Consider the following 72,089-nt stretch of genomic DNA (forward strand, 5'->3'; position numbering starts at 1 on the left):
TACAAGCTTTACTGTCAAAGTAGTCTGCCTGTTGAACATTAGCCACTTTGGAAATAAGCAACGGAGCTCCATAAGATGACAAATCTGGAAAAAATTGCAACAAAGCGGTCAATTTTTGTTTTCTATCACCATACTGGGAGAGACGGGAATCTTGTTTGTCGATGATATTTGAATTCAGTCGAAAGTGGATCAACCAGAAACAAAAGAGTTTTGTGCTAATTAGACATGTCCCGGAAAAATAAGATGAACAATTTTTAATTGTAAGCCGATTAAACAAGTAGCGAAATGAAAATACACTCACACGCAATTGGGATTGGCACTTTCTATCTTCTTTTTATTCAGTGAAAAGTAACTTTAAAGCCTTATGCCTCCGATCGATGGAAAAAATACTGGAAAAATTAAATTAGAGACAAGAAATTCCTTTGCTTTCTGTCACCAAAGGAGAGAATGAAATCTTTGAAAGCCATGGAGTTGTCAGGTGTAGATGATATTTATTTAATTCCGTTAATGCGGTTGAAGTAGATCAGAAACAAAAGTATTAGAAAATGCTATGGTCATGTCCCTGACGAACACTTTTTCTTTGTAAGCTGATAAATCAAGTAGCCGAATGAAAACACACTCACACGCAATTGGGATTGGCACGCTCTATCTTGTTCTTATCACTCAAAAGTAACTTTAAAGCCTTGTGCATCACTAGGAAGCTATTTGAAAAAGTGTTTTATTTGAACACAGAAGAACTGATTTTATTTTAACACAGAAGAATCTACCCGGCGTTATTGTTTATTTTTGTTACAAGACTGAAAACCGAAAGCGACACCAAGGAATATCACTATTACTTTAAGGTCGCTGAACCCAAATTATTTGAACAAAAGAACTGAGATAACTGAAGGGTCGGCTTCAGTGATGAAAACTATACTCACACGCAATTGGGACTGGCACGATCTATCTTGTTCTTGTCATTCAAAAGTAATTTTAAAGCCTTGTGCATCGCTAGGAAGCTATTTAATAAAGTGTTTTATTTTAACACAGACGAATCTACCTTGCGTTATTGTTTATTTTTATTACAAGACCGAAAACCAAAAGCGACACCAATGAATGTCACTATTACTTTAAGGTCGCTGAACCCAAATTATTTGAACAAAAGCTCCGAGATATCTGAAGGGTCGGCTTCAGTGACGTAGCCGAGGATGGGGACCTTGAATTTAGATAGCGTACCGAAGTATTTTTGTTATTTAAATCACTGACTTCCCAAAAAAATCCTGCTTGACCCTCTTGAAAACTGTAGATAGATCCAGGCTAAAAATTTTGTTTGAAGCATGAAAGACCGAGTTATCGAGAGTTGCAGAAGCGCAATGTGTGTACAGTCACTGGTAAACTCAGACAATTGTAGGAAGCTTCACTTACATTCTGCACTAAAAGAAAGAAAGAAAAAAAAATCAATTTCTTTTTATAAACTCAATTTCTAGTATTATTTTGGAATGGCAGAAAAACATGGAATAACTTTACCCTCTGCCCCCCCCCCTCCCCCTCCCCCCCCCCCCCACCATACCCCGCCGTCTTATGTCTTAGTAATTGGCTGCAAAATAGAAGTTGCTTTCACAGAACTGAAAAGTAAATGACGGCGTACCTGGAAGTTATGTTCAATTTAGAGATGTGATATAAAAAAACAACAACAACAACAACAACAACAACAAACAAACAAACAAAATACATTTGATAACTAAACGAAAAACAACAAAAAAACAATAAACTGTCTTCATTCACCAGAAACCCACGCGTCTCACTATAACTGGTTTCGAGTAAGCTCTCTTCCCCTCTCCCCCCCCCCCCCCCCTCCCTCACCCTGAAAAAGTAATGAAAAAAAAAATAAAAAATAAAGAAAACGTGAACTGACTTTAGTAACCTGACCTTGCGTCTTAATGGAGCTAAAAAAACTTGAACTTTATGGAATGTTAATCTGTTCTAAAAAAATGTGTCAAGTCCGGGAAATGGGTATCTCGAGGCAAATTTTCACAACCCCTCACAGCACAACAACAACACTTTATTGAAAACAGAAAGTTACAAGATATGTATATATCTACGCGCAAATAGCTAAAGCTAGTCAAGGCGGGTAGGTATTACAATACTAAACTAAATTTTCATCTTTCAAACTGGGGAAGTCGTGGAAATTACGGCTTGGAAAGTAAAGATGCCAAATTTGTTAGGTCATGACACAAATTTAGATAACAATAAAGCATTAAATAAGTCGACTGTCTTGGCGTAGTCGTGATTCCTTGCAAAAGTCCCTCTAATCCTACGTGGCTCTTGTCATACTAAACAAGAACAAAAGTGGAACAAAATAATGTCGCTTTCTCAGCACTTAGCTAACACAACTGTAATAGTCACAGGATTGCTTCGGGGAGTAAGCTTCTTTAATTTTCAGCCATTTTAAAGCGTAAGTGTAAGAAAAAGTTTTCGTGTTGTGGAAAATTCCGTGATAAACATTATGCAGGTACTGTTATATAAACCTTTTCTGTAGGAAGATAAGAGTATAATACCTACAGACATGGTCTGTTGTCTTGGCATTAAAATAACTTGAAGACAGCACCAAGAAGCTACAGAGACATACAATAGGAAAGTATCTTATTCCGTGTATTTGTACTGTTAAAAAGTTCCTTGTTACTGGAAGGGAGTTCGCGTGCATGAATTGTGCAATTGTTCATGTCAATAAGACTAAAAGGTTGGCCATCAATAAAAAGAACACAGTTTTTTTTAACAAGGTCAATAGCCTCGATTAGGAAACTCAGTGTATTAACAAAAGGTAAAACATCTTGGGGTCACCCTTTTACTTACGAAAGCCGCGACATGGTGCCATGGAATAAGCTGTCTCGATCTTTCATGTTTCTATTTGTTAAGACAGAAAAGTACTGTTAACTTTGTGTCTTGTTATTAGGATCACTTTCATCATCAAAAAAAAAAATATAAATGAAAATCTCACACACTTGTATATTTCGATTAGTTACCTTTCTCACGTAACAATAAGTGGTTAAAAATGGGCCTTTTCATCTCTCTTCTCGTCGTTAAGTAGGTTGAAATCACTCGATTTCTATTCGTTCCCCCGATCTCTCTTTAAAGTTAACGGAGCAAGAGAGATGAGAGTGAAATGTGCTATTCTTGAAAACGATTTCTAACGTTTTCCCCTTCTTTCACGAAGAAATGATAATGTATTCCACTTTCATTTTGTATTTATATTCCTTTTAATCCCCCAGATTTGACTTATCCCGTTTCCTGTTCCCAGTACCGTGCATCAAGGAAAGGTCAACGCTTGTCTCCAATAAGTCTTTTTTTTTTTTTTCTTTAAAGGAACGAAGTCCATTTAGCTCTTTCTTTCGTGAAATTCGTCAAGAGAATCGAAGCAATGGTACTTAAGGTGGATTTTTCTCGCTTTAATCTCTGTTTTTACCATAACCACCGACCTTCAATTGTCGGAAAAAAAACTACTATAAAAGATTAGCTTCAAATCTTCAAATGTCACCAAAAAGAATGCTGGCAGCGCATTTGGAACATTCACACGATTAATCAGGTCGTAGGATTATCACAAGGTGATTCAGTTACGAGGCTAAGCATTCAAAAATTGTCACCTGTCATTGAATACGCTGCTTTTAGGACCGCCTTGAAAAAAACATATATCTGTATATCTCACCTTGTGTGAATAGAGTCTTTACTTGCCTTTAGAATTGATAATCACTCCAGCGTATCCAAATCATGGGATTGAGTCGAGGTAATTTGCTGCTTCTTTTGGTTAGCTTTTGCTTATTACTTCGCCAAGGCGTTCAAGGTAATTTAATTTTGAAACAATTTTGATACAATTAATTTTATATAAAGTCGGATAAAGCTGTGTAACGGAAATGATTTTCAAAACTAAAGTATTTTACTTTGCTGCTTCAGCAACTGTCCAGCAATTTAATTGCTCAGTTTTTAAAAGGATTTAGATTTCGTGCGGTGTGGTATTTATTGTGACCACTGACTAATGAACTGAACAAAAAAGTCGTACTCGGTAGTTTGGCTTTGAATTCTGCTCAAATTTTATAAAGCTGTTTTCTTTTTCTTTTCTGTATCGGATTTTGGAGGCCCTCTTCAGCATTTATCATGTAAGAACCGACCCATGAACTGTACAAGAAAATGGTATTTGTTAGTTTTGCTTTAAATTCCACTCAGATCTTGTGAGTTTTTACTTGCTGTTTGGAAGAAAAAGGAATGTTCGTTCCAGAATTTCGTGCCTCTACTGGTCCTGACTTCTGCTGTAACACATTCTGTGGCCATTTACTTTGAAGCCAAATTGTTCAGTAAAAACGTAGTGTTAAATTTATCAGAAAGCTTGTAAACGAAAAGGGTAATCCACTGGTGTTATACATTCAGTAGGTTGTCAACTGGAAGGAAGATTAATATCACTTTAGCTACCAAAATAAGCCCGTTATGTCGAGCATATTAAATTTACCAAACACTCAACAAAGGTCAACTGTTAATCCGTACATGCAAGTACTCTTGCCATGTTGAAAACTCACTTGATTTGCGTAATTAAGCTTGTGATAAAAAGGCTCGTGACCCTCGAAAGGCCTTGGTTGTGAGAACAGTCTTTTCCCTTGCCAGATGCAAGGTAGCGTTTTTAACCGTCTTAACATAGTTTCCCTTCTTGATGTTTAAGGAGAGGAGTTGTGGTTTCACCGCGTGTTGTTTTGATCTTTTAGTTTGGACGCCAGTAGCAAAGCGAGCAATTACGCTGAGAGAGTAGTTTTGATTCGGATGTAGAAAGCATTTCGCATTTGTGTTGATTTTGCCTTACCACGCTCTCCTTTTTGCAATTACGTTCATACGCAATTGGGATTGGCACGCTCTATCTTGTTTCTATTAATTGCAAGTATTTTTTTTTTAAGTCTTGTGACTTAGATTGAGGGAGCTATTTGAAAAAAGTGTTTTTATCACAAAAAATATTATTATGACCCTAGATTTCGCACCCTGTGTTGTTCTTATTTTTATTTTTACACGACTGAAAAGCAAAAGCGACAACAAGGAACATTATTTTTTTGGGCTTTAACAAAGGTCGCTGAACCCAAACTATTTTGACAATTGAGACAATTGAGAACGGTTAGTTATAAGCACGTAGAGTCTGGCGTCTTGATTTAAGGTGGCCAAACACAGTTTTCCAGTACACAGGTGTTAGTAAACATTATTTGAAAACTACATACTTCTGAGTACCCGAAATTAGCATGGTGCAAGATTAACTAAGAAGGAATAAATTTTGACACTTCTTGTTGAGCATGGTGCCGTTGCCATGGCAACGCAGCAAGCTTTTAACCGTCCACAAATAATGGTTTTTCTTAATTTTTGGAAAATGCACTCGTTAGATTTTTTCCATTTTTTGTGTCCAGAAAAACTCACAAAATACTGACATGGTGACGCTTCTTCCATGTAATTTTAACAGACAGATCTCCTGTAAATGTTGGTTTTGCACTTTAGTGTTTTTTGAAGATACCTTCTGTTAGATTTTGTTTTTGGTTTGTAGGCAAGTTACGCTTTTAGAAAACTACTGTTTTGTCAAATTTCACGAAATTCTAACGAGCGGTTCCTTAGAAAACAGTTCATTTGCATTAAAACAACCAGTCACAATTTTTTGCTCAAATGCGCATGCGTGGCTTTTAATTAGGTTTTCTCAGCAAAGATGAAAAGCATACAAAAAGGCTTAGCTCATTGTAAACTCACTTTCCTTGTTCGGCGATAAATGAAGAAGGATTCACAAACGAGAACCTAAGTTATTTTAAGTGCACACTTACCTTTGTGATCTATTTGGTATAAAATCGAGGGATCGATAGTATTTGCTTACCACAACCCTAGCGCGCGCTTAATAGCATCACCTAACAGAATCTGTTAAGCGCGCGCAAACTGTGTTCGGCCACCTTAAATAAACGTGTCGAAGTATTTTTGTTATGAAAACCTGAATGACCTCTTCAAAATCCTGCTTAATCGCTTCCTAGAAGTTTAAATGGACCCAAGCTGAACATTTTGGCTGAAGCATGTAAGATTCAATTGTCGAGTGTTGCAAAGGGGCCTTGTTAATCCACTGTTCGTGTGTACAGTCATTTAGACCTAGAAAATTGTCAGACGTTTAAGTTACATTCCAAAACAAAAAACAACAAAACTACTAACAAACAAAACACAGACAAAACGACGACAACAACAACAAAATCAGTTTCTCTCCCAAACCATTTTCACGCTCATTTAGTACGACCCTTTGAGGATTTCATCCACGGACTCAAAAGTGTGACGACATGCAGTTCTTACGTGACTGCCCTTGTGTGACTCTTAGTTCTCTAGCTTTTGGCAGAATTCATTAACGTCTTCATGCACGATCGTTTTTTTCTTCAAAGAAGGAGGTTTTTTGAGCCATGAATTCGCTTTAACCAGAAGGAAATTGCTAGCTGCAAGCTGATCTAGCTTTTTTTTGCAGTTCCTATTTTCTAAGCGATGCGCAAGTGAAGATGTCAGTAGCATGGTGTCCAGGTGAAGTCGTCAAGTGCACAAACTGAAGCATCATCTGAAAGGGCCGGAGTAACCAAGCAGAATTCACGAGTATAATCCACCGAAGTAATGGGCTCAATTTTTCTCCTACCGAGTCCACTGAACCACCTTTTCAACCATTAGTGTTTCCATGGAAAGTGTTTTGACGACGGAACAACGTGTACGCAGCTATCGAAAAGGAACGCATAGCAATAATTTCCGGATGGTAAAGGCTCGACCAGTACTGTTTGGATTTCAAATAATTCCAGGATAAACACAAGACTTCACCGCATATTCTTACTCCAGACCGCTCCAACAATAACACGAGATTTCAACTTTTTCCTTTGATTTATTCGCGTCGCACTATTACTCGTTCGCGCACGTGTTTTGATATCCCAGAATTCTCTACTTTCCTAGGCTTAGAACATTACATCACTTGCTAATTTCGACACTGTTGTCAAATTTATAGAACCTTCGAGCAACAACAACTGAAAGGCGGGTTTCTAAACGTTTCTTACCCTGGAATGTTTGTGAAAACATGAAACTACTAGAAAACCTATCATTTCTTTGAATCTAAAATGTTCCACTACCAGCTTTCGAAAAGTATCTTGCTCAACGGAGACAGATGACCTCAGTGCCAACCGGTCACAAGCCCCAAGCAATATTCAAGAAATCGTTGCTACCAGCTATTAATCCTTCGCCTTCTCCAAACAGAAAGCGGGTGGACGATTGCAACACCACCCCTGTTAGCCGTCAAGACAACAAGAACCAAAGTGATAAAATTTCGAAACAAAGTCATTGAATATGGCACTTAGTTTCTAGATTCAGAGAACAAAAATCGAGCTCAACTAGGGCAAGAAGTCTGCATATATCCTTACCATGTCCAGTACACACAACGTTTTTGTTTTGCTTTGGTTCCAGTGTCAGGTTCCTTTTATTTTGTTTATTTATTATTATTTTTTTTTTTTATATTCTTCCTTCGTTCAGTTTTAGTTTTTTTTTTTTTCTTTAAAGGAGCTTATTATTATATGCTGTTATTACGTGACAGTTCTTGTGTGGCGTTAGCTTTGATGTATTCTTACAGCTTCGGTGAGGCGTGCTGGAAAAATACATTCTCACAAGAGTGAAACAGTGACTATGAACAATTGTCAACAAAATAAACAGCGCCGCTTGATCAGTAATAACCGATAGCTTTCATTTGAATGTGTCATTCACAGCCGCAACAACATCAATAACAACGAAAAGCATTACAAGACTTCCTTGTACAATTCGAAAGCTGTGTTGTTTTAATTTGTAAGTTTTTAAATTACGGAAAATCCCTCGAATCTATTAATCACGACCGACAGTAAATTACTTTTGCAAGCTTTAATAGACTGATACAGATTGGAAAATGAGTTAAGGGGGCAACACAACTAAATTTGAATGAAATTTGAAGAGGTTTTAGGAAGGGATAGAGGAAAGAAAATGATTTTTGGAACACTAACAGACAGTTGATACCCAGACAAGAGCCCCCCAGGCTGCTTGTGGACTGTAACTTGATATCCATCTATTAATTATTAACTACAAATTCCAATTTCAAAACACAGATACATGATACGATGATAGGGTTTTTGGATTCCTTAAAACGCGAACGAGATATTTATATAAAAGTCATGTCAAGTGGCGGAAAAATAGCGTTCAGGTGTATCTCCCCTTTAATGGTTCAATCAACCTTTTGTGTTTTATTTAACAGGAGCTGAGCGAGGGAAAATTGAAATCCAACCAATGGGCAACGATGATTACCATTGCGAATATGCGTCATTTGGCAGCAGTTTTTCCAGTGGAATTCCCGTGCGAGTGTTTGCTTCAGTTAACCAAGGCAACGAATCATCCCAAGTCCACGATTCTACTCTTGTGTGGGTTGAAGAGATCACAATCAGGCGTTTCAAGGCGTGTGTTGTGATAGGCGGTCAGGGCTCCCGTGGTAACACCACCATTGATTGGTTCGCTTTTCAGGGATCTCAGTCAGGCGTTCAACATGGCGAAACAAGATTTACTCTGTTTACAACTGGGACAAAATGCAACCAAGTGGCGTTTTCTCAGGTGAGATCCTGTTTTAATTATGTTCTTATGATTTCGATTTTATTTATTTATTAATTTTTTTTTTTTTTTGGTTTCAGTGATATTTCACTAGGAAATTAAAGTGAGACTGGGTCACTTCAAACTAACAATCTCAAATTAATCAGTTTCCTTCCAGGCAATCACCGCGGCCTCTTAACCTTACTCTCGAAAAGTCCCTACAGGTAGTCTGTTGCTGTTAAAACTTTGAACACTAGGTCTTCAGAACAGAAAAATAAGCCCCTTTATAACGCGACAACGCTTGTTTCTTGAATCCAGGCAACTTTTTAAGCTACCGGTTTGAGCTTGAGTATCTTGAATCGTTTTCAGTTGAAAACTTATGAAATTATAGTGGCTGATACAGACATATTTCAATACAAACTAACTTCTGTTTTTGGTCAATCTTGATTTAAAATCCACCTAAAATATTATTATTTCAAAATCATTTATTGCAGTTTTTCTCACACAGGCTTTTTCAACGATACCTAAAGTTCATGTTACTGTTCAGCATGGAACTCTTGATCAAAGGAAAGATGCAATGGATGTTTGGATAGAAAGTATCTCCAGAGGACATTTTGAAGTCTGCCTACGAGAATCAAGAACATTTGATGGACCTCACAGTAGTCTTAAAGTGGTATGCTAACAGCGGAACTTGAACTTTTATAACTGTTTTTAACTCTGTAGGAAAGCGTTACCAAACTTAATGATTTTTTTCGGAAATTAATTTTTTTTTCTCCAGTTATGCTCAAATTTGACATATGCCACAACATTTTTGTGTGGCAAGTAAATGTTTACTAAATTTGATGTTGTCATGGCAACAATTTTTTGACAAGCAGCTTTCTCAGAAATTCTAATAATCCTGTTTAAATCGATAACTATCAACCCTTGTTCCTTACCTTTTATGCTTTTAGCCGTTTTAGTGTTCTTCCGTTGGTGTCGATCAATTTGGTGTCCTTCTAAAGTTTTGATAAGAGGCAAAATCCAAGAGGGCCGCCTATTTCAAATTATGATGCAACTCCAATGCCATATGGTGTCAGCATTTTCCAACCTCTGAGAGATATTCACGGATGTCCCATTAACCCTTTAAATTTTATTGCCATAACTTTAACGCTGTCAAAGCTACGGAGGACTCCCGGCCCCAGAAGACGACTAAAACGAGGTTTAGATACTAGAGTTAATTAAGTCGCGAATTGTGAAACCTCTGAAAACAAACCGCTATAAATGCTTCTGGCATACTCTTAATCATTCTATGTATGTTTGACTGTTAATGTAATATCATTTATGTCTTTTTTAGAACTGGATGGCATATGAACATTTTCCATCGTCGTGGGATGCTAAAGAGTCATTCAAGGTTCACTTTTCTGAATACGAGATTCCAACTGCTCAGGACAATTACGCTCTGTGTAAAGTATGTTATCATGATAAGTGTGAGACTTTTTTCAAAATTTAGTTGGCCCCTGAAAAACGACTTCAATCTAGCGAAAGTTGTTGCTTTACATGCTATTTTTAAAAGGGTCTTTCCATTTTGGTTTTAAAATTGCATACCAGTAAAAGGTTTATTTCTTTATTTCAACATGCGGTTACTCTTTCGTCTTGTATGACGTTATAGTTAGCAGAGCAACATGGTAATGCAGTTTTCTTCATTCCAAGAAACCTGCGAAACTTAATTGTTAACTAACTTTCCATTTGAACAATTTTGCATTTGTCTTGCAGACTATCAACTTTACAAAAGCATTTTACATGGCACCAGTGGTACTCACAACTGTAATGAATGAAGGCAATAACAACTCCAAAGGAGCTTGCGCAGTGAAGGATCCATTGACCAGTTGGGTGGAGGTAGAACATCCTTTTACTACATCTTTTAACACATGACTCCGCAAAAACTTGAATAAGAATAAGCAAATTAAAAAAAAAAAAAAAACATCATTTATGTCAATACTCATTTTCTAAAGCTAAATGAAAAAAAAAAAAAGCATAAAAGATGATTGACATATTACCTTTTTACCATTAATTTATCTGATAAAGAATTAAAGTACATGTCATTTAATGACTCCGCAACTGGCAGTGCTACAACCCGGGGAATACTCAATAAAATTTCATACTAGATGGTTCCGCGGACAGGTTCCACCCATAACCTTTGCATCAAGGCAAGAAACAAACGAACCAGGAAAAAACAAGTAAACAAAAAGAAAACAAAGCAAAAAATGAAACAACAAAATACTTCCAGTAAAAAATAACCACACTTTTCTTATAGGCAAAATATATTATTCATGGATCTTTCTTGCGGAAAGCATAATCTTTGCGTTGGAGTTCCTGCTAACAAATTTGTTGTGATCTGTAGAAAATCTTTCTGCATAATGTGAGAAATAAATGCATATAGTATATCCCAAGGGAAACTAGCACTGCTTCAATAAACTTGATGGTGAACCCTAAAATAGTTAATGTTAAAACACGTTACAGTTGAGTTGAACGTTAAGTTTAGCGCTCGAGTGTCATTTACCGTAGCAATAAAATGTAAAAATTACCGTAACATTAAAATGATCGTTTGTATTTACTATTTTCGTTATAATAGTAGAGTAATTCTATTTATACTGATACATGTAATTCACAGCACTGAGATCACTTACGCATGATCGCATGTGTTTCAGGAGGTTTTAAGACCCATTTTCGTGTGCGCATCAAAGATTATGCTGGGTATGATGGTCAGAGAGTCAGTGTAGCCGTGGATTACCTGGTTATTGGAGGTAATTGTGGAAAACGAGAACTAACTTGTGTCTAAGTTTGGACACCTGATTTAAAAAAAATAATAGAAAGTTATGTTAATGCCAATACTAATGCAGTATGATTAAAAAACGGCACAAGGAATGATTTTATTACTTAAAGTAGTGATATTTTATAGTAAAATAAGAAGTCTAGTTCAACTCTATGTAGGGTGTCTGCCTGCGGCGACTTTGAACCTAAATAACGTTTTTCAATACTTGCGGAAACACCGTGAAACTTAAGGACTTTTCCAGAAATGTTTCTAGGAACAATTTTACATAGACGTCGGTTTGTGTTCATAGACTGATCTTATTCTGGCAAACATTACTTTCCTTACATTGACTTTTGTGTTTTTGTGTTCCTTTATTGGCTTTTGTTACTTTTTGCTTAATTCCCGCGCTTTTCTGAAGTTTTGAGGAAATTCAGAAATCCAATTGCAAGATGGCGGATCCAAGATGACTGCCTTTTGGTAATCAGGACGTTACTACCAAAATAAACATCGTTAGACGTACTATCTATCCTCTAAGCCTCACTGTCATAGCTTTTGCAGTTGCAAAGTACAAAAAGACAAAACAAAGTTTGGTGTAATCTTGTTTTTTTTTTGTTTTTTTTTTCCCTTCCTACCCTGAAACGATTACTCAATCTACTACCTAATTGTCTCTTAATGGTAATGGCAATGGTAATATATACCGCATTTTCAATATACATATTCAAATGCGGTTTACATTACTTCAGTGTAAGGGTGGGATCGGACATCAGCATATATATCTTAATGGTGAAAGGTCCTCACAAGTCGCAAGTCTCTAATTTTCTGTTATAACATTCTTTTTAAGACCTTGATCCCTGTAATAACGCCAGCTGCAGATATTACAGTCACTGCGAAGCTTCGTCCCCACAACAATTTGCCTGCGTATGTGAAAGCAGCTGTCCTTCATACCAAGAGCAGATGTGCGCTTCTAACGGCCGCACTTTCAGAAACTTGTGTTTATTGAAGAAAGAGATTTGTGAAACACGTGGAAACTATACAGAATATCATCCTGGAAGCTGCACAGGTATGTTAATTTAGTTTAACACTCGGACGGTATTATTTGGTAGTGTTCTTATAATAAAGACTTGTGCACGTGATTTAAATGCCACATCTGAATTCTTTCCTTCACGCAGAGTAAATTAACAAGGAGCGTAAGAGGGCTTCAAACCCTACGATGAAATTTTTAAAGTAGTGAAAGTGTTTCATTTCCCAATCTATGTTTTTAAAAAGGCTCTAGTGTAGTATTCTCCTCTAATCCCATGGGCCAATCCCATGAGAAGCCCCATGAGAGAGAGACTGGCTTTGTTAGAAACAAGTACAGTTGGAAACGAACAAACAAACAAACAAACGAAATTTAAAAGCGAGGCCTTTAAATTAAGAAGAACCAGTCTTAAATATGTTTATTCGTATCGCAATAATACTGTTCGCTTGCCTGGCCTAACAGTGAAATTTAATGTTTTTTTCCCAATGTATCTGTATCCATTAACAGTGAAACTTAATGTTTTTTTTTTTCCCAATGAATCTGTATTCATTTCTACTTGCAGGCTTTCCGTTACAGAAAGGAAGATACACGTTTCAAAACCATCCATCCTGGGCAGAAGATCAGTGTGAAACCATTCATTTTGAACGGTTCATATTTTACCCTCACCAAAAAATTTTCATACAGCTCACCGTGAACCATGTAAACTACTCTGATGCAGCGTTTGTGCATGAGGCCACCACACCGTGGGTTGAAAGCATTAATAGCACTCAGTTTACCGCCTGTGTAACTCGAGCAGGGAGGAATGACTACCCAGCAGATAGTTTTGCCACCGTCGACTGGGTCGCTTACCAGGGTGCCCCCTCTGGTGGAGTGGCTGGAGAGGAAAAGTTTTCTCGTTGGTGGACAGGGACCAGCTGTCAGACAGTAACATTGCCAAACGTGAGTGTCTTTTCTGTGTCATTTCTGTCCTAGCACAGGAGAAGGCCACGTGCTCCTAAGAGTACGTTTCCAACCACTGAGTTATCAATTTCTCCTTGAGAAATGAAATCCAATTTTATTTCTGATCCTGCCGGTAAGATTCAGTTTCATACCGAGCGATAGTTCATGAAATTGCTCTGCTCCTCGGTATACTTAAGAGGTGAATGCCAGTCAACGTGGTTATGAAGTATTAATCATTATTGAAAAAAAAAAAAACTGTTTCATTTCAAACACTGTTTTTTTCCCAACCGTAACGAATTCCCTCATTTATCCGTATTGTAAACAATGAAGCTTGCTCAACTATTATCTTTAAACTTTGTAGGGGAAGTTTTATGCTTCGCCAACGATATTCGTAACAGCAGAGCACCAAAGATCCAGTTTGAAACATGATGCAGCCACTGTATGGCTCGAAGACGTCTCGGCCAGTTCGTTTAAAATTTGTATCCGGGAACTTCAAAACTTTGCAGGAGTTCATGACGACATCTCTGTGGTAAGTAAATGTTAATGATGTCTTTATTATACAGATAAATTATCAAAGAGCGATCCATACTTTCCGTTTATGTTTATGATCTTTTTATCCCGTGTCATATTACCCCTCTTCTTGCCATCCACCAATCATTACCACGTCATGTCATGTCACATCACGTCACGCCACGTCACGTTATCTAATATCTCTAACCTTTTTTTAGCATCTTATCTAATACACTCTTGTCTCCTTTTTAACGCTTTAACGACGTCCATCTTATTACAAATCTCGTCTTATTTAGTGCTTCCAAATCCTATTCCATATTCCACTGACCTCCAGATTTGACCTCAAGTACGCGATTGAGTACAAGTACAACTTGTCAACTCTAGTTTGCGTGATTTAATTTAGATTTCACAGTTCCTAGACACAACACTGTTACCTTTATATGGTAAACATTGAATGAAATATATAAGCCCTTATTTATGGAGAACATTACCTGCAAATATAAGATTGCTATGTGAGCTGAATAGTTTGAAAAGGAGCATTAGGAAAATAAACTTGTCTGATCTTATAGATCTTTATGTAACAGTTGAATTATACAGGTATAATTTGTATTAATGTTTTTGTATTTTTAGGTAGATATTAAACATTTTTTGTTTTATGTTATTTAGTTGGTGTCTAAAATAGATATATTAGAGTTAAAAGTTGATGGCGCTGAAAAATAAATTTTGTTCTTATTTACCTTTTATATATAAGTAAACAACAGGCAGGAGAGGGTCGTACACCCACTCAATCTTGTGCTCGTACTCGGATCTGAAGGTCCTTTTTTTAGCAAGGCAGAGAGAGTCAACAAAATACTTCGGTCACCCATATATCTTCTCCTCTTTCAATTAGCCTTATGTATAAAACTTTTTCAATTGCCCTCAGATTTTAAGGCTGCAACCACCGTGCGCAGGAAGGCCGCACGAAAATATGGGAAACTGTAAATGTTTTTTTTATTCGGCTTTAATTTAGATACACTTGCTCCCGGTTATTGGTGCGATTCTATGCAAGAAAATAGCGTAGAAAATGTCCCTCTTTTATTCATTTTCTTCTGGTTGAGCCATGGCTACGTTTGGCAGATTACCCCTCTTCCCTCGCAGTGTAATGTTTTGTTAGCTCAGTTTCCAATAACGTTAATTAGTGTTTTTAAAATGGCGCGATCCTTTTCTTTTGTTTCAGAATTGGCTGGCGTTTAAGGCCCTTCATAGGCCGCTGTTTTCAGAACATAATGATGTCAGCTTTGAAAACAGGAACCTGCCTTCTAAGAACCATAACTTTGCCTTCTGTAAGGTACGTATAACACGGAACCAGCAAAATTATCGTTTGAAGATGGAACTGAAACACAGTTGACCCGCTCTACCACACAGTTTCACTTCCGGAGACTAAGACAGATACCTTAAAATACATTATGGGACGTTGAGGCAAATTGTCTCACCCTATAAACACTTCCTTTTAGTCAACTTTCATAATTCAAAGGCGATCGTGGTTTTATAAAACGTAGCAGAAATTGGAGTAGGAATTATACAAGTTAGAAAGCTCTACTGACATAATCTCTGTAATGGTCAGAATTGAGGTTAACTCACCGATTCAACAGCGCATTCAGAAGAGCCAAAAAACCCTTCATCAAGAAGATTCCGTGTATTTTTCTCCCTTTTTCTTTTCTTTTCGAATGTTTTAGTGCACGTTTGCCATTGTTCGTAAGGACTAAACTTGCCATGCGGAACGAATGCCGGGGCAACGGGTAACCCCGAGCAGCAATACAGCGATATATTGCCAACTCAGGTAGCCCATCACAATCCAGGATTTGAATCATTTTGCCCGGTCACCTGCCCTGCCATATAACAATATCACCTCTCGTGTAAGACCACAAGCATGTTTGTAATATTGCAATTTTGGCTTGCTTTCAATTAACCTCATAAGCTTAACGCGTTCCGTAATTTTTGGATTCCAGTTTTTTTTTCTGCACAATGTATGGCCCAAGTAAATAATGGCACGTATCTTGCAGTATAAGGTCATGTAATCGATACTAATCAGAACTATTTGTGCGTTTAAGGATGTGAATTTTATTCGGAGTTATACCAAGTATCCGACAGTGCTACTAACAGCGAAACATTCAACTAGTGGAGGAAATGCTGTACCAGAATGTAACGGAATTGTAACATGGATTGAGGTATGTACCAACAATAAAAAATGCGTTTTTAAACAAACATACTTAAACACACTTTTTAACCTACTGTCTATACCAACTTACTCAGTATTTAATATCTAAGAAAACCAGGTCAAGGTCTTCGAGAAAGTCCCCTAACTCGTCGTTACAGTGTGCGTCGGTTGTACTCCAGTCTCGCTATTTCCTAGCGAGTTCGAGTATTCTCTCTTTCCATTGTTGTCCAAAGAATGTTAGTTTAAATAGTGTCTTTTTTCACCTTTTGCTCTGCTGCGTATTTCTCCCTCCTTAGAAATAACTAAACTTCCATCTAATTTTCTGCTGTTTATTATCGTTTTTACAATAACTGTAAAGTTCAGCAGGAGGCGAAATAACTGTAATTGGTTCCTTTTTTTTTATTTATTTGTCCATTATATTATAAATACAATCAAATAGAATCTTATGACTGCTAACTTAGATATAATGGCAGGAGATCTTAGCAAGCTCAATGAGCTTTTCTATGAAGATCCCCTTATTCAAGCTTAGACTAATTACAGGGCAGATGGTGATTTATTATAATTCTAGATGGATTACTTCTAATACTTGCTTTGTCCTAAAACAAAACTAAAAACCTAATGACCTGGGAGATGTATTTATCTCCCTCCTCAGCGAGGAAAAGTGACGAGTGCATTAATTTTTAATAAGTTTTTCTTTTGGGAAGCGAGGGCGGTGGGGCAGGGAGGGGGGCTGGGGAGGTTGGTTGTGGGTTTGTTGCCTGTGTTTTCTTGGTCAACAGAAAGAAAGACTGAAGTCGTGTCTTCTTACTTTATCCCTTGAAGTTCATCAGCAACTCTGGATTTAGGATTTGCCTCAAGGAGCTGTTTGTACAACGCTTTGATCCTTTGACTGTGTCATACGCATTATTATCAGGTAAATACCATTTCTCAGTAATTTGTACAAGTCTGAAAGTAACTGAACTGCGATTGTGCATTTTCGGAAAGAAACTGGAAAAAATTAAAGGATCCAACAGATCAGTTTCTATAGTCTCACGCAATCTTCACAATGGATGTAATGTATTTGCTGCTCCCGTATTCAATCTATGAATAAAAGTGGTTAGTGATTATACAGCCATCAGTAAATAAAGAAAGTTGGTTACCAGAGCAACCGATAACTGCTAAAAGTTTGAGATCTTCTTCTTGAATCATGGCAATTATAATACAAGAAGCCTCTTAGCTACCCAATTTACCTGAAAAAGTACTTCTTTTTCACAGACGTATGTCCCGATAGATGGAGCTATTTCAAGGGATATTGCTATAGCGCAGTCTCTTCCTGTGATTCGTGGAGTAACAGCCAGGGAAAGTGTTCAACATTGGGAGCTAATCTTCCCAGTATTCACAATCAAGAAGAAAATGTGTACGTTCAAAACCTGCACGGCGGGGAACATGCCTGGCTGGGTCTGTCTGACATCAACGCTGAAGGAACCTTTGTTTGGAGTGATGGAACACCTTTTGATTTCCATTACTGGGCAAAAAAACAACCAAACAACTTTCGGAATGAAGATTGTGTTCACACTCTAGGCTTACTTCGTGGCCATGAGTACAAATGGAACGATGTCAATTGTTCGGACTGCCACAAGTTCACTTGCAAGAAAGGTGAGGCTAAATAGTCTCATTAAAAATCGGCCGGAAACATTAAAACACAAAAACGATTGCCTACGAAAATAAATTTCGTATTCAAGAACCGAAAAAAAAAATCGCATTTATCAGACGCTTTGTCTACAATGAAAACCAGGACTGGGCAGTGTAGCTCATTTGGTATTTAAGAAAAAACCTCGAATTTTTAAGCTCCAGTCCCGCAGCCCTGGATTAATTTGTAAACCATTTCTGTATTTTTTTTAATTATTACATTATGCCGTAGTAATAGTAAAAAGAGGCATAAAATGGCGTGGTGAAAGTCTCAAACTGAAAATTCAAATTCTGAGCCCTCACCGGTAATCGAACTCATACCTCCCAGATAACTGGTTGGAATTATTTACCACTAAGCAATGGGAGCTCCATGCGGTGTGTGGAGGAAGGAGGGGGATATGGGGGGAGGGGATAATCAGGGTTATGAGCCTAGAAACTCCGTCACCCAACGTATTAAATACGACAACTACCTGTAAACGCAAACTATTCTCATTGCGCAGGTTTTCCATTGTATATGACATTTTATCGCTTCAGATTACAATGAGTGCCAAGGATTCTCCCACAACTGTCCAGTGAATGCCAGTTGTGTGAACAATGATGGTTCTTACAGCTGTCGATGCCCTTCTGGATATCGTCTGGATGGAAACAATTGCACAGGTTTGTAATTCTATTGCGCATGTCCGTCTTACTCTTTTCAAAACAGCTCATTAAGCCTCTTAACTCTGACGAACCCTACGAAACCTGAATAAAAACGAAATAATGACAGAATTAAAAAAAGATCAACCAAAAAGTAAATAACAACAAGTAAACAACAAAATAAATAAATGTCAGGATTCTATTATCGAATGTTTTCTTCGTGTGTGTTATAACGTGCATCTCCAATCAATCAAGGATGTAAATTACTTACATTTAATTAACTATTCAATCGCAAAAAGGGAATCTCTAATAAAATTTCTTTAACAGATAAGGACGAGTGCCAGGTGGGATCATACTCCTGCCATGTAAAGGCCAGTTGTGTCAACATCCCTGGTTCGTACAGCTGCAAATGTATCGGATATGTAGGCGACGGCAAACGTAACTGCAAAGGTGCGTTTCATAACGTTTTCATAGTGCTATTACTAGTCTTAGTTCTTCAACAAAAACCGTTTTTTTAAGGAAAATGCCCTCCTTAATATAACTTGAATAACTCTAAATTATCGTTGTATACTATTTGGTTTCGCTGACCATTTCAAGTACATGTACTTTGTAATTTCACCATCAGCAAAATAAGCCAGGCTTAAAGGTCATTAACCTTGAGTCAGAATTTTTTTTTTGTCTCGTGATGTCACTTAACGCTCAGCAGTATTAAATATTTTATGGCAAAAGTAGACAGGCAGAATTTGATTCACATTTGTGCCTTCTGAAGCTATTTTTATAAAACTGAAGTTTTGTTGTTGTACTGTGTGCTAATCCGTCGATTAATTACTTTGCGTCTGGTAACGCCTTCCCATGACTAGGCGCTTGCGTGACTTACTCGCTTTTCGTTTAGTTTTTGTCTTTTTTATTTTGGAGGGGGAGGGTGGGGAAGAGGGGGAGTGAGAGGGGAACGCTAGAGGAGTAATTTTTTCTTTTCTTTTTCTTTTTATATATTTACAAATTTAAAACGGCTATCAATCGTAAATTAAGCCATAATTACAACGCTGCTCTTTCTTTACAGCACCTTTGGTGACAGCTACTACTTCCTGTAGTTCCTATAATAGACTGGTACGTTTGACCAACACAAAAGGAGTAATACAGACATACGATGGCAACTGGTACCAGAATAATGTTGATTGTCGATGGAATTTGTCTTCAAACACATTGCTACAACTCCAGTTTGCAAGTTTTAGGACGTATTCATCCGCTGACTACTTAACCATCTACGATGGCGGGTCATCGTCCTCTCCTCTGATTGGTCGATTTAGTGGACGCTCTCTCCCTTCCCCCATCGTGAGTTCTTCTAACAAACTTTTTTTGCAATTTACATCGCGTGGCTCAAATTCAGATTATGGATTCAAAGCATTTTACAGAGGTATGGTGTAGTTATTCAACATTAGTAAGATTCATTGCAAAAACGGTTTGTGTACTTGTCTGCCAAGTAAAGCGTATTCCAGTTGCTAAGTAATACTGGCTGGGTTTAAGACCTGGCGTTTACCATCGGGTGTTGACTTCATACAGAAAACACTCGGAAATAGAGAACGCCTTCGCACTTGGTTGCATTTGAGCCTGGCTTTGCTTTTATTGAAATTAAACCTCTGAAATTTGCAAGCCATTGTACCAAAATAATGCATGTATATTAGCCTATATTAGCGTCATTCAGTTTTTGCGAAAGTTGATAATGAAAACTGAAAATGAATGCTCACTGTTCTTTTAATTTTATTCTTTTTGAAAGTTGATAAATGAACAATGAGTTTAATGTGTATTCACTTTCATTTTTCTGTTCTTGAAAAATGAAAACGTATGTTTAAATTTCATCTTTACGACCATTTTATGAATTCAAACTTCAACAAACCCTTATGAATTGTACATTAAAATGCGCATAATTTAATGTAGTTTTCGAATTTGGCGGTAAGAGCCACTCTGAGCACGCGTGTTTCAGTCCTAGGTCCAGACTCTCCGCCCTATTCTCAGCGGTCTCACCTCTCACGTTTAAAAGGGGATGAGACAAAGTGAACAATGCCATTCTGTCGATCAAGCGAAAGAGCATAGTTCAAAATGGCGGACCCTGCTGTACAAGTCCCGGCGCAGGAAAACCTTCCAGCAGCTCAAGCGGCCGCGGTTGTTCAACCTCCACCACCGCCTCCGCCTCCACCAAACGCAGAAGAACCTCCTCAAAACGCCGCTGGAGAACAAGTCACTTTGGAGGTTTGTTCAATTTTTGTTTTACTCCAGTATCGTACACGTGTTCTTGCACTTCGTATTCCCGTGGCAGCTTTAAGTCTGTTTTCAGCTCAAGTCATGCCCTGCTTTAAACGTGTAGCTTTGTAGCTCTGCGGGCAATTTTCTCTTTACCCCCCAGTTTATTTTACGCCCTGCTTCTGAACGTGCGACCTTCGTTGCTTTGCGGGCATGTTTACAATTCATGTTGCGCCCTGGCTTGGCGGGCAATTTAAAATTCACTTCGCAATTATCTTGTGCCCTGCTGATAACGTGTACTTGGTTGCTTTGCGGGCAGTTTTAACTCTGTTTACAATTCATGTTCCGCCCTGCTTCAAACGTGTAACTTTTTAGCTTTGCGGGCCGTTTGAAACTGACTTCGTAATTATTGTTGCGCCCTGCTTCAAACGTGTAGCTTTTTAGCTTTGCGGGCAATTTTAAATTGACTTCGTAATTATTGTTACGCCTTGCTTCAAACGTGTAGCTTTTTAGCTTTGCGGGCAATTTGAAATTGACTTCGTAATTATTGTTACGCCCTGCTTCAAACGTGTAGCTTTTTAGCTTTGCGGGCAATTTGAAATTGACTTCGTAATTATTGTTACGCCCTGCTTCAAACGTGTAGTTTTTTAGCTTTGCGGGCAGTTTGAAATTGACTTCGTAATTATTGTTACGCCCTGCTGATAACATGTAGCTTTTAGCTTTGCGGGCAATTTGAAATTGACTTCGTAATTATTGTTACGCCCTGCTGATAATGTGTTTACAATTCATGTTGCGCCCTGCTTCAAAACGAGTAGCTTTTAGCTTTGCGGGCGGCTTTGGATTGACTTTCTAATTAATTTTTTTGCCCTGCTTCAACACGTATAGTTTTGTAGTTTTGCGGGCTACTTGAAGTCGACTTACTACTTTCTGAATTTTATTTATATGCGCTATTTTTGCCGATTATGTGTACATTCTAATTCTCGGTTAGCTTCAAAAGCTTTTCAATTTTGTTGACCTCAAAACATACTTCAGCAGAGAACTAGTTATTATCTTTGTGCGATCTTTGTCGATTATTCTCACTCTTCATTTTTTAATTGTTTTAATTTGCCATTTCTGAGTGCTTGTTTGCCACATTGTTCTACTTGAATTGTTTATTTTCGTATTGTTCTGTTAATTGTTATATTTGCACTCCGACTTTGTCGGAACAAAAGATTCCCTGCCGCTTTACCGGGTCTTATCACAATGCTTGTACTCATTTACGAATGTTTTGTATCGCCGCTAAGCGGTATGAAATTACACTTCGCAATACATCTGTCTATTTCATTTTCTCATTCAGGCTTTGCAAGAAAGAATTAAATTTTTGGAAAATGCCCAAGGGACCTCCATTCAGGCTTTAAAGAATCGCATTACCCATTATGGTAGTCGCCGCCTGGAGGACTTCGACAAATACGAGGCCTTGCGCCTCGCGGAGGAGCTCGTCTCCGTAGCGAAGACAACTGGTGATGATAAGGCCGCCAGCTTTGACGTCATAGCGGCCACCCTAAGAGAGAAAATACACGTGCCGAAAGAGCAGTTTAAAGCTTACTTTTTGGCTCTTCTCGCGGACAAGGAATTTACAAGAATCTTTGACACAATCTCCAAGGTCGACAAGTCGTTTAGACGTCCCTCGCCTTACTCGCGTCCTCAGGCCAGAGGCAGTCAGAGGTTCTCGTCACTCCCTCGAGTGACCTGCTACAGATGTGGTACGCCCGGACACAAGTCTACGCAATGTTTTAAGCGGTCTCCGACGACCCGCTATTTTTCTTCAGGCGGTCCAGGTCACAACCAGCCTCGACCGACATCTCAGTAGCAGAATCTGCCCGATCCTCATTTTGTATGCGTTTTAGTACTATTAAAGTCAAATGAACACTATTGCATCACAATGTTTGTTTATTCATATACATTATACCCACCCCCCCCCCCCCCCCCCAGGGTTTTATTAACATATTATTACTTACATATTTTACGACTCGCTACGCTGTTCATAGATGTGGGAACCAATTATCTCTTTTCGATCGCACCCTTCCCCCCTCGGGTGGCATTCTCAAAGGGAAGCTCACTTTCCCTCTCGGATTACCGGGGCTGAGTTTGCCATTCCTTGGGCCCTAATTTATTTCCAAGTTCTTTTTTATTTTCCTTTTAGCTGTCAGACCCTTGCTTTCACGATTGGGAAAAGCATCCCGGTTTCAAGCCTAACACAGTTGGTATGAATAAGTTACAGTGGATAAGCATCGATGGTTCTGTTGTTGATGAGGCCCAAGGGATGGCAAACAATTCCCACATCTCTGATGAGGATATCGCCCTCGTGTTGCAGGGAAATTCATTAGCGGATATGTCTCGCCTTGTTTTCCGCGATCCAGATCACTTCCTAGCAGGGGAACTCCATCGCCATGCACCACAATGGAATGCTTTATTAAATGATATGAACGATGAGCGCTTCTCTGAAGTCCGTGATTGGATTACTAACGGTGTAGACGTAACGAAGTTCTTTAGACCGTTTAAGGGTAGTTACAAGAGAAGGAATTACGAGTGTGGTAGTCCACCGCCTTGCGTTTTTCCCAACCACCTGTCGTGCAAACCTTTTGCCTCGTTTATTTCTGATACGCTCCTGGACCGTTTGCGTTCCGGTGCTATTTCTTTGTGGGGCAAAGTCGGAGAATGCACCCCACCCCACCTTATTATGCCCCTCACTGTCGAGCCTAGCAAGCCGCGTCTCTGCAACGACGATAGATTTCTTAATCTGTGGATCGAAGACCGTCCGTTTGCCTTGGATAGCGTCCAACACTTGCCTAAGTATGTCAATAAAGGATTTTACCAAACAGTGTGCGACGACAAGTCAGGATATGACCACATCAAACTTCACCCCAGCAGTCGAACTTACTTTGGCTTCCAGTGGGGAGGTTGGTATTTTGTGAGTGAATGTATTCCTTTTGGCTGGGAATCCTCGGCCTATATATATCATATGACTGGTCTAGTTGCGTCACACAGACTTCGTTCATGGAACATTCCCTCTTCTTTGTACATTGACGACCGCCATAATGGCCAACTGTCATTTCCAGGTGGCATTTTACCAGCCGCCTATCAAGCCCTCGCCTCAAGGGATGAAGTGAATTTTGCTCTGGCCGTCGCGGGTATTTTTCTCACGTGCTACATCTTAATTTCCCTCGGCTACTTTATCGGTCTGGCGAAGTCTCACCTTACCCCGAAAAAACAGGTGCCATACCTTGGTTTCGGTATCGATTCTGAACTACAGGCGTTTACCTTGTTACCCCATAAAAAAGAAAAGCTTCTTCGTCTCATCAAAGAAACGTTGGCTCGCGATAACCTGGACCTACTAACCTTGCAAAGGCTCAGCGGTAAATGCGTGTCCATGAGCTTGGCAGTTCCAGGCGCAAGGCTTTATGTTAATGAAATAAACCTAGCTGTGTCTCGCGCCACGCGTTCTGCTCGACCTGTAAAGATGTCTGCCGCTCTAAAGAATGAAATTGAGCACTGGCTATTCCTTGAGACCTGGGACGGTTTTCTTCCCTGGCGGTCTGAGAAACACACACATGTCAGGCTGTTCTCCGACTCATCTCGCTTCGCTTGGGGAGGTGCACTGAGTCCGGGTGCCATTGAGGCGAACGTTTATGATTACTGGGACGCCTCAACAATACAAGCCGATATCGCCACTAAGGAGACCTTAGCGCTCAATAATGTCCTTGAATCATTCGCTGATACCATCAAAAACTCGTGGGTCGACGCCTTCGTCGACAGCATGGCTCTAGTCCGTTCATGGAATCGACAGGGCTCTCGTTCTCAATCGCTTTCTAGCGCCTTGAAGAAATTATTCAACACAATGACGAAACTCAACATCGATTTGCACCTTACTTTTGTGCCTAGTTCTCAGAACCAAGCCGACTTCCCCTCGCGACGCCTTAGCCTACAGGATGCCAAATTGTGCCCATCCCTATGGACAGTAGTACAAGAGTGGTATGGCGGCGAAAATGGGCACTCTGTCGATCTAATGGCACGCCCTTCAAACGCCCAATCCGACTTGTCAGGTGCCAAGTTACCTTTCTTCTCTGAAAACCCTCTGCCGGGATCCCTGGGAGTGAACGTGTTCGCGCAATCGCCCGATCTGTACGATCCGTTTGTATTCAAGAACCCATACGCCTTTCCCCCGATCTGCCTAATACCTCATGTTATCAAGTATATGAGAAGCCTGCAATTATCCTACACTATCGTAGTACCAGACGTATGCCCAAGGCATTTTTGGTGGCCCTTGTTAACGTCTACATGTTCTTCCCGATACCTGCTGGCCGTTGCCGGAACCGTTGGAGCGCTCCTCACTCCCTCTAAACACGGGTTTTCAAACAATTGGCCTATCCCATGGGATCTCTGGGTGTTCCGCATCGGATAAGCAAGTAGTAGCTCTTGGTTAGCGCACGAGCCAAACAAAGAACACTTAGCTATCTTTAAATTTGCCAATTCTCCCATTAATTTAGCTCCATCCATTACTTCAGTGAAATCAATGTTGTCAATAAATCATTGTTTTCCAGTATACATCTGTTGACAGTTGTTTTATAGCTTCATTTATACATTTATGTCAAAACAAATCTAAAGGATAAAGAAGGAACTGTTTGTTTTACTTTCATATCCTTTAGGACTTACCTCCAGCCGTTCGAGCGTTTGTACCAGCCGTGTCATGTCCTTCGTGCAGCCACCCCAACGACAAGCTGTTCTTTTTCTGCCAAATGTGCGGCTACAGGAGGAAAACAGTCTCCCCAAGTGTCCCGAGCCCTAAACTCTCAGTCGACCTTCAAGCGATAGATAACCTTTTGGAACTCCTAAATAATGCCTCCCTTCAATCGTCATACTCAAAACAGAAGTGCTCACTTCGTACGGAGTTTGAAACTTTCTTGGCGTCCCTTCCGAATAGTAAAACCATCCTTTCGGCAAGCCCCACTGACATCTCTCGGTTCTTGGTCTGGAAAGACCGACATGGCAAAACCATAGTACATAGTAATGGGTGTCCCGATTCCCACCTTCAAAACGCAGCTAAGTGTAAATGTCCTAAACGCCTGGCATTCAAGACAATCGACTCCTACATTGGAAAACTGCGAGCCATTTTTAAGGAAACCGGGCGCTGTGGAGAGTGGAACTCCCTGCTAGGTCTGGGTAACCCCGCCGCTTCACTCGAGGTGCAAAAATATCTTAAGGCGTCAACTGAGGAACAATTACGAGCCCGCATCACGCCAAAGCAAGCGGTTCCCCTATTTTTGTCCAAATTGTTGCTTCTGGCCCGTTTTTTAAATCGGAAAATTGCGGAGCGCTCGGTTAGTCCTTCTGGTCTGTTTGTATTGACGCGGGACCAAGCGTTTTTCAAAACGTTATTCTTTAGCGGTGATCGTGGTTCAGATCTTGGCATGGTGAAAACAGAAGAGATCCTGCGTTTCCCCCAGGACAATGGGCTGTTGTTCAACCACGTATGGGGAAAAACCCTGAGGGATGGCGTCTCTAACGTCTTCGGGATTCGGAGACACCCTAACCCTGAGTTGTGTCCAGTTAAAGCTATTGAGACATATGTAGCCGTGGCTTCCGAGTTACGCGTTTCTGTGACAAATGGTTACTTGTTTCGACCAACTAATCCCCAAGGTCATATTGTGAACAAACCATTTTCAAGTTCTTCAGCAGAAGCTCGTTTAAAGATGTATTTGAAAGAAGCTAAGATCGATGAGGGAGAAACGCTACACAGCTTCCGTTCGGGCTCAGCCATAACGTTAGCGTTATCTGGCTCCCAGTTGGCGGACATAATGTCTCATGTAGGATGGAATAACAAAGAAACTGCTCTCTACTACATGAAACTAGCGGAGGTGCTTCGTTTGGATAGTCCCTCTCATTTGCTATCCGCGGACTCTTCCGCGACAGCCGCCCTAACAGAGAACTGCATGGAGCTTAACCGTCTAAAAAACTTTATATCCGCTTTTCCGCACGTTTAATTCTTAACCTTGTTACATCTCGTTTAAAACACTTTACGAATTTTTAGGATGGGGCACCTTGAGTTTGGGATTCTGAGAACGGGATTTCCTTATGGTCCAGTGGTTTGGGACTTTAGGACACTCTGTAACATAGAGACTGTCGGTGCCCAATCTCAACATAGCGTGAGAGAGAGAACGTTGAGAATAAAGTACTGTTCTCAGCGGTCTCACCTCTCACGTATAAAACGGGATGAGACAAAGTGAACAATGCCATTCTGTCGATCAAGCGAAGTGTTGTAGTATAAAATGCAGCACACGGTATCCCTTGCTCTGACGTTCTCTCTTTCACCAGCCATCAAGTTTCGTCCTGCGTTTGATTTTCCCTACCCAAACCCTCCCCTTTCCTCTTCAGAACATTCATCAACAGGACGAGACTGTCGGTGCCCAATCTCAACATAGCGTGAGAGAGAGAACGTTGAGAATAAAGTACTATAAATATTTCTCAAAAACGCCCTGTAAAATATTCTCGAATGGCAACACAAAAGCGCCTTTCCCCATTCCACGTAAATAAAATATCCATGTAAGCGTCAAAGATTCCTCTTTTATAATCTGAAGGTTACAGATCCATTTCCTCATTACACTAAAAAAGTAAGAGTAAGAAAAATATTCCAAAATCTGTACTGTTGAGTGTCACATTGCTTCCAGCGGGTTCCAAGATAACGCCTTAGTCTGGCGTGACTTTGATATGCGAATCAAAGTTCAATCTGAATCTATCCGTATCCTTAAACAAAAAAAAGAAACAACATTTTTTGCAAGTTTATTGATCGAGCCGAAGGCGAGATCTATAAACTTGCAAAAAAAAGGACGACACCATTTTTTTCCCAATACGGACTGAACAGGCTAGTTCAATAAGGTTTTTATTATATAGGCTTTCCCGCCTGTTGCTTTCTAGTCCTCGTGAAATTTGTTTATGTTCAAGTGGTGCGACTAAAAGCGAAAGAAAGCCTTTTCACTGCTGACACGTATACGGAACCAAAAAACCACGTGGAATAATTCTCATTGGCACGAAAAGGCGTCTTTTTATTGGTCAAGGTTTGACACGCAAAGGTTGACATGTCTCGTCAAGCGAAGTGGAAAAGTTCGAAAAATGAAAATTAGCTCATTTGAGATTCGGAAGAAAAGGCATTTCTTAAAACGTGCTGCCTGTTTAGAAGTCTCAACTTTTGAAAAAGCCTTGCTATGTAATGAATGACAATCGATAAAGCTGAAGCTTTTGTAGTCAAAATTACATTTTAGTCGTCTTTATCTTCACTTAAAATGGCTTGGAGCTTGTGAAGCGGTGGCTTATCATGATTCGTAATCTGGATGCTAAGCGAGCATTTTTCTGGAATTTGCTCCTAGGCCTTGAAAAATAGCCGATCTGGCTTCGGTTGTGGTCGTCATACTAGTCTGGTACTTTCCACCTCAATTGCTGTTTGTGTATTGCCAGTTGCTTGGAGATCGCTTGTGGTTGTTGAGCGACTGAGAGCTAACGGCATTCTTCGTTAATACTGAATGGAAGCCGATTTGTATGAATCCAAGCTTTTCCGATTTCGATGTTTACTCCAATGGAACTACGAGCTAATTTCTTTTTACACTGAAGACTTCTCGGGATAGTTAAAATTCGTCACCTTGAATGAGATTGACTTGTGACGCGCGGGTATTAAGATAACGCTGGATACTTCGTTGAAGGCAAGTTAGAATTCCAGCTTCGTATTCGTCGCCATTTTTCTTTTTAACGTCTAAAAAAGAAGCACAGAGCGGCAGATTAAGCTCTACCCAAGATATAACTCGTTCCGTTAGTGGCGAAGGAATTTTCTTTGTTTTCTTCGTCGAGTTTGTTGGAAGTTTCTGAGCTTTCTCTTGTCCTTTCGGCTGAAGGATAAAACCCGTCGCCCTCGTAGTAAAAGTCCGACATCACGGTTTGAACAGTTCCTACTTTATAAACTTAGTTGAAAACGTTTTTTCTTTGTGTTGTCAAAATTGACACACTTTGATGTAACGTAAGCGGTCCATCTTAGCGGTCCGTATAGGGAAATTCGGACCTCTCATGAAACCAATATAGCCCGAGCCTATACACCTATATAATAAATTATAATATTATACAAAAAGTTGAAGTACCGTACAGTTCCCGCCCGAAAGCAGCGAAGCTAATCGAGACGGGTAGGAGCAAAAGGATAAGTACACCAAGTTAGACTTTTAAAAGCAGAAAAAAGGAAAAGAAAATTACTATATAATATAATATAGGAAAAGAAAATTGTACGATACAGTATAGGGAAATAGATAGGTGATTTAGGTGATTTAGGTGATTTCAATTCCAAAGCTTAGTTGAAAAAAAGGAGATAACATTTGAGTGTGCAAACTTGGATATGGTTATTGTCCATTTTTGACCTTCAAATTACACAATACATGCCACCATTTTGGATTTTATGACATCATATGTTTGTAAGGAAGCAACCGTTGGAAGTCATGACATCCAAAATGGAGGTGCTTGCAAACTAAAGAAAGAAAACTAAAAAAGGCAAAAATAAAGTCCTCTTTTTTACTAGATAATGAAATACTATTTCTATATTTTAAAACACATTTGTCATTAGACTGCATTTTCCAAATTACGTCTCTCAAGAGTGGGCGTTTTGCTTGAGCATTTTATGACTTAGCAATCGTGTGATTTAACAGAAAAAATTCTTCACTAATTTCTTGACATCTTAAATAATTTTTCAACTTTTAACCTCACTTTTTCCACAGGTGTCATTTTTCGCCAAACGTTTCTCAAAACTTTAAATTGGGAAAATAAAAAAAAATAAAAGTACCATTTCTCTTTGTCTTGTCAACATGCGCAGAAAAAAAATCGACAACAACGACAATAACAACAACAACAACGGAAAGGTTATGTCTCAATAGTCTGTGATATTTACTTATTAATGTTTGTGTAATGTTGCCATTTCAGCTATCACAACAGGCAGCCTTCGTTTGAGTGGTAATTCGTTAGCCGCTGGCAGAGTGGAAATATTCTATAATAACCAGTGGGGCACTATTTGCGATGATGCCTGGGATATAAATGATGCCAACGTCGTCTGTAGACAGCTTGGTTTCCCCAAAGCTTCACGAGCCTTCCGTGGCGCTTATCACGGTCAGGGATCCGGTCCCATTTGGATGGCTGATGTGGCCTGTTCAGGAAGCGAATCCCATCTTTACGACTGCAGACACCGTGGATGGGGAAACCAGGACTGCACTCACAACAGAGATGCCAGTGTTGAGTGCCTTCCTATCCGTTTAGCAAATGGAGGAGCTAACTACGGCCGGGTTGAGGTTTTCTACAAAGGAATCTGGGGCACAGTGTGTGATGATGAGTGGGATATCAATGATGCTCACGTGGTGTGTCGTCAGCTTGGTTTCCCCAGTGCATCATCATATCCCCATAGGGCGCGATATGGTCAAGGATCTGACCCTATCTGGTTGGATGATGTCAGATGCAGTGGAGGAGAAGCTTCGATATCTGCTTGCTCTCATAGGGGCTGGGGAGTGGTTGGCTGTGGCCATCACGAAGATGCAAGTGTAATTTGCAACACTCAGTTTTCACTAAAAGTAAGGAATATATATCATATCGTTTGCAGTTGTGTAAAGTCTTAATAAGTAGACCGAGAAAGTAGCCAATAACCTAGTATTTCCTTTTGAATCCGCATGAGAAACAGTACTCCTACTCTTTAATTATTCTTTAAAAGGATAATGGGTTCTCCCTTTTCAATAAGGATGGCTGGTGTTCGGAGCGACCTTGCGATTTAGATCTATTACGTTCAGTGTTGAGCAAGACAGTGTAGGAAAACGAGATTGCAAAAAAAAAAAAAAAAAAAAAAACGAAAAATAAAACTTAATTTTGTTTTTAGCTAAAAAGAGGTAAAAAAGACAAATTTCTCTCTTTTTTTTTCTAGCTATTGCATAATAGTTTATAATACCCAGTATCTTTTTAATTTGCTGAAGGGAATTACTCCTTTACTGAATACCACATTACAATCAGTTAAAGAAAGATCGAAAAGAAGGAGGCTTTGTTGAGCCGAAAAAGCTATTTTAATTAATGTTGCCTATACGAGAAGGCCTCAAGGAAATATGGATAGTTTGTTAATAAATTAGCCAATCTCGGCTATGGCTCATGTCTAGAAAAAGTAAATCAGAGGGTCAAACGTTTTCCATCACATAGTACTGGTATTCAAATTAAAAGCTTTACAAATACCTATACTCTTTTTCCGTCCGTTGTTCAGAATAAGCACGAGGGTTTAACATCCGACAACGTTAGCCAATCTCGGCTGTGGCTCATGTCTATAGAAAAAGTAATTCAGATGGCCAAACGTTTTCCATCGCATAGTTCTGATATCCAAATTAAAAGCTTTACAAATACCTACAATCTTTTTCCGTCTGTTGTTCAGGGTAAGCACGAGGGTTTAACATCCGACAACGTTAATTGCAATAGCTGTGTTTTACGGTGTTCAATCATTAGACTACAAACAGGTTTAAAATACACTAACAACTTCAAATTAACGAGCCATAGGTTTTGCCTTGGAAAGAATTGCGCTTGAATCTCTTGTTGTTTTCGATATATTGTGATTAGTTGAAATAAGCACTCTGATTGATTTTTATTATAGCGCTTTCAAGTGTAGTTCAATACGTTCTGAGATTTTTATTAATCATCTCTAATGCCGGATTACTTATAATGTTTGATAAGAACTTTGATGAACAGTGATTAGTAAATTTAGTTGTGTGGCCAGTGGATCCTATTAATTAAACTATTAAACTATTATTCAGGTATTTATAAGGATCTTTCAAAATATATCGACCAGACCCCACGAAAAGAGATGCAGTGTCTCTACGGTAGTTATGTGAAACGACTTCTTTTTTTCAAGGATGGTATATGAAAGGTTGTCTTTTCTTTCAAAACTGGTACATACGGGATACGGGTCTGGAGCTCGGCAGGGACCCTTCTCGTACAAAATCTTGATAAGTAGTCCCACCCCCTCCCTTGGGCAAATTCCGATTCAAGAATAACGTAAATCATCAGTAAATGGATAAAAAGAGATGAAACATAATTCACGCCTCTCAGTATTTTGAGGAAATCCCAATAATTTATGGATTCATGGCTTCTGAATGTTAGCTAGGAACTGAACGGATATTTTGCAACTTTCTCACGTGATACATAGGTACAATCGAGACTAAATTGATGTTACATTGAGCGCGCCTTCTATCAGCTGTCACGTTGAACTAAATTACACGAATTAATTTTTAACAAATGCAGGATTAAAAAATACGACAGAATTACTAGGACGTAAAAGCTATGGATTGCAAAAATTATGCATGCTACTTTTCAAAATGTTATTTTATTACATTTGCCTTCGAAATGTCGTTGTTTATTTTTGCTGACTTTATTTCTTAATTGCAATTCCCATGATGTGTTTTTCGTCTTCCAACGAGAAAACGGGGGGAAAACAATAAAAAGCTAATTTTTCCAGATGAGATTCTGGGCCTGACAGAGTCTATTGTATAGTATGGTATTGGCAAAACTGATTAAAATGAAGCTCCCAAATGACTCTATGAACGGGGAGTGAAGCCAAACGTTCCATAGGACCACCTTCCAGTTACTGGAAGCGTTTAAAGCATAGCGGGCTATAGCCGCAGCAGGGCTCAAAAAGAACCAAACCTTCAGGGCGAATACACATGAGAGAACATCTGATTTGAAATGTATTATACCTGAGCAATGGTGTAGCCATGTCAACATGGGATTCTGCGCAATTAGCTCCCAGCTCGGTCTGTCATAGCTCATGTGGCAAAGTACTTAGCACCGGCATTTAAGAGGTCACGTGACTGATTCAATTTATGGCATAAACGTTTTCAGGCTTTCCTATCGCCACTGCTACATTTTGCATCCATAATAGCGATGGTAATTAGTGTATTTGATCTTGCTCCCACACTTCAAGTTATTGATACTTCTCATATTGGCTCTTTTGTATTCAGCCGAGGTCTTTTTTTTTTTTTTTTTTGGCAGCCGCAAAATGACTCACTCCTAGTAGGCTGCACGGCTCATTTCCTGGAACAGTTTTCTTTTTTCGGCTTCTGGCGGAGTGTTGAACATATCTGCATTAGGATCTCAGCTCAAATATTGCAGTGGTATCTGGGAAGAAAAATTATCCAGTGCATCAGAATTATAGACGGGCGAGTATCTTTTAATGACCCTTTCAAGAAAACACTACTTTAGTGCCAAGGAAATGTTGTATATTTTGACGTTTTGGTAAATATAATCCCGACGAAAAATACTCCATGAATGCTGACTCCTAAAAAATCTGTTTCATGTGGGCCGTCAGGAAAACACGTGAAAATCTTTCTCGTTAAAAAGATAAAACCTCTGTTTAGATAAATATTATCTTACGGAGAGACATTTTTTTAATTCTTTGTGGTCGTACTCATGGTCAGGTCGGGAAAGTTTGAGTCCCCTCAACAATACACGACAGTGTAAGAAACGTTTTGGATCAATGTGATGTCTACTGTCCCTGCCAGAAAAAAAGGTCTCTTAACGTTTCCAATACTTCATGCATTGTATTTATAACGTTATTAATGTTAGCTTTATCTTATGTGTAATATCATACCCGAGTAGACAATATTAGAACTGATCAACAGAAATATCTTTGAAAGTTGACCTATGGTAGAAATTATGGTGTAACATGATTTGATCTTATCAACTTAACACATTTCGAAATATAAAATGCTAATAAATAATCAGTAACAGATAAAAACAAATTAAAAAAAAAACATAAATAATCCAAGGCTGTTATTTTGAAAGAATCACTTTAATTGATGGACTCCTTCAGCCTCTGAACTTCAGGAAATGGACGGATAGTTTGATTAGATGGGCAACTTGCTCACTCGTAATTAAAGCACAGTCGAGACTAATAAAGTGATATTACATTGAGCGCGCCTGCTGGCAGTTGAAAAGAGTAACTTTAAGTACGGTGCCTACTAATAGCGAAGTATTTTTGCGCGGTTTACTACTATGCAGAAAAAGTACATCTTTGTAGCGGCTTTTGAAATCCAAAAAGAAAATTGGGGGTAACCACACATTTTTTTAGAGATAACTAAGCAACAATTATTCTAAAAAGCAGCAAAATACAAAGCAATGTATGGCGCCACATTGAAGCTTTATTGTCTCTGAAAAATGCATGGTTACCCCCAATTTTCTTTTTAGATACCAAAATCACTTGCTAACTTCTGCTTTCTCCGCATAATTTTAAAGTGCGCAAAAATATCCCTGTATTAGTGGGCACCACCCATAGGGAACCCGAGTATCTTGAGATGCGCAGAACGTATGCGCAGTAACAATAGTAGGCACCGTCCTTAAGTAATTAACACAGGATTGAAAAATCCAACAGTATTAGTTGATTAGTTGGATGTCGTAGTTAAGGCCTGCGAACATTATAGATTCCATTTTAATGCTATTTTATTATATTCGCGTTGGAAATATCGTATTTTTTCACAGATTTTATAATTGATTGCATTTTCCATCGAAAGAAAGAAAGAAAGAAAGAAAGAAAGAAAGAAAGAAAGAAAGAAAGAAAGAAAGAAAGAAAGAAAGAAAGAAAGAAAGAAAGAAGGAAAGAAAGAAAAAAAGAAGCCAAAATACTCATTTGATGGGGCTAAAGCTAACTTTATACCACATCAGAATCCATCTCTGAAAAAGACCATTGCTTGAAAATGGACTTGGTGTAGATTTCACAAGCCAGGTCTGAAAACGAGTATCAATAATGATGTATATTGGTCGGAAATACAATCAAATCTGGTTATTACAAACACCGCGCGCTGGGACTAGAAAAAGTGTCCGTATTACAGAGTGTCCTTATTAAGCGGGCTACTCAGTTAAGGAAAAAAAGACTAAGAATACTGTCCATAATAAAAAGGGCCTGTATTAGGCGGCTGCACGTAAAGCGGGGTTTCATTGTACAATCAAGGTTTAGAGATGCCGGCGGTACTCCCCATCCCCTCCACCGAAATACAAGATACGTTTAAAACGATAGAGGAGCGAAGGATTCATGCAACTTAGGCCCAGTAGTCTTGAAAAAGGCCGAAGCCCGAAGAACGTATAGTCAGGAGCGAACATGCCGAGTGGGCTATATTTGAGCTACCGTTACAAAGATTTAAATATATCGAAGACCATCTGAGCTATGCATCGTGCAGCCACATCAATATGTGAGTGCATTAAAATGGCCTGCTCTAAGCTGACTTGATAGCTCAGTTGCTCAAGCACTGCATCAGCATCACAAAGGTTATGGCCTTGATTAAATTAAAAGCCTGAACTTTTTCAGGCTATCTTTCCATCCCTGCTTGGGTTTCGTGCCTTATGATCACTACGATGTTATTCAGTGTATCTGATCTTTCTCCCATACTTCCTATATTCGCTCTTTCGTGTTCAGCCGCCTGGTTTTATGGCCAACTCACAAAATCACCAGCTCAGTACGTCGCCTTTCAGCTCATTTCGTAGAATACTGCACCGGTATCACCGAGGTAATCCCGTTTAATCGTAACACTTTGTTTGGGATTCCATTCTGCAGGTGGTAGGGTTGCGGGCATAACTGCATAAGTTAATAATTTGGATCGCAGCTCAAATATTGAAGTGGTAACTGGGATTCTAGCTCGTCTACTCGAAAATACCATCCCAAAATTATATGTTTAACGTGGCGTCAAGAAATCTGAGAAAAACACTTGAACATCTCTCTCGTTGAGAAGATAACACCTTCGTACATAACCTCACGGAAAGACAACTTTTGTTTCTTTGTGGTCGTGCTCATGGTCATGTCGGGAAAGTTTGAAGTGACATTTCGCTGAAGAAAACATACGTTTTCTACACAATTTAATCCGATTTTCTGTGGCGGTTATTAATGTCTTTTCGATTCTACTTCCAACACATGGGTGGAATTCTCCTTCATGTACTTAGAGACTATCCCAGGTGACTGCGTATTCCTGTACGATGGTGACTCGACATCCTCCCCTCAAATTGCCCGATATAGTGGAAATTTTCAACCTAGATACATCCAAAGTTCTTCTACAAAACTATTCCTCAGGTTCAAGACATATAGCCGCGGGATTACCTCAGGGTTCAGAGCTACCTACCGAGGTATTTGTCTCTCTTGTATTTCTTTAATTTCCTCTGGAGGCACTCACATGTAGTTTAATAGGTGTTGCCATCGAGACAGAAAGGGTATATACGCGTGTATAGAGGATGTACGAGACGTTTCCCCATTATTAAGAGCGTTAATGTTCTGATTAATGTTCAAAGGCTGAATTAATCAGTTTAGACTTACAAAATTGACATCAAGTTTTATTTTTATGCGCCTGTCCTCTTATTCTAATAAAATATAATTCCTGAAGGGTTACTCAGAATTCGAAATCTCAGCAAATTATCGATTCTTCTTGATATTTTAATTCTTCATTGAGAATGATGTATGAATGTAATTTAGTATCAATATTCTATGGGCCACAGACGGTGGTGATCATATAAGATATGATCACTTGCCGACGATGTTAATGAGGATAGCACATTACAAATGTTCGCCCGTATTTTTGAAAACGGGTTCACTCAAGTCATGTTCCCTTTACAGTAAGGTGCGAATGGGGCATATAATTCATGGTAAGGTTAGGGTGACTGTATGGAGGGTTAGGGTTATGTGGGTGACTATATGGTACCTTAACATGAAACAGTCATATCTTGCCAGCGTGGTTGGTTCTGTGGCCGAGAGGTTTATGGCATACGACCGTTAACCTGGAGGCGCAGGTTCAAATCCTGGTTGAACCACAATTTCACATCTGTCTAAGCAAGTGAAAATTAACGTTTTAAAAAAGTGCGGTTTCGCGATGGCACCATTTTCAAGTTCAAAATGATTGAAATAAACTATGGGAAATAGTTTGCTGAAGATTTAAATAATCGGAAATAATTATGTATTGTCACGCAAATAGTTTTGCTCGAGATTTGGGTCCTATTGGACATTCGGAGATGGTGAGACATTGCACAACTATTTCCGACAGTTTATTTGAATCATGTTGAACTTGAAAATGATGTCATGACCACTCCTAAAGGTTTTTTTTTTATATATCGATAATTTTCACTTGCTTATGTATTACAAAACCTTTTAGTTATACATATTTTTTCTCAGATATCTCTGGTGAATCGCTTTTCAAGGCGTTATAGGATGGTGATACCTCCCCGCCTCCTTTACTGACTATGTATGGAGTTGTTTTCTTATGACCGCAGTTTTCCCTTGATCTATACCTAAAGGCCCATTTCAACATTTACTTCAACTGTTAAACAATAAAAATACAAGCAATGTAGAAACTCACTCTTGTAATATTTTATTATTGGTTTTCTTGGGTTTATCTATTGTTCGGTGTTGGGAAGCGATACAACATATGCGTTATTTACGGGAATATTCGAATCAAAGGGATAAAAATATCAAAAAGTTCAATGGTTTGTCCTTTTATTTATGTTTGAGTATAATGCTGATCTAGCTCTGATCAAATGTTGTTTTCTCCTGGTATAGATTTGGTATAAGCAGGTGTTCTGTTTTGGATTGTTTCCCAGGAAATTGATCCTTCTACCAAATATGTTTAAAATAAGTTTTTCCTCAAGAACAATATCTTGTTTACATAACGTCAAGCCGTAATTTATTGTATCTGACCTTAAGTTAACCTTTCGCTGGCATTTGCCTGGAAATGGCCATCCTTCTTGTTTTTTATCGTTTTCTAGTAAAGATATTCAGTGTTTCTTACCGAATCTATACCAGCCGATATCTTGTTATCTAAGTTAGTTTTTACTGTAATGCGTTCAACACAGTTGTTGAACCAAACTCGGCGGCGTTTGAACAGGTCGTTCAACATTGTCGAAAATGAGCGTTAAAAAAAATGTCGGAAGCTTGTTGAAAGTGTGTTGAATCAAATTTTTACTGGTTTAAACTTTCATTCAACATCGATTCGACATTTTCTTTGTTTTGAAAATGTTGAATGGCGTTGAAACCGTTTGAACGCTCGGTTTATCCAACATTTGCCCATCATCAGTTCACCTTTTGTTGAGCGAATGTTTGACATAGTACAAGTGTTGAAAGCGTTTAAACGGGCCTTAACTCGTCTGGTTGTACTTGGTTGCCGAGAATAGTTATTTGGTTTGTAATCTGAGTTTTTAAATACTAAACGGAGCAAAATATTAAGATATTTCAAGTAAAAGTTTCCATTTTTCTGTTTTGCAAGGGAGACTTACACAACTTAAATGTAAATATGGTGTGTTTAACTTAAGAAAGAAATAATTTCTTGAATGTGGCTAACATAGAATTGCGAGCAAATCTTGAAGCCTTTATGTATACTAAGCAATTTTTTGTTTCATTTTCCCACTCCGGTAGGAGTTCAGAGTCTAATCTAATCACATTTTTTTCCATTGCGCATATGTCACTCATTGACATTCCAATCCTAGCAGTATGCTGGATGCTTGTCCCATGAACCTAGTTTAATGGCCTTAGCTCCCACGAGTCTCCTGTAGCTCAGTGGTAGAGCATCCGTACTAGTAATGGGAAGGTCTTAGGTTCGACTCCTAATAGGATCACTCCGATTCCTTTTTTCCACGTATGGCTTCGTCATTCTCAATATCGAATTTTTGAAAGGCAAGAGCTGTTAATTAATTACCAATATTCATTTTTTTTTTCTTAAACCAGCTATCGTACCCGGCTCCATCCGCACATTATCCGGAAGACTTGAAATTTACTATGACGATCAGTGGGGCAAAATTTGCGACGATTCTTGGGACATAAAAGAAGGTAATGTAGTTTACAGACAGCTTGGTTCCCCAAAAGCTCTTATGGTCTTCCGAGGGGGGCTCTAAGCATTGCGAGGGGGCCGGCCCCATATGGTTGAATGGTTTGACATACTCCGGAAATGAGTCGCATATCTATCAATGTAAACACGGTGGATGGGGAAGCAATAACTGTACTCATAAGAACGATGCCAGTGTAAAGTGCAGAGTAGTCCGATTAGTCCAACCTGTTTTGTTTCTTGTTTTTGTTCTTGTTTTTTGTTGTTGTTGTTTTTGTTTGTTTGTTTTTTGTTTTGGTTTGTTTTGTTTTGTTTATTTGAGTGTTTTGCCCGATGGCCTAAACGGGAAGGGAGGAGGCGGATGTCGGGACACAAAAGTATTAAGGACGGTGCCTACTAAGGAGTATTTTTGATTTTGGGAAAGCAGATCTCAGCAAGGGCTTTTGAAATCCAAAAAGAAAATTGGGGTAACCACGCATTTTTTTTAGAAATAATCGAGAAACAATTATTCTAAAAAACAGGAAATTACAAAGCGATGTATGGCGTTTTTGTTTTTGTTGTTGTTTTTGTTTTGCTTTTTTTTTGTATTTTTCAAATTGAAGCTTTATCATCTCTGAAAATCCCCGGTTTTCTTCAGTTGGAAACCAAAAGTCAAAAGAAAAGCACATTAATTATGGTGCCAATTTATTGTGAGGTAAATTGTAGAATATATGTATTTAGTATATTCCACACAAGTAAATAGTGCTTTTTGTGCGCGGTGATTGGCTAGCTCGGAGGTGATTAGCCAAGTACTATTCACCTCCGAGCAACCGAAGAGAAACAAGATGGCTTCCCGTTTCGCCACGGTCACTTAAGAGGCAAATATTTCGATAAAAGAGACGAATATTACAAAAATTAAAAAAAATGGCAACAAATTTTGGTTTGAGGGCATTATATGGTAAGTTATTTAATCTTTCAAACATCATATTCTAAGGAGAAAAATGAAATACAATGCATTGTTTACGAAAACTGTCGAGCACTATAATTACAATGTAAACAATGAAACATCTAATGTTTTGCAGTACGGTTTCAACAACAGGACCAATTTCACACAACAATCGAATAAAAGACACGTGAGCAACTAAACAAGTGGCTCCAGAAGTTTTATTTGTTTGCAAGAAAGCGAGACGAAACTTTCTACAATAAGAAATCGCTTACCGCGCGGCGCGCGAAATTTTAAATTTCCCGCCATTTGTCGGTATATTGTCAAAAATAAAGTAATTTTTGGTCCACTTCTTATTCAGCTTGTGTGATATATACTAAAACAACTATTCACCCCAGTGTCGGTGAAGGTGATGGATATTTATCTCCACTTTGGTGAATAAATGTTAAATATTCTTTTAAGTTTTAAATATAAGAAAAATATGTTATGAGTGGTCAATTAAGTCACCTCCGCCCCCTTCTCCCTTCCCGCTCCTTCCGGCAGCCCTCCCCTAAGGCTGAACAGGGTTAAAGGCGGAGCCAAAAACAGTCTTCGAAGCTGCCATGCTCTTATAAAGAGGAAACTGAACTATTCAAATTGCAATTGGTGCCTTCAACAGCACTGTCTTTAGGGCTTCAAATCTGATAAGATGAAATTTGGCAGTTTAAAAAAATGTAATGAATTCAAGGAGGGTTCGTCACTGAAGAAAGAAAGCAATAACAGTTCGCATCAGTAAGCCTAACTATGACAATGTTATATATCGTATGTCCAGGTTTTGTTTGACGTTACAAGGATAGCAAAATGGTTAACTCATTACAAAGATGATTAAACCTTTGTAGCCAACATTTTGCTGCTATATTGTGATGTCTTTACATTATCGAATAGCATAATTATGGCAAGGTTTTCAACAGTGACATTTCCAGCAAACATGTTTTAACGCTAGTTAACACACTGTTAACATCCCATATAATTACGAAATGTCTGTTTCGTCTGGCCTAGTAGAGGAAGCAGTCAATTATCCAGCACGGCAATCTGTAATCTTTTTAATTTAAAATAGTGATCAATATTCCGTTGAAATGAAACGTTTTATTTGATGACAGCTACCTCATTATAGAAAATTAACAATGCACGTTGACAACGCGAAGAAAATTTACGTTGCACTAAATTAACGCGAATTTTTCAAAAATTTGGGTTTACATGCATTAAATTAACGCGAATTTTTCGATGAGCATCTTGTTTTATTTCCTGCAAATTTCATAATTCTGGAAACTCGCACTTTACATTTCTGAATGTCAAACTGCGTTTTGGCTTCCGTCAATAAAACCTTCCAAGAAAAGTGCACGGATGTTTCTAAGTTTTTTTGTTTTGTTTTTTTAAAGCCGAAAATTTGGTTTTGAAGCCTAATTAGACCCTATCAATTCAAAAGATAGTGACTCTGAAGAGCCGATAGAGGAGTCATGAACTAATAAGGTTTTGTAATGAAATAAAGGTGCTTTCATGAAATAACAATGTTGTAAAATATTCTGCATTAAATTTACATCGACATTAATTAAGATACATTAAATTAACGCGAATTTTGTAAAATCGCGTTAATAAAGTGCATTGTAAATTTCCAAAAATAAGGTAAAACTGAGCGAGTCGAGCACCTTTGCGCTATCATCTGTCGGAGAAAAGATATTATGCCGTAAGCCAACCATATTGGAGTTCGGTATTTCAATCCACTTCCCGGCGCTGGAGATTGGATGAAATATTCTACCTCGCATGAAGATTGCTTACACATTATGTTTTGCTGGGTACGTTACCGCATATCTTTTAACCCAAGGGCACGATTACAAGTGTGCTAATGAAAAGGGATTATTTTATGCAATTATGTAGCTGTGGTAGGAATTCTTTTCAATACCTGTACAATGTTATGTATTTGAACATTTTACTGCGACTGATAAGGTCTTAGAGGGCGACTTTTTTCAGGTTAGTAGAGACAAAAGCTTAACACAACTAAATGAAAACGATACAATAATTATTGTTAAAGTATCGCTTTTAACCATTATGTTGCTAAATCACGCGGGATATTGCCTGATACTTTGCTGATCGACAGGGTTAGTGCGGGCGATATCCGATTGAGCAGGGCAATTCTTTATTATTCAACACATTGTAGTCTTAGGAGTAAGAAATAAAAAAAATATTGTTGGGGAAAACTTCTTGTTGTGTACCTCATTGAGTTTTAGTCGATGCATATTACATTCTTATTGCATTCCAAAGAGTAAACATAGATTTCCTCAATGCCACAGGTAGTTTTGTACACATCTGAGATGCTTGCGGATTTACTTAACTAAAACTATTGTAGATTATATGCTACTTAAAATTCAGCGGATTGATAAGTCCCAGATTAATAATTATCATGATCAACATTTATGGCAACTCATTGCACAGTTTTCGTCGTTGTGTACCTCTTTGAATTTTAGTTAATCCATATTACTTTCTTATTGCATTCCAAAGATTAAACATAGATTTCCTCAATGCCACAGGTAATTTTGTACACATCTGAGATATTTGCGGATTTACTTAATAACTAAAACTGTTGAAGATTATATGCTACTTATATGCATTCAGCAGACTGAAAAATCCCAGATTAATAACGATCAACATTTATGGCAACTCATTGCACAGTTTTCGTTCATGAACTCGGGATTTTTGGCACATTCGCCGTTTCTCGCCCAACTTGCACAATGCTTGTTCTTGTCCTTACAACCTAAAGAAAGAAAGAAAAGAAGAAAGAGAGAAATATAAGGGTGGGCTTATATCGATACTAAATATTCGAGCTATTGGGGTTTTCGTGAAGATTATTGATACTAGTGAGAAATATATTTGCCGTTTCGATACCTTTCGATTCTGCTGACATGACCATTTCGAACAAAAGTTGGCAGGGTATCTGTCCTACACCGTATTCCTGAAAATTAGGTGTAGTATTTTCTTGTGAAAATCAATACTTTCCTTTTTATGCCATGTTGATACTCTACTCGAACGTAGAGTGGTAGGAAACGACTTGTCCTTACGCATTCGCCACTCATTTATGACTACTTGTAGTATGACTGATCACAATATAATCCATGGGGAATGATGTCATATTATCGATATCGCAAAAAAATATACAAAACATAGGTAATTATCGTGCTCGTATGAGATCGATTTGATAATCGGATAAGAGCGAAAGAGACCGGCTCAGTATACACGCTATCTGCATCTATGCAGATCTATGTGATCATTGCAGTAACGTGCATTTATATAAGTAGTTAGGTCTCGATAGTTCGTACGCCAAAAAAAGCCTTCCTTTACACGTTCAAACTTTTAGCTGAAACTTGTGTGCAACGGCGCTGCGAAACAAGTTTCACGAAGTGGTGTTACACGGTGAAATTCTTGTTGTTTCACCACTGCGAGCGTTGCGAGCCGTTGCAGAAGTAGAAAGCGGTTCTACTTTTCCTGAAACTTGTCTCGCAACAGAAGTTCGTAAAAGTTTCACGTAACCGACCATGTGACACGCAGCAACGCCTGCTGAAACTTGTTTCGAAGCGCCGTTGCACACAAGTTTCAGGTAAAAGTTTCAACGTGTAACGGCGGCTTAACTTCAACGTTTCCATTGCTTATTATAACTGTCAGTTTCAAAATCAAAATGTAGTGCCAAAACAATAGTTAAAGCAGCGTCGTCAAGCATCAACCATAGCTCAAAACTATTACTTATCCTAATACAAAGGCCGTTTGCATTAACGATTTTTCGATGTGATTGTGGTGGCAATGTTTGTGGGAAACGATATGTCAAATTGCCTGAAGAGAGTAACAACAATTTTGGCTACCATTGGCTACTGCTGATAATACTCATCCCCTTCATGAACTGCTTCCACCCCAGAGATCAAGAAGCCTTAGGAAAAGCTAAGGGGACACCCTTACATTCTGCCACGTGTCAGAACTGAACGTCATAATCGCTGTTTTGTGAATTGATGACTTTTCAATTTTATCTTACTGTCTTTGTACATTTGTCAATAGTTTGTGATTAGTTCCTTTTTATAGTAGTTAGTTATATGAAACTGTAAGTCCAGACGTAGGACTCTGGGCATGTTTCTTTTTGCATGTGTAATAAAGAATTCATTCATTTTATTGCGATTTTACTTTTAGTACAATGAGAACAGCGCGTATGCGATTAATGGCACAAAGCCGCGGGCCACTTTGTATGATATTTTTGGACGTGATTTATTGCACATATTGCATGCTCTCTGCAGTAGTGTTAAATTGGGCTGGATGCGATGAGAGATCCATGGGGCTCAGCTGAACAAGAACACTGATAATGAAAACGTGATCTTCGGAGCTGCGATGTAATAATCGCAAACAGTCGTTGAAAAAAAAAAACAAACAAAAAACAAACAGGCAGTAAATAGCAGCGCAAATCGAAATTTGCTTTCATAGGCGTCGTCCATCAACTGAAACTGCTGCTTGCAATGCAGTTCTTTAAGATAATTGCCTGGTAAGAAATAAGACCGGTACGAATGTTTGCTCCCGTTGGCATGACAAATCGCCTCAGACATGTCTGACTCATTACGGAAGCAAAAACTATAAGAAAGAATCAGACCAGTATCAGGTCAGATCGGTGTTCATACCAATTCTTTCTTGGCCACCCCCCTCCTCCCCTATACACTATATTTAACATCTTGGTGCATATACTGACACTTTCGTTCGCCGATCTTAAGTCCTACCGGTTTGACGTGCTACCAGCCTTATTTGTTGTGGAGCTAATACTTTAGAGGTGTATTAAAGGTGATTTTATTCCTTCACTAGCCAAAAATTAAAGGGAGTCAACTTGACACACAATACACCCCCTTTCAAGAACTAATGCACATTCAAGGGGCATTGTTACCGCCACTCCAGTATTTCTATGGAAACTGTAACAATACTGAACAAACAACATTTAATCAAAATGAAAATTTTATCTAAGAGTACCAAAAGGAAAAAATCAAGTGGGCAAGACTCTCAAAGGAGAATCGATTCACAATCAGTAGAAAAAGGAAAACGGCGAAGAAAACTTGCATACAGTTTTCAAGTTGTAATGTGTTCCCATGTTAAAGTAAAACTAAAGATAGCTTCCGTGCACTAGTAAAGTAAATGTTAACTAAACGGGAGTATTACTTTAGCACATTTTTTTTGGCTATACACACAGTGATACCAAAACTAGGCGACATTGCCCTTTTAAATGTGTTGATTTCACCACATAAAAATACTTACATTTTGAGCAGCTCTTCCAACAATTTTCTTCCATGTATTTCATATTTTTCTTGCATTGTCCTCTTGCAGCCCAGTCTGGGCATCTCTTGGGATGTTTGTCGATGCAGGGAGCTGGGAATTACAACAAAGGGCATGGCGTTCTAAATCGGTTAGCTATGAAGATTAAGGGCACAACTTTTCCGTCTAACAAAATAGAACTGAGAAGCTTTGGAAAGTGTTGAACACTTTTCAGTAATCTTCGTCAATTATCTTTCAAATTATTAAGTCAAAAAGCTTTTCGACTAACGAAGGCAAAAGCTCGTGATGATTGACATCTGAGAGTAGGAATAGCCAGTTGTTGACTTTACTGTGTAATGTTGATAAGCTTACCGCAGAAAGAGCAACTTTTCCAACAGTTCTTCATCATATAAGGATGAGACTTGAAGCATTCTCCGCTAGCCGCCCACTCTATACAACCAGCATTTCTGTTTTCGCATTTTTCTAAAGACAAAGAATTAATTTTTCTGTACTAAGCACACAAAATGTTAACAAATTACTAGCAACTGAACCTTTCAGAAGACTCATAAGAAGGGCATGGAGGACTGCCTGCCTTCGAAGGGACGAACGTCAAGCGATGCGCAAATTGGTGGGGGAATCCTCGTGACCATTGCATACGTTTTATTGGTCAGCGATTGGATCGTTAATCCTTACTACAGCGAGATGGTCTTTATCTGGGAAAAAGTTTGACGAGGTAGATCGCTGTTTGTTAAATTTGATGTTACCCCGATAGCCATGTTTTTACAACTTTTAAATTAACAAACAACGGCTTTCTGACGATAAGTTCCTTTTTATATCCTTATAATGACTTTCATTTGGTTGTGAATGCTTGTTCATTAATTTTTGTACCTTTTGGGACGCTTGGGGAAAATTCAGAAATCTAAGATGGCGGATCCAAGATGAGAAATGGTAACGTAATTCCCACGTCTTATTAAGAAAGACGTCTTCATATCCTGTTACGGACCTAAAAGGAGACATCCTCGAACGTACTATCTACCCTCTGGTTTCATCGTCAGAGTCTTAATACTCTCAGAGTTTGGGTGAGGACGGAATTCGCTCTTATGTTACCATCCTTCCTACTGTGTATACGTTCTGTGCATTTCGAGATGATGCGTACCAATTCAAAGGCATTTTGGCGCGGTTTATGACTATTTGGGAAAAGAATAGCTTTGAAGGGTTATTGAAAATTAAAAATTAACCACGCATTTTTCAGAGATAATTATTTCTGAAAAATGCGTGGTTACTCTCTAATTTTCTTTTTGTATTCCAACAGCCCTTTCAGTCATATAAACTGCGCTTAAACACATTTATATCAGGCGGTATTGTCCTTAAATAAGGTTAAGTTTTAAGTGAGTTTTGGGCACTAGAATGGTTGGGGCAACTGTGGTTAATTATCCCCCCCCCCCCCCCCCTCCTCAGCCCCTTCCTTTGTCCTTCCATGGGGCATCTGAAAGAGACAATGGACTTGGACACTAGCATATAAACAAATTCAACAAAAAATAAGAGATTTTAATGTTAAAATACATTTAACAAACTAATAACGTGTCATGTTCCTACCACAATAAGAGCAGCTCTTCCAACATTGCTTCTCCATAAACCTTCTGTTTTTATTGCACTCTCCTTTTTTGGCCCAAATGATGCATCTTGAGGGAAAGTTGTTTACGCAAGGAGCTTTAAAAGAAACACAAAATAGCAAGAAAAAATAGTTTGCAATTAAAATTGCAATTTCAATACTTCTGTTACTGATGCTCCATTAACCACCCGTTGGATTTAGAAGCCATGAAACACACGTTTACCTCGAAAAGAAAGCATCCCGCGGAAAGGCCTTTGGATGGTTCTGCTCTCCGAAAAGTGGCCACGTTCACGCCTATTTAGCTTCCGGGGAGATATGGGTTCGATTTCTGCTTGGAACACTGACACGCTTTTCTGTTTATGCGAGGTATTTTTCAAAAGTTAAGTCATATAGTCTGTGTTAGACTGTGAAATTTTAGTTTACTATTACTTGAAAAAAAAAATACATTTCACCAAGTTTCAACAGTGATGGTGTGGATTTCGAACAACTAGCCTGATGAAATCTCGATCTGACGTTTTCTGTCAAATGAAAACCTAGAGGCCTCATGTCTGCCGTCGATTATGTACTCATTTTTTTTTCTTTGCTCATGCATGTTTGTGGATGGGTCTCCATTAACTTCAAGTTTAGGAAATTCTAGTAAATGCTGAGTGTCATACTGCCGGATGGTCTTGAAACTTAAATTGTTTTGAGAAGATTTCAAGATGCTAAATGAAGTGGGAATTTAGTTTATTTTTTCATGGGATGCAATTGCAATTCATGCATTCTTTTAATAATTGTTTTGCGTTCTTTGAATAAATGACATACTTAAAACCAATTAGTTTTCAAACGTTTTGTTTAATGTAGCCAACAAGGATTATATCAAGATACAACACGGATGAAGACCAAGAAAGATACCAGGGATCCTAACTAGCAAATGCAACAACAAAGTGGTGTCAATTGCTCGAGACTATGTTTCAACAGATTTTTAGGTGCATCATTTAATAAGCCCGAGGGAAGTAGATAATAAGATATTTTATATTTGAGCCGATCTATTCGTGTGTACGTTCAATCACATAGTCAGGTCACAGGGATTACTAACCACAATTAGAACAACTTTTCCAACACTTCTGCTCCATGAATTTCCAGTTTCTGCTGCATTGGCCACTTTGGGCCCATCCGATGCAACTGTTATGTTGGTTTTCACACTTAGCTGAAAACATGTAATCAAATAAATTTACAAGTCAATTAATCAATCAACCAATCAATCACTAAGGCAAGGAATCAACCAACCGATCAATAAAAAAACATTGATTTACCATCCATTGCTTCCGCTAATCATTGAATCAATGAAGCAATCACTCAATCAGTCAATTAAGTACCCAACTAATTCCAGAATCAATCGCTCAATCAATCAATCAATCAATCAATCAATCAATCAATCAATCAATCAATCAATTAATCAACCATTCAACTGATCAACGAACCAATATTAGATAGCCAACTAACAAATAAATTTCACTATTTAACGATTTCTGACTGAATGACTTGTCTTTTAGCCAGGAGAAAGAAACAAAATTAATTCTGATAGATTTAAGAATGTGTTTATAAATAGGCTTATTTTTAAATATAATCTTTAGTCTTTTACTATTTTTGTTACGATTGTGAATGTAACTTGACATATGTCTTTTTATCTTAGGAGGAATAAAGAATATTATTATTATTATTATTATTATTATTATTATTATTATTATTATTATTATTGTTGTTATTATTTTTATTATTATTATTATTATTATTGTTATTATTATTATTATTATGATTATGATTATGATTATGATTATGATTATTATTATGATTATTATTATTATTATTATTATTATTATTGTCGATTTGTTTAAATTAACACGTCACCCAAAAAGGTCAGTTTCGAATGAACTGTTCCGGCGTATGTATGAGAAAACAAGCTGCCAGGAAAATTCTGCCCAAGCGTAGTATATGAGAGGTGAAGATGGGCGAGAAAGACTGGAGAAGAGGAGGCTTGGGCCCTAATTTCAATACCAGGTAGGTTATTAAAAACCATTGTGGATCATCCCCTACCCCCCCCCCCCCTCCCTCCCATTTTCCCCCTCGAGGATTAACTGAGTAAATGGAGGCTTAACATCTTAGAAATTCATCTTTGAGATATCAAAGTTATGTCCTTACCACAGTTCGTGCAGCTACGCTGACAGTTTTTCAGCATAAAGGCGGGGTTCTTCTTACACTCTCCTTTGACTGCCCAGTCTATGCAATGCGGGAATTTATTGATGCAAGCTGAAACACACGATGGAAATTAACTGGAAATTAGAAACAGCAATTCAGATAACAATATGTCAGTTAGCAACAGTGAGGAAATCTGAAATTAAATTTCCACTTTACACGAATTGCTTGTTTCCGGCTAGTTTAATCACTGGTTGAATTTATTTTCTAACCAGCATTATCTTCACTTGGTTTCAGTGATATAGATATAGATCTCCTATTTCCCTCCGTGTTTTGGGGCATATTTGTTGGTAAAGGGGCCACAATTTAGACTCGGGATTTGCCTCTACTCCAAATTACTCAAATTTTCCTTTTCATGAATGCTTGAAAGAATTGTGCATTCGGCCAATATTTAAAATCTTGGCATTAGCTTGTTTTTGTTTGTTTGTTTGTTTGTTTGTTTGTTTTTTCTTTAAGATTAATAATTTTCTGGATACTTTTAGATGATACTTTAACAACCGAATGATGGAACTGGTAGCGTCACAATGGCGACAACATTTCAGCACCATTTTTGAATTTGCAGTCGGAGATTTCTTGCATTAGCTTTTATATTAGTTTCCCTATTAAGCTGTCTACTCGCGCGAGACATAAGTAACCGCTTGATATAGAGGTAATCGCTGGTACACAAGAAAGTCGTCAGAAATTATCATGTTCCGAGGTAGGAACTTCACTTTACTTAATATTAAAAATGTCTTTATGCTTGTGAAGGTTATTGTTGCGCGGGGTACAACTTATTACTGTATACAAATATTCAATTTTCCACTGACAATTGAAGCAAATATTCTGAATCCTTTACGGAGGCAGTGTCAGGGCGATTTTGCTGTATTTTGGTCATAAATGCTCAGTTATTTGACAAAGAACCTGTTTTGCAACATGAAATTGCTTTTGCAACATCGGGGAGTTAATTTTAAGGGTTTTCTCGTAGGAAGAACAAACCATAATATAACCAGTTTTTAACGACTTCTTTAAAATACACAGGAAGAACTTGAAAAAATTGGCCAATTTTTTCAAGTTGCAACCACTTCCATCTTAGCTACCCGCAGCCAAGCATGGTTAACAGTGGTTTTTGGCAACAGGAGGAGTATTGTTAACAAAATTCATCCATTATTGTAACGATTCCGTTAAAAAAGCCTTTTTTTTTGCTATTCATGGTGACACTAGAAATAGGTGACACTGCCCCTTTAAAAGTCGTACCCACATTCTCGTTAAGCCCACTTACACTGTGGTAACGAGATTCGGAGGGTATAATAAATTATATACTATCTCTATATACTATTGAGGTCCGCAAAGTTGAAGGGGGAGGTGATATCACGGAAGAATCACGCCAAATGTTGTTCACAGCGCCACTTGGATCTGTCAAACCTGACTCAATCAATCAATTAATTAATCAAATTGGTTCAAAGTTTGCCAAAAACTTACAAATAAGCATCAAAATGGTGTAAAAATGTAACACTTATAGGGATTAACTTTTTTGTATAAAAATTATACTTCATAAGAATATATTTCTAACAAAAATTAAAGATTCCAAATTTGGGAAAATACGGCAAGTTAAAATTTCGTTGCCATAGAAACATCAAGTCGTGTGACCAATCATTTATGCTATAAAACTGTTGGTACGGGATTAGATTTGGACAAACATTTAAGAATAAAAATTAGCGATAAGAATTTGGCATAACGTTTCGATGTCGCCATAACATCAGTTTCAAGTGACAAAAATAGAGTTCAAACAGTCTAATGTATGCGGTGAGAGGTTCGAGGTGATTAAGCATGTGTTTTCTTTTAAATTTGAAAAGTTACGGATATAAATCAGTGTGGGCAATTTACCTCCCCACCTAACCAGGCTGAATAGGGTCATGGGCGGGACAATTATAAAAACAAACCATTGACAGACCTCAAAGGCAAAACATCGAGATCAACCCGAAAAAAATGACATAGATTAAGCAGATACAGACAAGCTAAAACTTGTTTAAAGGTGAACTACCTACTCGCTGCTTCGGCTGTAACACCAGGTAGAGCGACTCCAGGCTTCATCACGGTTCCGGATGATGGCGGAATTCCTGGTCCGATAACTGGTCCAGGCATAGGAAATACTCCTGGAAACTTTGTGACTCCTTGGCTTGGTCCAGGCAAAAGAGGAAATGGAGGTTTTAAAATGATTGCTCCGCCAGGAGTAATGACAATCCCAGGGGCTACTGTAATATTTTTCCTGGATTTCCAACAGGATATGCAAGGTGGCTTAGTGGCTCCTTTCAGAGGAGTGGTCGGCTGAGTAGAGTTTGTGGGAACAGGTACAGATGTAGGAACAGGAGCAGGTGTCGTTTTACTGGTTGGTTGACTAGGAATTGGCGAGGAAGGGGTCGTTACAACAGGCATCACGGTACTTGAGGACGATGCAGAACTGGCTGCGACTGTAGGATTGGCACTTGGTGATGGCGTTCCTTGAACAGGATTCCCTCTGGGAAATGTAACGGTGTCTTGATTTTTGTTGGCCTTATCAACCATACTTATAAGGTTCTTGAGTACATCAGTAAAAGTATTGTCTCTCTTAACACCTGCCTCATCCTTATCACGACGTTTGGCGTGCCTCACTGGAATCACCATCCCAGAATTCTCATCTTGATCCAATTCTTCATCAGTGATATTTCTCGTCGAGCTGTTTTTCTCTTGTAGCGAACAATGGACGCGGGAACTGCAATTGTTTTGTTTGTTTCCGGCCACCCAAATAAATCCCGTTGTCATAATAATAAAAATTATTTTTTCACAGCCTCCAATAGATTTCATTGTTGACAGAACTGCGACCAAGAACGGGCTTGGCGTGTTCACCTTTAGCTGTAAAAAAAAAAAACTAGCTTTCGATTGCAGCAGACAAATCTAACCAAATAAAAGTATCAGTTAAATCACTCCGGCCAACACAAAGCCAAATGAATTGATTACTTATTCATGGAAGCACCCATAGACATTCATGAATAGTGGCTTTCGGTTATTCAATAAAAACTCCTCTCTAATGAAATAGACAATCTGCGATCGTGAACGAAAACTACGAACGATAAAATCGTTGCGATGGCGAGAAGAACTAAAGATGTCTGTAGCGATATTTGCTTACTAGTTAATTCACACAAACAGGTTGTATTTGTATTTTTTTAGTTGTCCCTCGATATATGAAATATGCCACCCGTCGGGGGGTGTTCACTGCACGGTTGTAAAAGGGCATGCAACAAAAGTGTGACCACGTTATATTGGAGCTTGTGAGAATCAGTTTCAAAATTTACTTTAATTCTGTGGAACTGAACATTTAAAGAGCAAAATTTTACGAAACCAAACTGATTTTTGCTTTCTCTCTTTTAGAAAATGGAAGGAAACAAAATATACGTAATTTGATTCGATTAAGCAAATATCTACTTGCGCTGTTTACTCGTATCCTAGCCAGTAGGTACAAGAGCTACTACTCGACACTGCAAGGTTTTTCTTCATTTCATCGGTACCATCAACTAATTAAAGCACAGCGGGTTGATTTTGCAGCAAACCAAAAAATCAAAACAACACAACGATTAGCCAATAATCGAGACAGAAACAGTCCACAAGGTTGTCTGTCATGGGATGATTTAATAAAGGAAACAGACGAAAAGAGTAACGTGTCTGTAAAACTGAGTGCAGAAAGGTACTACTGGAACCATAAAAATCATGAAACGTTATGTCATAGTTCGTGACGATCTAATTCGAAGATCTTTCTCCAGAACACAGGTACCTCTGCAATACCAAAGTCCAGAGCCATCTGATAATTTTTAGTAGAAAATGGATGAAACAAGACCGGGATGGTTATCAGTGTCTTAAATGATGTGTTTTAATTTTAAAAACCATACTGATGACCTCGTCTTAATGTGGACACAAATATTTCGTTTTATCAGTTGAGTTTATGAAGTAATTTAAGTAATTAGAGAGCTGGCGTTTCCAGTGTCAGTCCTTCTTCAGCCCGACGATGGAACTGTGGGTAGTGTGTGGTTTATATAGTGAGCAGTGGAGTTACGCGTTCGTTTATTCCGTGGGGATTGATACGGTGTCGGTTTGGCCTTCCTTTTTGCGGCTTCATGTGTTACCATAATCATAGTTAATTGAGGGACTGGTTATGAAACCTTACCATGAAAACAATGGTGTTGCAATTTATGTTGGAAGGGCCGCGACCGTGCACAATCCTTTGTTTAATTAACGTTCACACTACAGTTGAATATCTTAACAGGAACGTTTCTATTGGTCAGTTGCTTCAACACATTTCAAAATCTATTGCGGTTTGTGCACGGTCAAGGCCAAAAATTGCTAACAAAAATATATAACAGAGAAGTTTTTCAAGCTTCATAACCATTGCCTTTTATTAACTATGCCATAATGTAGAAAAATGCCACCGGCTGCCATTTGTTAGCGAGAATGGTTGGGCAGGTAAAAGTGTCAAACGACTGGTTTGAACGCATCTTTGTCAATTTTTTTGACGCCTCGAAGATTTTCTCGGAGGCGATTGCCTACTCTACTTTCTGTCTCAGTCATGTATAATTCTTCCCCAAAAAGTACATTTAATGCAACGAATAACACTGATTAGCGTATGCGCAAGTGAACAATCAGTGATTTTATAGATCGCTTGGGTCCCGAAATTTCATCCGACTTACAAATAAATGGGCGAGTTTTGCATCGTACACGGGCGCATTTACCAGATTAATGGAATTTAAGTACGCTTTACACTTTGTAAAGTCCTCCCAAATCACTGAAATTTGTTTATCTCATGTCACCTCTGTCTTATTAGACAGTGGGAAATTTTAACGCATTTTATCGTCGTCTTGCATTTTAATTTCCCTGTAAAAACTATTTATCGCAACGTAGCTGTCCCAAGATGCAGCGTTCACCCTTTCGTGCGAACTTTGGAAGAAGCCACACAGCTATTTCAATAGGCCATTTCCGAGTTGCTGTGAACCTCACTATGGAAGCGAGGCTAGGTGAAAAACTTTTCATACGAAAATTAGTTTTGTTTGCATGTGAATGAAAACTAATTTTATAACAAAACTATTTTCGCACTTAGCCTCGAAGGAGGCCTCAAAATGATTGACATATTATCTTTCAATAAAGCTCTAATAACCACTTGGATAAAGAAGTACTCGGATACAGGTAATCAAGGTAAATGGAAACTTTTTTTCGATATTGAACTGAAAAAGTTTGAGTGTACCCTACTTTTCACAAGCAATCTTAATAAGATAGACATAGCTAATATCTTCAGAACGCAAGACAGTTTCTTAAAGAAAATTCTCCTAATCTGGTCAGAAATCAATTTTGAAGAGAGTATAACATCGGAGAGTCAGTTTACAGAACACAGCATATGGTACAACTCACTTATAAGGTTCAATGACAGCCCTATTTTCTTCAAAGAATGGTATCGCGAAGGCATTACAAAAGTTAAGCACTTAAGAAACAGAGAAGGAAAATTCCTCACTCCACCAGAATTTTTAAACAAATATAACATCAAGGTCCAACCCTTGGCATGATATACTGTGGAATAATTTCTGCTCTTAAAACGCTATGCAACACATTCAACCAAGGTGACCACACAAACGAAGGTAATGGATACGAGAGTTATTCGACAAAACTAATAAAAGCCTTAAAAGCAAGCAAATTGATGTATGACAAATTAATTACAAAGAAAAGTGCCGCCCCTACTACAAGCCAGCAAAAATGGATCCAAGACTGCAACTTAGGTCAAAACGAAATAAAGCGGGGCGCGACCCGTGATCAACTAGCTCATAAAATCACAAAAAGCACAAAACTCAGGGAATTTCAATTTAAACTGTTGCACAGAAAAACGCCAACATATGCTTTCTTAACTAAGATAAGAATAAAAGAACACCCCAACTGCTCCTTTTGTAAAAGAGATCCAGAAAAACTCATACATCTTTTCTGGTCCTGTACCAAAACGGCACTCTTCTGGGAGAGCATCATAGCGCGATTAAAACGGCCGTGACAGAGCTTTTCCGTATCTTTAAAATGATTCTTCGGGTGATTTTCAGCATTCTAAACAATTTAAGTTTGAGGAGAAATATTAATCTAAACATTCGAAAATTCACAAGGGCAAACAAACCTCTTTTCTGGCAAAAGTGAACTCCAGATGTTTCTTCGTATTTCCAGCCGCCATGTTTGTGCCCCTCAGAGGGACACAAACATGGCGTCTCCACACTAAGCTCTATAAATTTATGTGGAACATTTTGTCAAATAACTCGAGTACGGAATGCCGCACAGACCTGACACTTGGGCAGATGCCTTATTTATTTATCCTCTATACCATGTCAATTTCTTGACTTCATTCATGGAATGGTTTCGATTATTTTTTTCAATGGCGTGACAGTGAAAACCGAGAATTGCAAGGATTTCTCAAATACCTGAAGACAATTTATAGCGTACAAGTACAAGCAGAAACAAACAATTTTCTACCTGAACAATGGTCATTCCTACACGATATCACCTAACATCTATCGTTTTAAATATAGTGCTATTCCCAACGGTTCTGATATTCTCCACGTTTCTTCATCCTTTTTTTATTGCCTCAATAACGCCACGGTTAATTATCTTGCAAACAAGTTTGTTTTCTGATGCAAATATGTACTTAAAGCATTAGAAACTTAACTTACTAACTTTACTTACTTACATAGGAAGTGCGCTTGAAGTTAGTAGTGTCACGCTATTCCTAAAATTTTATTTTTGTAAATAATGTTAGCATCGTAAGCAATGTTAGTGTTGTAAATAAGGTGTGGTACTTTAATAATAAAAAAGAAAATTAAACTAATTTCGCACTTAGCCTCGCTTTCATAATGAGTTTCAAAGCAACTCGGAAACGGTGTATTAAACGGGAAGTGTCATGGGGTTTTTGACTTGTTTTGCTAACTATGGTGAAATAAGACCTTCACTTAGCTACAAACAATTCTAAAACAATGAATTAGGGAAAAGAAATCAATTCAATTCTTGCCAAGAAACACCTCGTGATCTGTTCTAGCGCATGGAAACAAAAAATGCGAGAACGTTTATTGGTTAAATTGCGGAGATAAAGAAGACTGATTTGCCCTCCAGAATAAGGTGGTTAGTAGGCTCAAGGCGATTCTGTGGATCGTTTATTTCCTGGGTGTAACGCCCCCCCTCCTTCCCCCCTCCGAGGGGATACGTAACTTTACGATACCCTTTATCAGAACTGGTGTGAGTTTCTCAAAACGTCCGAAGAGCTTTTGGATCCGACAAGTAACTTTGTCATCCCTTTCCTACAGATTGCAGGTTGTTTTCCGTACAAACCGAAGCCAACGTGTTTCCTAACCTTGGAAACCTTAAAATGTTGAAACTTTTAAACTTGTCAAAGATTGAATTTTAAGTAAATAAATGAATTTCGTGACTACAAAATTGTTTTATCGGATCCCAAATGTTTTAAGAAGTTTGGGAAACGCAGGCTGGTCACTAAAATTTATAACTATTTTCAGACCTGATTTCTAGGATTTATATTCGTTTCTGTAAAATCCATACCCGTTTTCAGGCTTTTCCGGCAGACCAAAATGATTGAAATTGATACACTGTTTCGGACCAAAACGGGCAAGTAATTCATGTTAAGATACCATATAGTCACCCACATAACCGTACCCTACCCTCCATATAGTCACCCAGCCCGCCATATAGTCACCCTTACCTTACCATGAATTACATGCCTCAAAACGGATTAAAGACCATACCTTTTGGCGCCGCACATACTGGCTTACGTAGGGGAGTGCCCAGTTCCCCCGCCCTCGGGGTGTAAAGCCCAAAGATCAGACAACATTCCTTTCGGGAAATTTTTCAAAGTCAGGTAAATGGAGTCTAGAGGTAATAAGTAGCTCACTCCAGAATTGTTCAACTCTACGACATAGAGAAAGGGTTTCAGAGTTTTTGTTCATTTTTACACAAAAAGCGTATTGGAGAATCAGTTCTTTAAACTAGTAGAGCATATCGTTCGTGCACACAATCCTATTTAAAATGTTACAGTCAACTCTTGCCTTGCGGACACCTCGCTATTACGGACACTCCGATAATACGGACAGCAGCTAAATCCCCGGCAAAAATAAATTACAGACGTTTGACTGAAATAAACTCCCGCTATTGCGGGCCGGACGCTTGCTATTAAGGACACTAACTCGCGGTCCCGATGGTGTCCGCAATAAAGGGAGTTGATTGTATATTGAAATTCAAGCAATTTTGGGTCTAGAGTTCTACGATGCGATAGCGAAAAACTTTTTTTTAGCAATTAGAGCGCTATAATGACAATGCACTATGCTGAACAAATAACTGAAAAGATATCTATAGGAGAGATTTCCAATTATGAGTTCCTCTGTAGAGTCAAACAGATCGCCTACTTTACAAAGATCATAGTCTGCAAACGTCTCACTGAAAAGGGATTTGCCATTGACAAGTTGTTGCATAAAATGTCGTTGAGAATTGTGCTGGATCCGTTTGGAGAAGGAGAAGGTTTGATCACGCGAATAAAAATTCTGTCATACTACACTTTAATGAGGAAGAATTCTTAAAAAAAATCATGACACTTCATCTTTGTTTGATCATTTATTTTATTCTCGTGATCTAAATGTTTTATCACGCAGGGATATTGAGTGGAGAAATTAGATTACGATCACCATTGGGATTTTATACTGTCTGTAAAAGCTAAAAACTAAATATCATTTACGATCTACATAGGTCACGACAGTTTGCTGTTTTGAGTTATACCGACTAAGTCATGTTTCCTAATGTTTCTCTCGTATCTTGGCGGGAAAACAGGCACAAGAACAACAACAAGAATGGTCTCAATAAATTTAAATTTCAAGCATAGAGTTTTGCTAATTGGACGATTACTGCTGACAAGTGCGGGTTTCCACCTAAATTGGCAATAAGTTCTTGAGATCTGCAAAGGAAAAGAAAAGGTTAATACTTAAATTAATACCAAATAATAAATGCTCAAGCTTGGGGGTGCAGTTCTGCCACATGACGCAGTATGTTGGTGAAAGGGTTCTCATAAATCGATGGAAGTTCGTATCTACAGCTTCTGTTAAGAGACGCTCTCTTAAAACCACATTTTACAATAACTGTCCAAATTGTCGTGCGCTGATTGGCTCGTAGCTATTGTCTATAAGAGTACAGACAATAAAAATGACGTCAGATGTAACGCGCGCGCTTTCTCAACGAAAAAATAGCCAATTCCGCTCGTACTTTTTCCATGTTATTGTAAAAAACAAATCGACGGCAGTTTTCTATGGTCTATACTCTTATAGACCATAAAATGACGCCATAAAATGTCCAAAACTTGACAGTGAAACCACTCGCCTGCGGCTCGTGGTTCCACTTGAGTTTTGAACATTTTTGACGTCATTTTATGATCTATAAGAGTATAGCTGCCGTCGATTTGTTAAGTGGATACTGTAACTTCATCAGACGCATACTCAGATAGGTCATGAGTTACCATGCCATGCTCCATTTCTTCACAGGTACAAATGTACTATGGATTCGCCATTCCATCGATTTACCAGCAAATTTTGCCGGACACGCGAGAAAGACCATTATGCATCTCGCGACGAAACCAAAAGGAATCGCTTCGGGCTGCGCGGACCGCGAGCGAAAGCGCGCGAGAGAGACCAGAAAAAGCGAAGGACTTAAAAGAAAGTCTAACACCTCGTCTACGCCAATGAAATAGGGAACTTAAGCAACGACAATGGGACGGCAACGACAACGCCGCCAAGCAATGGGTTTAATGCGGAAAAACAATCGCTCTGCACGTGCGTTTTAAATTTCGCCACATTTCTTCGCCGTTCTCTACAAAACAACAACGTGAAATGACCAAATTCAAGGTTTTGTGGAGAACGTGAACACACGAACGTTTCATTCTCTTTCTTGACTTGTACGCCACTCCTACCAATTTGATTCCTGGGTAGTCCGCCCTTCTCTGTAGAAGTTGAACGAGTTGAAATAATCCCGAAGTAGCACAAATAAAATTAAGTTATATTTTCAAGTAACGTTTTCGTTGCCGTTGCGGTCGTCGCTGCTTAAATTCCCTATTTTTGCATTAAAACGCATTCCTTTCGAACAAGTGCTTTTACTGCCTTAGATGTACGTCCACACCAAAATCATCAAACACGTTGACCATTTCCATCCAAAACTCTTTTCAGAGTGAGAGATTTGAAAACGAAGCGCTGTCATTTCAGTGTGGACAGCGAAAATCGAGGGTCTCTTCAACGCCGATGTGGGAAACGCCTCAAACATCGTGGGTGCTTCTATTTCTCGCATGGACCAAATTTTGTAGCGTCATATATCACCAGTACTTACTCGTCTTCCAGTTCTTTCAGAACGACTTTTGTGTAAGCAAATGAGCCAATCTGTTGAAACAAAACGAAACGTGAACACGAAAACTGGCGACGTCAAAAATCAAAAAAAGAATTGTTGTTCAGACTATGGCTACTGTGTGGGTTCTAACACAAAACTTCAAAAACTCATCAATAGTTCATAAGCACGTTGACCCATCAAATGGTAGATAAAACATCACGTGCAGTGGTTTTAAAACCCGATAAAACCTCCTCCTTATTAGCATGTGGTGTTTAATGTTTTTCGCGTATGCTAATTTCCAACGTTCACAAAAGCATCATTGTTATGAACTTCCTTGATACACGCTTTTCCAGGAATGTTGTTGAAGCATTTAAAAAAAATCGCAGCGCGTGTTTTAAACATTACACAACTGCAGCTGGGATTGTCTACATTATGCTCAATGTTTCACACTATTATGCTTATTCTTTATGCTCAACAAATGTCACTATTATGCTCAAATGGCGTCTCTATTATGCTCCATAAAACTGTTCTTTTTTCTGATTCCTCGCTCGATTGTTGAGATGACTCATCCGCGGAGGCAGCCGACAATGTTGTAAGACTGGAAGCTATGTTTTTGATCATTTGTAACCAAGGCGTGGTCTTAAAATGTGATACCTGGGCCGACGTGTTGTCTGAGAATTCTATGGTTTTGGCAAAGTTTTATAAAACACAAAGGGTCGAAGAAACTTTGCACCATTATTCCAGCAAAATGTTTGATTCTTTTGCCTCACCATTATGCTGAAAATTATGCGGGCATAGTGTGGACAACCCTAACTACAGCCCAATGACCACATGATAAAATAATACAAGTAATAATAATAAGGGGAGCAGGGACGGTTTAGTGGTGAGAGCACTCGCCTCCCACCAACGAAGCCCGGGTTCGATTCCCGGACTCGGCATCAAATGTGGGTTGTGTTTATTGTTGGTTTTCATCCTTGCTCCGCGAGGTTTTTCTCCGGGAACCCTGGTTTACCCCTCTCCTCAAAAACCAACATTTCTAAATTCCAATTCGTCCGGACATTGGCTCCGGGAGGCGAGTACTCTCACCACTGCGCCATCCTTACCCATCTATGCTTATCCTTGAAATAATAATTTTATTACGGTGCTATTGACTGTTCGTAATTCTCGATTCTGACGTGTGATCATAAAAAAAGAGAGCCACTTCGCAGAAACAATATTTATTCATTATTTGAGAACGAACGACTCCGTAATCTGTTGTTCAGTTTAAATGGTGTCACAGCGATCGACTATACCTGTTCTAAGTAATCCACAAAGTATTTCTTGATATCTATGTCAGTAGTCCTCTGTTTTAAAATATCTGAAGAAAGAAATGTTAAGGTTAAACACAACTTACCCACCCACCCCCAAACAACGTACCCACCCCCCGTTTTTCTTCGGGGGGTGGGTACGGCTACACGTAGGCTAATGTATAAACAACTTATGTGACTGGCTGCTGATGGCACATCAAGGATGATAATCGAGCAGGTAAGGGTATACGTGAAAATGAACGGATAGTAATAATAATAATAATAATAATAATAATAATAATATGATTAGGAGATAATAATGATGATGATGATGATGATGATGATGATGATGATGATGATGATGATGACGATGACGATGACGATGACGATGACGATGACGGTGACGGTGACGGTGACGGTGACGGTGACGGTGACGGTGACAATGACGATGACGATGACGATAAAACAATTAAGGAGTTACAGTATTGGATAAAGTAACAGTTTTGTCTGTTTTTCGGCATCGTGGATGAGCACTAATGTATTTGGCCAACATACTACTTCAACGCCTTTAAGGCCGGTCTTGATCATTTTGAGTTATCTAAACCTGATTCACCTAATGGAATCTGGGAACTATGGTAACAAATTTTTAAAAGAATAAGCGACAAAGCGATGTTGCCATGCGGCAAAATATCTTGTTTTAATTCTATCACTTTCTTGTTTTTTGTTTTTTGTTTTTTTTTTATAGCCTACTAGATCTTCTAAGCTTACACTGATATATTTTTATTTCTTACAACGTGATTGTAGTTACTTTGTAAGCCGTTTTTTTGTTAGAGATATCCTGAATGAGATATAATAAAGTTATCGTTATCCCTATCCTTACATAAAAGCCCTTGGTAGTTCTAGTATCTAGATACTGTTTTGAGTTATGCAAAGTTCGGTGTACAAAGGATACTCATAATTCTTGTGCTTCTTGAGTCGTTTCTGATCCCGTGGATGATAGGAAAGGAAAACTTTCCCTCCGTGAGGTCTTCACAGAAACTTTTATTTTCCTTGTACTGTCGTGAAAAGAAAGAGACAAACTGATAAATTTTATAATACAAACTGCATTCTACATGTACCTTATTAACCCTTTCACTCCCAGAAGTGATCATTTTGTAATTTCTCTTTACATTATCAATGCATTGCCAACCAGACAGGTCATAACAATCACGAAAATCATCAAGTGATATTGCCCTATATTACGCCAAATTTTGGGAACTAACTTTAAAAATAAATGCATGGCAGTCAGTCAGGAGAATTAACATTCAGATCATGGGAGTGAAAGGGTTTATCTGTGGATACTGTAATAGTGGGTAATTGTTTTAAGGGTTCGTTCATACTTTATTGCTGTATGCAAAATTCAAGATCTTTTCAATATGTTTAATTCCCAAACCATTATTTTCTTAATATGAATACATGTAATATATATTTGACCTGCGGGTGAAAGATTAAGTAAGAGAAAGACCATCCTAGTTATTTACTCAGCTTAAACAGTTTAGTTGCGAAGGTTCTTTTTCCAGATTCAAGGTATCAGTTCGACTTGCTACAAGTCGACCTCGCGAGTTCGGAGAGCGGCCAGCGAGCTTTTTCATGAGCTTCGTCGTTCCGCGCCATAAATCAGACGACGGACTTTTTTGAAAGTCTAGGTATCAGTCAAATCACACTCTTGGAACTGAAATAATTTTGGCTAAAAGGAAACTTGACGAAATTTGACTGGCAGAAAACGAATTCACTTACATGTAGCAATTAAGCACTTAGTGATGCAGCTTTGAAAAAACTTTTCCCATTTTTTTCTCCAGACTTTATCTTTTTTTCCATACTTTTTCCAGGTCTGGAAAACTACATGTACTTTGTAGACTTTCACACTTTTTCAAGAACCCCAAATTCTGTATATATGAACACCACAAATTATTTACATTGATAAGTGAAAGGCATTAAACAGTACCTCCTAGTGGTAACCAGTGTTTATTATGCTGTGCAAACTAGGTTGTTTCACCTTTTGATTCAACGGACTAAAATGTTAAGACCCTAGAAACCCATCAAAACTATTTAAGCACTACTAGCTTTCCAGTGCTTTCCAGTGGTGTTTTTCAACTGCGTGTTTTGGTAAAGTAATGCGCCGATCAAATCGAAACTTCAACATCCCCCCCGGGGCAAACCCCGGGGATTTGACTATTTTCTGTGCCCGGGGAGTGGGGAATTTGACGGGTAAGGCCTTCCCGGGGGTGGGGAATTTGATCTTGTCTGGGTGGGGTGGGGAAAATTGAACCGGAAGTGTCAGGTTTACAGTATATAGACTGTGTCTAATCGCATATTATGTCATAATATGTATTCCCATGAGTCAAGCTGCGGCTTTGTCCCGCAGTGAATAGTGAAAGAATAAACACTGTCGAATGAAAAACCGCTTTGGCTTAAATTGCAGAATATCCTGCCACTCGAACAGTCCACGTAGCCGGCTAACTCATTTTAAATATGTTATTATGTATTTCTCGTTAAACAACCGACTTAATAAATTCAATTCCCAATCATTTTTTAATAGTTTCAATGTTAAAGTTGTGGTTTTTGTAGTAACTCATGACAGGAGCCGAAAACGTTGTTCTCTAGGAGGGGCATTTGACAGACAAATCCGACGATAAGGTAGGGCATTTGAACACCATTTTGGCCCAAGGGGGCGGGGATTTGAACGATCCAATCTTCAAAAGTTCAAATGCGCGGGGTTTGCCCGGGGGGAGGAACGTTGAAGTTTCGAGTTGATCGGCGAATAAAACCATTTTAAAATAGATAACAAGATAATAATTAATGTGCAATATGCAAGCGGTATTAGGTTACAGGCAGCCGTTGAGAATTTAAAAGCATTATAAGACTTTGCATGGGGAATACAATATTGTTGATTCTGAACTTTAAATAACGCTAAATTTTAACTTCCATTCAATAAAATGAATCAAACTGACTCACCTCTGGTGTATTCTTATGCGTTTGGGGATTGTTTCACCGTTTTAATCACAGCTGTTTTTTGCCTTCATAAGATGGATGACAGTGATTTCAAAGAATGCCCACTATTTTGACAGTTTTTAAACTGTCAAAATAGTAATATTAAAATATTAAATATTGTATTAAATATTGTAAAATATTAAATATTGTAATATTAAAATATTACAGTAATATTATACAGTATTGTTATCATTATATTTTACGGCTGCGTGCAACCCATCAGCGCAGATTTAGAATCATGTGCCTCACCTCTTCTGATAGCAGATTGGCATAGTCATCCCTAATTTGGAAAAACATTGCCAGGGTATTCAGCAAAGGAACAAAGTCACTGGTGTAAATAGAAAAATAAAGTACATTATTCTACGATTATGAGCAAAATGAGAATGGCAACAAAGGAAAACAAACAGAAATAGAAGACGAAATGATTGAGGAATTTTGGAAAACCAAAAACGCAGGGTAAGTGGATAGAGTATGCACGTAGGGCTTGGTTGTTTGAAATCCTTGATTAGCCCTTATCCCCCATTAAAAGCTAACAAGGTTTTCATCTTGGTTATTAAAATGTTAAAAAAAAATGTTTTTGAATTAAAGCTGATTTTAAATTAATGTTGAATATTACAGTGAAACGAACTCAACCGGGGCCACCGAAAAAACCGACACTTTGAAATTTAAAGAAAAGTTCTCGGTTTTGATTGGTTTACAAGCTACTGGAGCCAGACTCCTTTGTTGTAAACGTGACCTGTGATTGGCTCATCAATGTTGGGTGTCCCCGCTTGAGTTTGTTGCACTCTAATACTAATAATATGAATCTAGACATGGCAACCCCTCATTAGTTTCACAGTTGGGTTCAGGCACAGGTACAGAGTCTATTTTTTATAGCGATTGAGCAACAAAGCATGTAAGCCATAAGATTATAGCAATCCAATAAAATTCCGCTACGTGGAGCAAAATCACTAAGTATTGCTTCATACCAAGCATGTAATCTTAAGCACTAGAATTGGCTCATGCCATTATCATTCACTGAGGCATCAGAGCATTTGCAGCCTAAGAATTCGCTTTTTCAAGTTATCATTTTAAGCTAAAGAAACGTCTAACTCAAACGGAGGGACAAATATATTGTGCTAATGGAAGAATCTTTATCAATTACACTTGAATCAAAGTTCACGTTAATCCACGATTAGCTTAATATAATTGGGCTTTGAACAACCCAGAACAGGTTAACATGGACGGCACAATCAATGTCAAAACTAAGTAAGCTGGCTCTCAAGTCTTTACACTAGTGATTTATCCAAAAGATAAAATTTTATTTATTTTATTTACAAACTGTATATAAATACCCATCAATTCTTGATTTTTTTTTAACTTTTTGAATTGTTAATTGCTGTCAGTAAAACTGTGTCACCTTTTGTTTGCACTGAACGTCTGCATCAACTTAACTGCCAACCGGAAAAGTCCACCAGTTTCTAACGATAAAAGATTCATATTAACCGTAGTTAATATATGACATCACCACTGTCACAGGCACAGTACCTTCAGTGGGCTAAAAGAGGATTATTGAAAAATTACCTTATCTGTTATTTTTGACTCTCTAAAATTTACAGACACTGCATCATGGTCCTGAAGGTATCTATTATAGCGTGACTTGACAGAAGCAAGATTTGTGAAATACATGCAGCTCTTTGAATAACAGAAACTTAAATAAGTATGTAAATTATGATCGTCCAGGTGAGTGCAGTCCTGAGAAGTACTGTTTGAGGTGACATTGACTGACATTTTGACAACCTGAGTGGCCCTGGTGAAAATCTTTGGAGGATCTTCAAAGATCTTCAAAGATCCTCCAAGATCTGCAAAGATCTGCAAAGATCTTCTAAAGATCCTTGAAGACAAGGATCTTTTAAAGATCCTCGCAGATCCTAGAGGATTTCTTGAGGATCCTATAAAGATCTCTTGAAGATCCTGATGAGGATCCTTTCAAAGATCTTCTAAAAGATCCTGCAGGATCCTCAGAGATTTCATTAGGATCCTACAGGATCTTGAAAAAGATCCTTTAAAGGATCCTGTCAAAGATCTTTGTCAGGATCCTTAAGGATCCTCAAGGATATGATGAGGATCTTACAAGGTTCTTGTAAAGAACTGTTGAAGGATCTTCCAAAGATCTTTATCAGGATCCATAAGGATCCTCAAGGGTCTTACAAGGGTCTTAAAAAGATCTTAGAAGGATCCTATAAAAGATCTTTGTCAGGATCCTCAAGGATCCTCAAGGATATGTTGAGGATCTTACAAGGTTCTTGGTAAGAACTGTTCAAGGATCTTCCAAAGATCTTTGTCAGGATCCTTAAGGATCCTCAAGGGTCTTACAAGGTTCTTAAAAAGATCTTAGAAGGATCCTATAAAAGATCTTTGTCAGGATCCTTAAGGATCCTCAAGGATATGATGAGGATCTTACAAGGTTCTTGGTAAGAACTGTTCAAGGATCTTCCAAAGATCTTTGTTAGGATCCTTTAGGATCCTGAAGGGTCTTACGAGGTTCTTAAAAAGATCTTAGAAGGATCCTATAAAAGATCTTTGTCAGGATCCTTAAGGATCTGATGAGGATCTTACAATGATCTTCAAAGGATCCTATCAGGGATCCTTGAAAGATCTTTGTCAGGATCCTTAGGAATCTTCGAGGGTTTGATGAGGATCTTACAAGGATCTTAAAGGGATCCTATTTTATCTCTTTCAAAGAACTTTCCCAAAATCCTTAACAGTCATCATGGATCTGATGAGAATCTTAGAAGGATTTAAAGAAGATCCTTTTAAGGAGACAAAGAGGATCTTAGAAAGATTTTTGAGGATCCTTTCAATGATTTTTGTCAGGATCCTTATTATAATGATGGTACAAGGATCTTTAGACAAACTTGTAATGAGAATCTTATCAGGTTGTTAGAGAGAACTTTGCAAATCATGGTCTTGTGATTAATCAAAATATAGGATAATAAACAATTCACTAAAACTAATTGGGGTTGCTTTGGAACCAAACAGGCTAATTGCACCAATTTTGCAGTTGTGGAGGAAATCACCTTTCAATCATGCATAAACCATACACAGTCACATGGCAATGCAGTTATAAACCTCACCTCAAAGGCAACAGAACTAAATATTTTTTTCTTGCAAAGAAAGTGATCAGTCACATAAAATCTCAACAAAACAAGATTCCCTGGGTCTACAAATGTTTTCACAAAATGTACTTGAAGACAAGCAATGACTGAAAATCTCTTTCTTCGACTTTGACAACACAAGAAGCTAAAGAACGAAACTTTACAACATTAGATTGTGATCAGTCGATTCAATATTAATTTTTGTGATTTTTGGAGCTGCAATGGGCCAATACTGTGGAATTTTCAGGTAACAACTGATGTTAGCCATATCAATGCATGAGTTATATTCCTATTTTACCTGATAGGGAAAAAATAGGGAGTCTATTTTATTTGTGTTTTATTTTTATTTTAAGCCTCTTTTAGAGCAAGATAGAACAAGGTGTTGTATTTTATTACTATTTTCTCATAACAAACTGAAAAGTAGCCTGTAAAACAGCCTGTAATCCTATATCACTATTGCTCCATAACATAGTAATACACTGTTTTATTTATATTTTTTCTACAAATAGGATAGGCAATGGCCAGTTAGATTGTCTGTATCACATGTTGTATGTACATATTTTGCATACACCAAGGGAAACTTCATCTTCCTAATCTAAGGTGAAGTTACTATTTGTATTCATCATTGTTGATGTATACACCGTCAATGTTGAGCCATATAAAAAAGACAAATGCATGATGTATACTTATTGCATGTACACTTTTTTGCTGAATCTAACTATTACATATACCAGGTACTTCTTTGCAATGAACTTATAAACTTTAAGCTTATGTATGCAATAATAACAAATGGTTTGGAAGAAAGAGCAAGGATGTACTTATTTTCTATACCACAAGATTGAGCTTTATTTTTGTTATATTAATTGGGCAAATAAACACATAAAACCAAGATGAGCAACTGATATTAGTATTTGTAACCGGCCTGCTTTCCAGGAAAAGCTTTAAAAAAAAATGAAGCTTATATTAAACTTGACTTTATACATGTAGTACACGTCACTGAAATGCATTTGTGAAAACAATATTACATTCAGACCTTCTTCAATGGATTTCGACTCCATTTGATGCCAAAAAGAACAACAATGCTTTCAATCATAATTCCTACAACTTTCATGCACAGTGCTAGCTTTTAAAATGAGCAAGAAAACGTGGGGTCACAGCAACACCGGCAGCCATCTTGGATTTCATTCAGACTGGGTAGACTGGGCACGAACAAGGCCATTTTGGTCAGCAGATATGCCACTGCAGGCTCGCGGAAAAGGCCGTTTCATTTTCGATTTAGGCGGAATATTCAAGAAAACAGGAGACATTTCCCGTGGATTTTTACCTCTGTTAAGCTTCAAAATGTTGGGTTCAAGCAAAAAAATGTGGATAACTACTTTTAGCATGAGGTAAGCTTTGAAATCAATAATTTTGATTAAAAAGACTGCATGAAAATGTGTGATTTTATAGATCTTCTATGGGAATTTCGAATGCATGTGCTTCTTGAATCTTATCTGAGCTTAACTGCAAATTCGAGATTGCTGAGATAAACATTCCCTATTTATTTTTCTTATACATGCAAAGCCTTTGCAAACGTTTTTACAGAGTAATTTGTAGCCAGGTTGTTGTCATGTCTTGGTATAAGCTGAAGACTTAGTGATCTTGGTTTGATTGACGTTGCATGAAGATCTGGAGTTCATGATCAACTTCATGGAGTGTATAAGCTTATATTTTCTGTACCACCATGAGTTAAAGGTTGGTTTTACTCAGAAATCAACAAGGTTGTTACTGATGAGAAGCTCACTGAAACATGTGTCTAAAAGCGTATACTTGGCACAGCCCAGATCACTGTCACAGTGATCACTGAGTGACCACTGGTCACTCAGAAGAACTGACTTAAAATGCACTTTTTTCTGTTGTACTGCAGATTTTCAGCTCAATAATGTTGTCAAGGCTGATACTCAATCGTGCAGCTTCTGAGTCAAGTCAGCAAATCCTGCTTAATAAGCTAAGTCACTTATGACAGTTGGACTCTATTTTAACTGATTTGATTTTTTGCAAATCATGACTTCTGCTACTCCTACTGAGAAACAATAATTATTACCAAATAAACTTTTGTAACTTGCATAATGGAGTATTGGTCATTCCTTGATATCATATACATGTAGTTGAAAACAGCAAGGGTACAATCAATATTTTTTTTACGAAATATCCAATCATTTTTCTTTTTTATTTAGCACTTCCCCTGAACCTTTACATAATTCAAGACAAAGCCATTTTCTGAATGTTTCTTTCCTGAGAAGTTTACTGTGAAATTGTTTTTTGCTGTTACTTGTTTGTAGCTCTGGCTGTGGAATACGGTCTGTGAATGACAAATTTATATTGTGTGTAATGCATGTTATTAACCATCCAGATATATAGTTATATATATAGCAGATCTTATCAAGGGCTATTGGAATCCAAAAAGAAAATTGGGGATAACCATGCATTTTTTTAGAGATAATTCAGCAACAATTACTCTTTCTTATTCTAAGGCAGCAGTGAAATACAAAGCCATGTATGGCATTTTACTCCAAATTGAAGCTTTATTATCTCTGAAAAATGCATGGTTACCCCAAATTTTCTTTTTGGATGCAAAGAACACTTGCTAATTTCTGCTTTCTCTGCACAGTTTTAAACTACGCAAAAATACCCCTGTATTAGTAGGCACCACCCATAGGAATCTCGAGATGCGCAGAACGTATGTGCAGTAATAAAAGTAGGCACCGTCCTAAAGGGACTTTTCATGAGTTTTTCATAGTCTGATACATGATGCAGGAAATTTCATGGGCCATGCTGTTTTTCACATTATTTTCATGGATTTTTTATGCTCTTTCCATGGCAACTTCATGGTTAAAAAATGCCATAAAAATGTCTTTACTCTTGACCTTGAAAATCCCTTCTCAAACTCATTAATAATTCACGAAGAGAAAACAAAGGAAATCACTACCGTGAAGGAGGTTTGGAAATGTGATGTAAATTATCATAAAATTTTGGGAACTTTTGCTTCGAATTATCAATAGCTTGAGAAGCTATATCAAACACTCGAAAGAGTGTTTCCTCCTATTTCCAAACACCTCGAAGTTGGTTAAAAAAACTCGGCTGTGCCTCGCTTTTCCAACCTACTTCTTGGTGTTTGGAAATCGGAGGAAACACTCTTCCTCGTGTTTGATATATTACCTCAAAAAGTGTTGGAAATGCTATGGATTTACCATGAAAAAATACTGAAATTTTCATGGTTTTGGTTTTATAATGTGCAATGAGAATGCCAATTATCTGTGCTTTAAAATGGAGCTGCACAGAGTGTTACTTTAAAGGAGAATGTGCATGTAAACTTGACATATTTTCAATTTTGTCAAAATTCATATTTAGTCGAGTGAATGATTTCTTTTAATTTTCAATGTAACAGTTCAAAACCAGATGAGTCTTCATTATGCCTTTGCCTGAGAGTGAGACTTGTGGCTAAAAGACGAGTTTTTTTCATAAATACATAACTGTTACAAATTTATTGAAGCGTATTATTTTGATAGCTGACATTGTACTAGGCACTGTATGCAACATTTTCTTTTAACTTGTCATCCAACCATGTAAAAGTGTTGTTGTGGATGTTACCACCCTGTTGCAAGTTGTGATAACATTGCACATTGAAGTAGACATTACAATGTAGTTCAACTTTTGTACAGCACGTTTCTGCAACTTGCAACACCGGTTGCAATACATGTAGGTATAACAATGTCTTTCAGCTTTCAAGTCATAACTTACAATGTTGTGCTACAGCTTGAAAAAAACATAATTAATGGTCTCTGTATTTCTCATCCTTTATTTGTAGTAATTTTTTCATGTCTTTCTGCATGTAAGTGGCCTCATTTTCATGAAAACAAAGGGCTCACACAAAAGGAAGAAATAAGAAGAAAAAACAAGTTAGCTTAGTAAGACATGTTTACCTTTTTTTAGATTTTTACATATTGTATTAACTGTTGTGTTTCATGGTAAGGGATTGATGATTTTAGACAATGAGATTTTTGCAAGTGTAAAACATCAAAGATCTATTTGTAAAAAGATGAGAATAATCTGACAAATAAAATACATTTGGCATAAAATTTACTGCTTGTTAAATAGGATACTTATTTTGTGCATGAAAATTAAAAGTCAAGAACATGAAGGATCTTAGCAGAACCCTATAACGATCCATCAGGTCCCAGCAAGGCTCCTACAAGGACCACGAAGAATCCTGCAAAGCCCCTGTCAAGATCCTTAAGGTCCCTGCAAAGAACCTTTAAGATCCTTCAGGATCTTTTTAGGTTTTTTCATGATCCTAAGAGAACCTGAACCTGAAGGATCTTAGCAGGACCCTGAAAGGATCCATCAGGTCCCTTTCAGGATCCTACTACAAGGACCATGAAGAATCCTGCTAATGCCCTGTTAAGATCCTTCAGTTCCCAGAAAGATCCTTCAGGTACCTGCAAAGATCCATTAAGATCCTTGAGGATCTTTAAAGATCCACATAAGGATCTTTTGTGAATCTTTTTGAGGGTCTTTAAGGATCTTGATTCATATCCTCAAAGATCTTGCAGGATCTTGTAAGAACCTTGAAGTCCCTGCAAAGATCCGTTAAGATCCTTCAGGATCTTTGCAGATTTTTATAAAGATCCTTACAAGAACCTTAAGGATCTTGGCAGGCCCCTGTGAGGATCCTTAAGGTTCCTGCTACAAGATCCTGCAAGATCTTTGAGGATATGAATCAAGATCCTTAAAGATCCTCCAAAAGATCCTCATGTGGATCTTTAAAGATCTTTAAAGATCCTCAAGGATCTTAAAAAGATTTTCACCAGGGGGAAGACTCATCATCAGAGTCAAGTGAAGATGACTTCCACTCAGGTTGTCGAAAAGTCAGTCAATACATTTTTAAGAAGGCTTGTAAGAAACTGTATTCCTAAGGGTATTGCGTAGAGCGGGTGTTAATCATACCAACATCCTGAAAGGTATATTTAACCACAGTGAGACCAGTCCTGGAATATGCAGTGCCAGTGTGGCAGTCTATTCCGGGTTACCTCTCTGATGTAATCGATACAGTCCAAAAAAGAGTGCTTAAAATAATTTTCCCAGAGGCTGAGACTTACATGTACATGGAGGCCCTCCAGCTCGCTCAATTAACAACACTGGCGAATAGGAGAGAGTACTTGTGTTTTAAGTATATGGATGAAATAAAGCAAAGTGATCACCCCCTGGCCCACTTACTACCGAAACCCGTTGTTAATAGCTGTCATTATGATTTAAGGACAACCCCGCAGCAATTTTACTTGTTCAAAAACTTAATTAATCGTAGAACCCGGAGAACGGAGGATTTTTTTACATTTAAATATTTCAATTAGTTAGTTGTTAGTATTATTAGATTAGTTTATTTATTTCATTATCTCTTGTAAATTTATAGCTCGTTAATTCAGTTCTTTTCAACTGCCAGAGAGAGTTTTAATAAACTTAAACTTAATGTCACCTCAAACAGTCCTTCTGAGGACTACACTCACCCGGACGATCATAATTTACGTACTTATGACATGACTCCTGGATTCAAACCATTTATAGAGAATTAAATGACATGGGGCCCACAAATTGGTAGTCTTGCTATCCTTGTAACTGTTGCAGACCACATGGGTTCTAAAGACCTAGAGACCTCCTACAGCAAAGGACCTACTGCATACTTCT

At 38.2% G+C, this 72,089-nt stretch overlaps 3 protein-coding genes and 1 long non-coding RNA gene across 5 annotated transcripts in view; 2 read left to right on the forward strand and 2 right to left on the reverse strand.

The window, feature by feature from the left end:
• The first annotated feature begins 3,639 nt into the window (after positions 1-3,639).
• LOC146485295 (uncharacterized) lies at positions 3,640-30,472 on the forward strand. Its single transcript, XM_085103713.1, has 18 exons — positions 3,640-3,817; positions 8,267-8,616; positions 9,101-9,265; positions 9,926-10,039; positions 10,345-10,467; positions 10,799-10,808; positions 11,283-11,375; positions 12,225-12,443; positions 12,964-13,340; positions 13,702-13,869; positions 15,067-15,177; positions 15,941-16,057; positions 16,870-16,960; positions 17,302-17,682; positions 18,250-18,372; positions 18,679-18,801; positions 19,412-19,765; positions 29,575-30,472. Exons 1-18 carry the CDS (start codon positions 3,745-3,747, stop codon positions 30,255-30,257), a joined length of 3,675 nt encoding a protein of 1,224 aa, XP_084959839.1. The 5' UTR covers positions 3,640-3,744; the 3' UTR covers positions 30,258-30,472.
• On the forward strand, positions 20,524-22,500 carry LOC146485296 (uncharacterized). The gene is made up of 2 exons (XR_014863459.1): positions 20,524-20,598; positions 21,926-22,500. It is a non-coding gene; the product is annotated as an uncharacterized LOC146485296 (long non-coding RNA).
• A 10,752-nt stretch (positions 30,473-41,224) lies between the features above and the next one.
• On the reverse strand, positions 41,225-51,670 carry LOC146485297 (uncharacterized). Of its 2 annotated transcripts, XM_085103668.1 has the most exons (8): positions 51,516-51,670; positions 50,551-51,394; positions 48,473-48,580; positions 47,370-47,480; positions 46,276-46,389; positions 45,052-45,162; positions 44,683-44,793; positions 41,225-42,163 (listed from the first exon to the last, which is right to left on the reverse strand). In XM_085103668.1, the coding sequence occupies exons 2-8, from the start codon at positions 51,344-51,346 to the stop codon at positions 42,054-42,056; spliced, it is 1,461 nt and encodes a 486-aa protein (XP_084959794.1). In that variant the 5' UTR covers positions 51,347-51,394; positions 51,516-51,670; the 3' UTR covers positions 41,225-42,053. The 2 variants fall into 2 exon arrangements, with proteins under 2 accessions (XP_084959794.1, XP_084959793.1); XM_085103667.1 differs by having other exon boundaries at positions 50,551-51,670.
• A 5,483-nt stretch (positions 51,671-57,153) lies between these two features.
• LOC146485298 (geranylgeranyl pyrophosphate synthase-like) overlaps positions 57,154-72,089 on the reverse strand; it is a 21,155-nt gene continuing 6,219 nt past the window's right edge. Inside the window, exons 6-12 of the mRNA XM_085103692.1 lie at positions 72,086-72,089; positions 64,631-64,691; positions 63,481-63,559; positions 61,154-61,256; positions 60,208-60,272; positions 58,919-58,968; positions 57,154-57,503 (exon numbers count right to left, since the gene is read on the reverse strand). The exon at positions 72,086-72,089 is cut by the window's right edge and continues 98 nt beyond it. Of these exons, the coding sequence (XP_084959818.1) occupies positions 57,422-57,503; positions 58,919-58,968; positions 60,208-60,272; positions 61,154-61,256; positions 63,481-63,559; positions 64,631-64,691; positions 72,086-72,089 (444 nt within the window). The 3' untranslated portion in view covers positions 57,154-57,421. The remainder of the gene's footprint in view (positions 57,504-58,918; positions 58,969-60,207; positions 60,273-61,153; positions 61,257-63,480; positions 63,560-64,630; positions 64,692-72,085) is intronic.

This window comes from Pavona decussata, unplaced genomic scaffold, assembly GCF_977016875.1.
Source record: "Pavona decussata unplaced genomic scaffold, jaPavDecu1.1 SCAFFOLD_27, whole genome shotgun sequence".
NCBI classification, from domain to species: domain Eukaryota; kingdom Metazoa; phylum Cnidaria; class Anthozoa; order Scleractinia; family Agariciidae; genus Pavona; species Pavona decussata.

Excerpts from the sequence above, each read along its gene's own strand:
- LOC146485295 (XM_085103713.1), top strand. The coding sequence starts at position 3,745 with ATGGGATTGAGTCGAGGTAATTTGCTGCTTCTTTTGGTTAGCTTTTGC. Across the intron at positions 15,178-15,940 it reads ATAACTTTGCCTTCTGTAAG|GATGTGAATTTTATTCGGAG; the intron begins GTACGTATAACA and ends TGTGCGTTTAAG. Across the intron at positions 16,961-17,301 it reads GTCATACGCATTATTATCAG|ACGTATGTCCCGATAGATGG; the intron begins GTAAATACCATT and ends TCTTTTTCACAG.
- LOC146485297 (XM_085103668.1), bottom strand. The coding sequence starts at position 51,346 with ATGAAATCTATTGGAGGCTGTGAAAAAATAATTTTTATTATTATGACA. Across the intron at positions 47,481-48,472 it reads GCGTAGCTGCACGAACTGTG|CTAAGTGTGAAAACCAACAT; the intron begins GTAAGGACATAA and ends ACATGTTTTCAG. Across the intron at positions 42,164-44,682 it reads TTGGAAGAGCTGCTCAAAAT|GTTGTAAGGACAAGAACAAG; the intron begins GTAAGTATTTTT and ends TTCTTTCTTTAG.